The sequence below is a fragment of the Papaver somniferum genome, chromosome 9 (assembly GCF_003573695.1).
Source record: "Papaver somniferum cultivar HN1 chromosome 9, ASM357369v1, whole genome shotgun sequence".
Lineage (NCBI taxonomy): Eukaryota > Viridiplantae > Streptophyta > Magnoliopsida > Ranunculales > Papaveraceae > Papaver > Papaver somniferum.
In genome coordinates, this window is record NC_039366.1 from 113867917 (window position 1) to 113940005 (window position 72089).

A 72089-nucleotide genomic window follows, 5' to 3' on the forward strand; every position below is an offset into this window, starting at 1 on the left:
TTCCTTCTAAGAAATCATCTGCTGGTGTTAATCAAAATGAAAATGAAAAAGAAATCCCTTCTGAAGAAGTAATTGCTGGCGATAATCAAGGTGTTAATCAAGGCGAAGATCAGAATCGAAATGAAGGAGAGGCTTGCGATAATGAGAACACTGGCAAAGAACGTCTATTATCTCCTTCTGCTGGAATTAATACTGAAGCTTGAGCTTTTTATCTAGTTCTATCTTCTTGAATTGTCTTATCTTTATTACCTTTTGCAAATAATATTCTTCAACCAACTTTGGAATCAATTTTCCCTTTTGGTATTTTGCTGATGAGAAAGATAATGCTTCTTGTTTATTGATTCCATACTTGCCTCTCATTATCTTTCTTGCGAAAAATAATCTGTTATGAATACTTATAAATATTTTGTTTTATCATGTGGTCTTATTTTGCCTTCCTAATTAAAGGTCTTATTATGCCACCTCTTGTCATTGCGACAAAATCTCAGGATGTCCTTGCACTTTCATGCAAAAACCCATTGATCTTTCCTTAAAATTTTCTTTTGTATTGTGGCCTCTTCAGGAATGTTGCGACAATATGACAGGCCTAAATATTCTTGCGAAAATAAAGCCCAATGAGATTGCCGTCTTGCGACGAAATCGCAGGACGTCTTCGCACTTTCATGCGAAAACCCATTGATCTCGTCTTATCTTTTTCTTTTGTATTATTGCCTCTTCAGGATTGCTGCACAAACATGACAAGCCTTAATACCCTTGCGAATAAAAAGCCTCACGACATTTGCGTCTTAAGACACTTATCAGCTCCTGGTAGCTCAAGGAATGAGACCTAAAAACTACAACCTATGTTTTACCTACAAGTATACAGGGTCTTGATGAAGATAGAATGTAAATAGAGGTTTGTCCACAGGGACTTGGAGGATTTGCTAAAGTTTTCTAAATTTCTAAAGTTATCTGAATTCAAAAAAAGGTACTAAGGCTTTTGATTCCACTACTTGACCCTAGGCTAAGGAAATTATGATGCAATGTATGTCTTGTTCTTTCATGAAAGACTACAATGAGGATTCTACTAACTATCCTAACCAAATTACCCCTAGCATCAGTTGTCTTTAATCAGCACAACTAATCACAGGCATTTAGCTCCTCTAGCTAGTTTAGCTTAAGGAAATCTCTCTAGTGGATTGAATTCTTGGCCAAAGACATAGCTCCACTCCTAGTATCAGCTGTCTTCTAACAGCACATGTGATCACAAGCAGGTAGCCCAAATGGATAAGCATTCATCCTAAGGAAATTCAGCTCAATAAAAGAACATACAAATACATTAACATTCCCAGTATATGATCAAGAGCTTCCTCTAAACCCTAGCAAGTGAATTAGAACATGGACATTCTTGTAATAATGATACTAACAGGTATAAACATGCTCCACATTACACAGCATACAATTTACATTCAACCTTTATGCATAAGAGAGATTCAACTTGGATGAATTGAAAATGAATTTTGAAATTAATATTGAACTTCAAATATTGCTCACTGGCTAGCCCATAGATGCCGAATTTCACAACCCCTAACACCCTTTTATAGTTACAACAAAAAAAAAATCCAAAATCCCCAAATCAGTGAAATTAGGGTTCTGACAAAAAGTGAGATTAAATCACCTAATACATTGAAAACTACACGAAAACTTTCACCCATGCCCCTAATTAGACGTACACTAACTTTCCCCAAAAACCCCCAATTTATGAAATTAGGGTTTTACAAAAAATCCTTACCTAATCTCTGAAAACGACTGATAGCTCTCACCCATGCTTCCTTCTCGTCTGCTGATGCTACCCATGCCTTCGATTTATCCTCTAACCTCACCTATTTCATCAACTCCTAACCTAGGGTTCCTGTGAGATGAAAAGATTATGAGGTGATGTTATAAGTGGCTAGAAAGGTAGGTCTTGGTTGTTAGAAGTGATGATGGCTCGAGTGGTGGTGGTTGAGTGATTTGGTGGTTATGGTGGTGGTGATGGAGACAGCGTCGCGGTTGCAGAAGAGGGGAAGAAGGAGATGGCTTGATGGGTTTTGGCTAGGGTGTGTTTGTTTTGGGTATAGGGTATTTGGTTGTTTGGGTGTTGAGCAGGCTCATCAAATCTTGATGTTTTGTGAGGGGAATCCGTAGGATGATAGGATGAGGGAAAGATCCAACGATGTGATGTAAATGGATGTGGAGCGACCGTTGGATATGGAATACATCAAAACTAACGGTCCAAGATGGAGTTAGGTGTTGTAGTGTTTGACAGGAGCTTCAGACTTCGATGAACGACGATGAAGCGGCCGTAGGATGCTGAGATGATCCAATCTGACGGCTGAAGATGAAGGCGGGTATGGATATTGGAAATGGGTTTGGATGAGGGTTTTGGGCCTTGGGTATGCCAAGCCCATATCTTCTTTAATAACAATTCTTCCTCTTCAAGCCCACTTCTAGCCTTTTGGTCTTGTGCACAACATTCTTCGCGGCTTCCTTGTGTAATTCCTCCCGGCTGTTCACTACTTTTCTGCTCTTTTCGCTCCGCTATTCATCCAAACTTTATTTATTACCTAAAAATGAAAAATTAATTAATAAAAATATTTATTCTTGAAAACAATGAACATACAGAATATGGGATAAAATGTAGAATTAATGCACAAAAGATGAGTTAAATGCCAAGAAAAATATATAAAAATATGCACTTTTTAGCACTCATCAAATACCCCCAAACCTCAATTTTACTTGTCCTCAAGTAAAACAAAACTAAGGAAATCCTAACTATACCACTGTCGCTGGTCTATCGAATGCATTTAGCGTATGCACTAAGCCTTTTGAACCACTAAGTGTCCCTAGTGGACGAGTGAAGTCTCGTGAAGGTTTGCTTAGAACGTACCTACAAAGTTCTAGGACAAAATATAAGCTCAGATTCCATCAAATGTGACATGTGCAAGACAGTTTAAGCTCACAGCAAAATGGAGATGTCAATCTAGCTATCAAAGGCACAATCCTAGCATTGATAACAAATAAAGACATGTGATAAGAGTGTAAAGTGTATCTACACATGTGTAAAGAAAGATCGGATGTTATGACTACTAATCACCAAGAGATAGTTTCTCAGGCTAAGAACCAAGGTCGAAATCTAGCTAGTTGTCCGGACTTTACGAGAATTGTGAATGAGTTGGAGGTATTTCACAATTACTCGCGTTGTCATCAATGGCTTGCACCCTTCCTTGCTTATTACAATGAAACAACAAAATGACTCTTTACATGACTCTTATTGACTACTCTCTTTTATTTTTGGATAAGAGAGAACTATTTTCTTTACATGACACAAATGGAATTTGAATACTTGATTTTTTTTTGTATTTTTCTGATTTTTTTTTTCTGAATATATACATCGTTTTTTTTTTTTTTTTTTTGGATCAAGGAAACACTTTTGATACATAAGGAAAAAGAAACAAAAAATTACATGACACTTTGCAAGAGGTAGCCCTTTTTGATGCACCCAGTTAAATTCGATGGTTGTTTTTCTTAATGTAACCTCCACCTTCTATCCCAACCAACCAAAGAACAAGCTAGTCAAGTTTCGTTCAGTATTCTAAAGTGATTGGCAACTAAAACTTCCGATAAAACACCTCAAGGATGAGGCTATACATGTATTGGTAGATTGTGCGCGTGCAAGTTACTTATCACTATGTGAATTCTGCTAGAATCAGGGGTGCCTAAATATCTAGACTAAGACTCCTAAAAATTACATATTTGCACAAGAGTCAACATTTCAAGGTAAATGAGCTCCATTTTTATGATTTTTTTAATTTTTTTATATATTTTTTTTTTGATTTTTCATTTTTTTCAAAAAGAGGGAGGAGTTTTGTTTTCAATTATAGCATGTTATAAGAGTATATACTGATTATCACCCCTAAACCTAAATTAAACAGTGTCCTCAATGTTTAAATAGTGCAAAAGAAAGAACTGTACAGAAAAGGAAAAACATAAAATAAAATGGAACGTTCAACCTGGTTTATGTACAAGGGTGGACCAATCAGGACGCATAGACGGGATCCTCCAGATCGGTTGCCTCAATGTCAGGCGGAAGTGGTTCAAGGAACGGTTTCAATCGCTGCCCATTCACTTTGAAAATGTTCTTGTTGGAGACATCTTCAAGTTCCACAGCTCCATGAGGGAATACCGTGCGTACTAGGAACGGGTCGGTCCATCGGGACCGCAATTTTCCTGGAAAAAGATGCAGCCGAGAGTCGTATAACAAAACTTTCTGACCCGGTGTGAATGACTTGCGCAGAATACGCTTATCATGAAACAACTTCATCTTTTGCTTATACAGCTTGGCACTGTCATAAGCCTCATTCCTTAATTCTTCTAACTCATTGAGTTGAAGTTTCCGTTGTGCACCCGCCTTGTCGAGAGAAAAGTTAAGTTTCTTGATAGCCCAGTAATCTCGATGTTCTAATTCCACAGGAAGATGACATGGCTTTCCATACACCAGACGATAAAGGGACATGCCAATTGGTGTCTTATAAGCTGTTCTATAGGCCCACAAAGCATCATTCAATCTCAATGACCAATCTTTCCTTGACGGGTTGACCGTCTTCTCCAGAATGTGCTTAATTTCCCTATTAGAAACTTCTACTTGTCCGCTTGTCTGAGGGTGGTACGGAGTTGCAACCTTTTGGGTTATGCCATACTTGCGTACTAAAGACTCAAAGTACTTGTTACATAAATGTGAACCACCGTCACTGATTATAGCTCTAGGGGTACCAAAACGTGAAAATATGTTCTCCTTCAGAAATGAGAGTACCACCTTGTGGTCATTCGTCTTGGTTGCAACAACTTCAACCCACTTCGAAACGTAATCAACAACAACTAGGATGTATAATTTGCCTTCAGAAATAGGAAATGGACCCATAAAGTCAATCCCCCACACGTCAAATAGCTCAACGATCAAAATCGGATTCAACGGCATCATGTTTCTCCTCGGGATACTTCCTAGTTTCTGACAGCGCTCACAAGCAATACAATACTCATGGCAGTCTCTAAACAACGATGGCCAATAAAACCCACACTGCATGATCTTTGCAGCGGTCTTCTTGGCACTGAAATGCCCTCCACATGCTTGGTCATGACAGAAAGATATCACATCTTTCTGTTCCATGTCGGGTACACATCTCCTAATGATTTGGTCTCGGCAGTACTTAAACAAATATGGGTCGTCCCAAAGGAAATGTTTAACTTCAGCCAAGAACTTGGAGCGGTCTTGTCTCGACCAATGTGAGGGCATTCTACCTGTAGCAAGGTAGTTAACAATGTCGGCAAACCAAGGAAGGTTTGACACAGACATCAATTGTTCATCAGGGAATGATTCTCTAATCAGCTCAGATTCATCAATAGACTCACTAATTAATCGGGACAAGTGATCAGCAACCACATTCTCACAACCTTTCTTATCACGGATTTCGATGTCGAATTCCTGTAATAAGAGTATCCATCGAATAAGGCGAGCTTTAGCATCCTTCTTAGAAAGAAGATACTTCAAAGCCGCATGGTCAGTGTATATGATGATCTTAGATCCTATCAAATAAGATCTAAACTTGTCTAATGCAAATACCACGGCAAGTAACTCCTTCTCGGTAGTCGAATAGTTGAGTTGAGCATCATTAAGAGTTTTACTAGCATAGTATATCACATATGGTAGTCTATCAACACGCTGTCCTAAAACAGCGCCAACGGCATAATCAGAGGCATCACACATGAGTTCGAACGGTAGTTCCCAGTTGGGTGGTTGGACAATAGGAGCTGAGGTGAGGAGAGTCTTGAGTTCTTCCCATGCCTTCACACAAGCAGCATCGAAGTTAAAGACAACATCTTTGACAAGTAGATTACACAAAGGTCTTGAGATTTGGCTAAAGTTTTTGATGAATCGCCGGTAGAACCCAGCGTGACCTAAAAATGATCGAATCCCCTTCACAGAGTGGGGTTGTGGTAAATGTTGAATGAGGTCGACTTTAGCTTTATCTACTTCAATTCCTTTTTCCGAAACGATGTGTCCTAGAACTATGCCGGAGTTTACCATGAAGTGGCATTTTTCCCAGTTTAAAATCAGATTCTTTTGCTTACATCTAGACAACACAAGGACCAGATGGTCCAAACATTCATCAAAAGAGGAACCAAACACAGAGAAATCATCCATAAAGATCTCGAGAAAACTATCTATCATGTCTGAAAAAATGCTCATCATGCAACGCTGAAAAGTAGCAGGTGCATTACACAGCCCGAAGGGCATACGTCTAAAAGCAAATGTCCCAAATGGACACGTAAATGTAGTTTTTTCCTGATCTTCCGGTGCAATGTGAATTTGGTTATAACCGGAAAAGCCATCTAGAAAACAGTAGTGACTGTGTCCAGACACACGTTCTAGCATTTGGTCTATGAAGGGAAGGGGGAAGTGATCTTTTCTTGTTACTGTGTTCAACTTCCTGTAGTCGATACATACTCGCCATCCTGTGGTTGTACGTGAAGGGACTAACTCATTCTTTTCGTTCCGAACTACAGTAATGCCTGACTTCTTAGGCACAACTTGAATGGGACTAACCCATTTACTATCTGAAATCGGATATATGATACCCGCATCAAGTAGCTTCAAGATCTCACTCTTAACAACGTCTCTCATGTTAGGATTAAGTCTCCTTTGCATTTCCCTAGATGGTTTGGCATTCTCTTCAAGATTAATGTGGTGCATGCAAATGGTGGGACTTATCCCTTTGAGATCTGAGATGGTCCATCCTAAGGCTTCTTTCTGCTCCTCAAGTACTCCTAAAAGCTTGTTTTCCTGTTCTATGTTTAATCGTGAAGAAATGATAACAGGTAAAGTATCAGAAGGACCTAGAAATGCATACTTCAAAGTATCAGGTAATGGTTTCAATTCCTGTTTGGCCTTAGGAGACTCATCCGAAGATATAACAGACTTCTCAGAAAGTGGGAGTTGTTCCACTGTAGTCTGCCATTTAGTGATGTCCATTTGAGGTACAGATTCGAGCAAAGATTGGACTTCACCAATGTATTCATCATCATACAACTCCAAGTTAACATCTTCCAAACATGCTTGCAAGGGATCTTTTGACATAATGCCAGTCAATGAATCTTGTATCAAACTCTCAATCATATTGACCTCATGTACATCCTCATCATCAAGATTCACATGCTGTTGACTAACATTAAACACATTCAGCTCTACAGTCATGTTTCCAAAAGACAGCTTCAACACTCCATTACGACAATTGATGATCGCATTAGACGTCGCCAAGAAAGGACGTCCTAAAATGACAGGAATGTGACTATCCGGGTTTTGTACAGGTTGAGTGTCTAAGACAATAAAGTCTACAGGAAAGTAGAACTTATCAACCTTAATCAAAACATCCTCAATTACACCTCGAGGGACTTTGACGGATCGGTCCGCCAATTGGAGAGTTATGGGTGTTGGCTTCAATTCTCCAAGACCTAACTGCGCATAAACAGAATATGGCAGGAGGTTCACACTTGCACCTAGATCTAATAAAGCTTTATTGACCATGTGGTTTCCTATAGTGCAAGAAATTGTTGGACAACCTGGGTCCCTAAACTTAGGTGGAGTTTTGTTCAGAATGATGGAACTCACCTGTTCAGCTAAGAAAGCACGTTTGTGCACATTAATCTTGCGCTTTTGAGTGCACAAGTCTTTGAGGAATTTGGCATATGCAGGGATTTGCTTAATTGCCTCAAGAAAAGGAATGTTGATGTTGACTCTTTTGAACAGTTCTAACATCTCATTGTAGTGGGTGCTTATCTGTTGGCGAACTAACCTCTGAGGATATGGAGCAACATGAGCATTAGGAGTTAGAGGGATATTCACAACAGTGGGATTGTCGGCTTCACTAATGTGCTCAGGCTCCTTTTCTAAGTTGGAGGTGTTCTTTGGTGGTGCAGGCAATGATATGTTTGGCTCAGATTCATTTGATTGTGGTATGCCTACATTGTTCTCAACAATCTTACCACTTCGGAGAGTGGTGATGGAATGGACTTGATCGGGTGAGGTTTCATTGCAAGATGATGTGCCTGCTTGAAATATCCTCTTTGGATTTTGTTGGGGCTGGCTAGGAAGTTTACCCTTTTCTCTTGTATTCAGTGCATCGCAAATTTGACCCATCTGTAGTTCTAGAGCGGAGACTCGTTGATCAGTTGCTTTCTCATTTTTCATCAGATGTTGGGTCAACTGATTGATACTCTCTTCGATGCTAGACAATTTCTTGTCAGCAGTGTATTGAGGGTACGACTGCTGTTGAGGATTTTTAGGGTATTGATAGCCTTGATTGTTTTGATAGCTTTGAGTGGGTTGAGATGGTCCTCCTTGAATGGGTCCTTTAGACCATGAAAAATTGGGGTGGTTCCTCCATCCTGGGTTGTAGGTCTGTGAATAAGGGTTATGCTCTTGTTTTTGAAACATAGCATGTGCCTGTTCCAGCCTAGATTCTTGGAATGCATGCATTTCCGGACAATCACTGACCTGATGGTCAGAACCGTTACATATATCACAGATAGCCATTTCGACATGTTCACAGAAAGCAGTGGTAGAAGGTTTTACGTTTTTCTGAAGTTCTAACGCTTCTATTCTTCTTGCTAGTGCTGCCATTTTTGCATTTCCCTCAAAATCAGACTCAATTCTATGGACCTTATCTACAGGTGTAGTCTTTCTAGGTTCACGAATGGACTCCCACTGTTGAGTTTTTTCAGCAACTTCAATTAGGAAAGCCCAAGAGTCATCAGCACTTTTATCTGTGAAGAGTCCATTGCACATAGACTCTACAATTGTTCGGGTGGAGACATCTAAACCTTCATACAAAATTTGCACAGTCTCCATTTTTCAAAACCATGATGGGGACACTTAAGCAACAATTCATTGAATCTCTCAAGATATCTAGCTAAGGTTTCACCTTCTAATTGTACAAAGCTGTTCAGACTTTGACGAATTGTCGCAGTCTTGTGATTAGGGAAGAACTTTTTGAAAAACTCTTTTGTGAGGTTGTCCCATGTCCTAATTGACTGTGGATGTAAGGCATACAGCCATGACTTGGCCTTTTCCTTCAAAGAGAAAGGAAAGTCTCAATTTTAGGGTTTCGTCAGACATCTGAGTGAAACGTATAGTTCCACAAATCTCCTCGAATTCTCTCACGTGATGGTAAGGGTTTTCGTTTTCAATTCCTCTAAACACGGGAAGCATTTGTATTGTGCTCGATTTTAGCTCATAATGACCAGTAGCTTCTGGTAAAACAATGCACGAGGGTTGGCTTGTCCTTGTGGGATACATGTAATCCTTGAGACTACGGGGTTCTTCCATTATCTCAGGTTGGTCCGTGTGTTTTCCTCAGAAGATGTGGGTATGTCAATTGGGTCTATTGGATTGACTCTAATTAGTCGGTTTGATTGGTCTCTAAAGGTCACAACCATATCCTAATAAGATCATTGATCGATGAAATAACATCTAACAAGCCCACAGTCAATGAAAAAAACACGACCTAAAATTTGGTTTTGTTGGGTTTTGGTTTATAAAATGTAGAGCCCAAATTTTTTTTGAAAGGGTTAGAAACTTTGGTTTAAAATGGGTTTAGAAAATTTTTGGATTAATTGGGACAAAGCCCAACCAACTAAAAGGCTTTTGGTTCTTGGGTTCTTTGAAGAATTTTGGTGAGAAAAATCTTAACTCACGGCCCAACAGAATTGTTTTTAGGTTAGCCCAATGGATGGGATAAAACCTATAGTCCAAATTAAAGTGCAAGCCCACAAAAGAAAAGAAAAAATAACAAACAAATAATTACAAGCCCATAAAAGAAAGAGAAAAAGAAAAAAATAAAAATTATTTCAAGCCCAAAATAAAAAAAATAAAGAAAAAGAAAAAGAAAAAATTATTACAAGCCCAAATATAAATACTTAAATACAAGCCCAAAGAAATTTAATGAGGCCCAGTTGGGTTAGCTCATGGGTTAGGCTTACTTGATTTTTGGAGGGAAGCCCAAATTTGGGCTTTTTATCCCTTTTTGTTGCACTAGCCCAGTTGGGCTTGGATCTTCCTTAGCAACCTTAATCAACAGCTCAGCAGAATTGCACCAGCAGCTTCACGGCAGCAGCAAGCAGGAGGGAGCAGCAACAACAGCAACAGCAGCTTCACAGCAACAGCAACAGCAGCTTCACAGCAGCAGCAACAGTAGCAGCAAACAAGGAAGTTGCAGGTCAGGAACAAGCAAGATTAACAAGAAAGAAAACCGAAAACAAGCAAACCGCTACCGAGTCCCCGGCAGCGGCGCCAAAAACTTGGTAGCTCAAGGAATGAGACCTAAAAACTACAACCTATGTTTTACCTACAAGTATACAGGGTCTTGATGAAGATAGAATGTAAATAGAGGTTTGTCCACAGGGACTTGGAGGATTTGCTAAAGTTTTCTAAATTTCTAAAGTTATCTGAATTCAAAAGAAGGTACTAAGGCTTTTGATTCCACTACTTGACCCTATGCTAAGGAAATTATGATGCAATGTATGTCTTGTTCTTTCATGAAAGACTACAATGAGGATTCTACTAACTATCCTAACCAAATTACCCCTAGCATCAGTTGTCTTTAATCAGCACAACTAATCACAGGCATTTAGCTCCTCTAGCTAGTTTAGCTTAAGGAAATCTCTCTAGTGGATTGAATTCTTGGCCAAAGACCTAGATCCACTCCTAGTATCAGCTGTCTTCTAACAGCACAGGTGATCACAAGCAGGTAGCCCAAATGGCTAAGCATTCATCCTAAGGCAATTCAGCTCAATAAAAGAACATACAAATACATTAACATTCCCAGCATATGATCAAGAGCTTCCTCTAAACCCTAACAAGTGAATTAGAACATGGACATGCTTGTAATAATGATACTAACAGGTATAAACATGCTCCACATTACACATCATACAATTCACATTCAACCTTTATGCATAAGAGAGATTCAACTTGGATGAATTGAAAATGAATTTTGAAATTAATATTGAACTGCAAATATTGCTCACTGGCTAGCCCAAAGATGCCGAATTTCACAACCCCTAACACCCTTTTATAGTTACAACAAAAAAAAAATCCAAAATCCCCAAATCAGTGAAATTAGGGTTCTGACAAAAAGTGAGATTAAATCACCTAATACATTGAAAACTACTCGAAAACTTTCACCCATGCCCCTAATTAGACGTACACTAACTTTCCCCAAAAATCCCCAATTTATGAAATTAGGGTTTTACAAAAAATCCTTACCTAATCTCTGAAAACGACTGATAGCTCTCACCCATGCTTCCTTCTCGTTTGCTGATGCTACCCATGCCTTCGATTTATCCTCTAACCTCACCTATTTCATCAACTCCTAACCTAGGGTTCCTGTGAGATGAAACGATTAGGAGGTGATGTTATAAGTGGCTAGAAAGGTAGGTCTTGGTTGTTAGAAGTGATGATGGCTCGAGTGGTGGTGGTTGAGTGATTTGGTGGTTATGGTGGTGGTGATGGAGACAGCGTCGCTGTTGCAGAAGAGGGGAAGAAGGAGATGGCTCGATGGGTTTTGGCTAGGGTGTTTTTTTTTTTGGGTATAGGGTATTTGGTTGTTTGGGTGTTGAGCAGGCTCATCAAATCTTGATGTTTTGTGAGGGGAATCCGTAGGATGATAGGATGAGGGAAAGATCCAACGATGTGATGTAAATGGATGTGGAGAGACCGTTAGATATGGAATAATCAAAACTAACGGTCCAAGATGGAGTTAGGTGTTGTAGTGTTTGACAGGAGCTTCAGACTTCGATGCACGACGATGAAGTGACCGTAGGATGCTGAGATGATCCAATCTGACGGCTGAAGATGAAGGCGGGTATGGATATTGGAAATGGGTTTGGGTGAGGGTTTTGGGCCTTGGGTATGCCAAGCCCATATCTTCTTTAAGAACAATTCTTCCTCTTCAAGCCCACTTCTAGCCTTTTGGTCTTGTGCACAACATTCTTCGCGGCTTCCTTGTGTAATTCCTCCCGGCTTTTCACTACTTTTCTGCTCTTTTCGCTCCGCTATTCATCCAAACTTTATTTATTACCTAAAAATGCAAAATTAATTAATAAAAATATTTATTCTTGAAAACAATGAAAATACAGAATATGGGATAAAATGTAGAACTAATGCACAAAAGATGAGTTAAATGCCAAGAAAAATATATGGAAATATGCACTTTTTAGCACTCATCAGCTCCCTATTTTTAATGGAGGGTGCGGCCCTTATCTCCCCCCTGGTTGCCCCTTCAAGGAGGCGTACTTCTACCATACAAGGTTAGCTCCTCCCATCCAGCCTTAACAACAACCAGTTGTTTTCGCAGCCTCTTGTCCCTTTTACCTATAGGGATTATGGTTATGAGACTGCACCCTAGGTGGGGTTTTCTTCAGGCTGAGTGCAGTATAAGCCAAAACTTGTCAAGAATGGCAAGGTACGCTTCAAACGCCCCTGGCACTCTTGGCTCAACCGTGTACCTCGGCGCCTTGATCAGATCTGCACTCCTTGAGAGAGTCCTTATTACCTTAGTCGCCCAACCTAAGTCATATGCTTAAGCTGAGAATCCAAGGTGCCTCTCCCGGATGGGCTTTATTGACCCCAAATCTCCATGACCCAGGTTCCGGTGGCGGTGTAGCCTTCCCCTGAGCCATGCAACAGGTACCCCCTTATATGACGTACTTTAGGTCTTACATTTGCCTCTTGCGAAATTGTATTCACGAACTAGGGTGTACGCCATAAACGTTCGCCCCTTTCTCTTTTGTCATTTTTCTCTGACTGTCTTCTGTAAAATTCATTACCTCTGCGAGAGTCTCGTACATCATCATATTGTATTTGCATTTCACAATCTCAATTTTGTCATTCAATAAAATGTATTTTTGAGAATTTTATTTATTGCGAAAGTGTCGCAACAAATTAATCATTAAGACATTTCTTGTTTTTGTTACCTTTGCCATCCTCTGCTTCTTTATTATTTTCTGCTACTGCTTCCTTGGTAGTGGTATGTTCATCATTTTTATTCTGAGCTAGCATTAGTTTCGCAACATCTCTTCTTCTTTTCTTTCGATTGCATCCACCATCAACCTCTCACTTCTCTGTGTCTCTTTGATTTTGTGTCGCCAATTTTCCTTCTTGTTTGCTCTTCCTTTACAAGATTCTATCTCAGTTTCTTAACACCTCTTTCCTTCAACCCAATCTCCCTTTATGATTCCTACACCGCTGGGGTGAGGGAATTTGATGCACTGGTGGAAAGTTGAAGCTACACCTAGAATTCCATGTAGCCAAGGTCGACTAATTAATGCATTGTAGGGTGATTCTACATCAACGACACAGAATAGGATTTCAGAAGATATTCCCTTCAATGGAATTCGCATAGTAACCTCCCCTTTAGGCTTGTTAGCAGTACCATTAAAACCATATATCTTGTATGTTGACGGTATAAGATCATCATCTCTTCCTCCCATAGTTTTATAAGTATGATAAAATAAGATGTTCGCAGAGCTTCCAGTATCGATTAGAATCCTATTAATTGCCCATGAATCTTCAGCTTCATCATCCTCATCTTCTTTCGGTTTTGGATTAATTTCTAATTTTACTACAATGGATTATCATGCACCTCTTCACCTTCGGGGATTTCTTCTGCGGTAAAAGAAATGATCTGTTTCTGCCATTCCTCTAGTGGCGAGATTTTCGCAATATTCATAACTTCTCTTCCATCATTATCGCTTGCGAACACTCTACTTAAAAAATTGTCATGAAAATCTTCAATTGTCTTGTATGAATGTATGATAGAGTGACAGAATAGATTTTTTGCTTTTGCACCAACTTCTATGAAGAATGTTTCCTTCTTTTTCATCGTTTTTACTTTGTGATGTTCTGGTGGTGGTGGCAATGTTGAGATTGTGGGTGCCCTACCAAAAAGTGGTTTAGTTTTCCTTGATATATCATTCTCAGAATAATTCCTTTTACATTTCTGCAATCGTTTGTTGTATGTCCATGAAAATGATGATAAGAACAAAACTCATGGCTTCTGTGGTTTGGAGGTGGTTCCGTTCCCATGTTCCATGGTGTTGGTATATTCTCCATTAAAATTATTGCTTCCCATATTTTCTCCACACTTGCATTTAGAGGTGGCATCTTGATTTCTTCCCATACTACCTTGTGACCTCCTTGTCCTCTATTATAGTTTTGTCTTTGACCTCCATAAGTTTCTTGTGGTTGATCGAGTCTTTGAATCTTGTTATTTCCACCACGATTGTAGAAATTTCTTTCTCCTTCATACTCCTCTTGATCTCGGCTTCCCATAGCCACCAGTTTCTGTTGATTGTTACCCGTCACCTTCTCTTGTTGTACTTGCGAAGTATTTGCTACTGTGTTTATTAGCTTGGGTAATAAGCTTGCATTCGTTGTTTGTGAGATGGTTTTCTCAACTGGGTATGATTCCATTTCATTTTGCCTTTCCTCTAGAGCAATATATTCTTCTTGAAGTTCTCGCAATTCAGTCATTGTGATTGTATTCTTGACTCTGAAAATTTGGACATACAATAGGTTTGTTGCAAACATAGCATTGATAAATGATAATATAAGATATCTCTCATCTACACGGCCAGCCATTTCGCTACACATAGTCCTCCATTTTTTAGTCAGGTGCTTCAAACTTTCGTCAATCCTTTGTTTTAATCCAAACACATCTTCTATACCAGGTCGCGAAGAATTATTACTTATATATGCCCCTAGGAACGTAGTCTGCAAATGATTGAAGGATGTTATTGTATTCTTTGGTAGACCTTCGAACCATTTTAACGCCTCCCCTGTTAAGCTGGACGCGAAATACTTGCATAATACAACATCATGATTTTCCCATTGCAACATGCACCTCACGTAGGCTTTAATGTGTATAATTGCACAAGTTGTTCCATCAAAAATGCTGGTTAATGTGGGTAAATTGCATTTCGGTGGTATTCCTCCTAATTGTACTTCCCTTCTAAATGGAGTTTTCGCAGCTTCTTCTATAGCTTCATCCAATTGTGTTCTGCCTACTTCTCCTCTATTATTTAGCATTCCTCTCATTTCTTCTAACTCTTTCAAGATTTGTTTATTTACACCTGAATTTTGATCCATTGGTCTTTTTAATTTCGCCTCTCTTCTTCTGCGTTCATGTCTTTCTTCTCTCGCGAAATTTTGCATTTCTTCTTCATTATCCTCATATCGTCTTCTTCTGCGAGTTTCTTCTTTATCTCTATCTTGAATTCGCATATGATTATGTCTCTCGTTTTCCTCATCATGATTTTGTTTATTTCTTATTAATTCCATTCGCTGTCTTTCAGTCATCCTCTGTATTCTATCGTACTCTTCATTGATATTACCGTTATTTCGGTTTTGCGTACGCCTTCTTTCTCTATTGTCGTGATTGTTCTGGCGAATTGTCTCCTGAAGCTCTTGTTCTTCCATTTCCGCTCTCAATCTTTCACGTTCGCAAATTAAACGTGCTTGTTCAGCATAATGTCTTCTAATTTCTTCTTCAATTGTTTGTTGATTTCTTTGAGTTTCTCTCTCATGTAAAATTCTCCTTCCTTCCTCTCGATTTCCTTCGCCATCTTGATCATTTCGTCCCTGACGTTGTCCATTCTCTTGATTTCTACCATTTTGCCTATCACTAAAAGTTTCATTTTGTGGAACATAACGATCATCAACTCTTTCTCTATTTTCGCGATATTCTTCATTAGGATTTGATATTTCTTCTTGAATATTGTTTCCAACATTAATTGTGGGTGAGTTTCGCCTCATCTCTCTTCTAGTCGATCTTGAATATGATTTTGTAATACTTCTCGATCTTCTACTCTGTAGTCTCATATTTTCCATCCTCAATTCGTGATTTTTCCTTGTTAGATTTGCACGTTCTTCTGCCTCATCTCTTCTTTCTTCATGTATTCTTCGTCTCAACATCTCTAACGCTCCAATTTCCTCATCTCCATGAATTATTCCTTCATCTGCTTCTTGATTTCTCTCTACCTGTCCATGGTTTCTGGTTTGCTGCTCTTCTTCTATTTCTTCTGCGGAATATGATTGCCAAGTGTGTATGCTCACCCTATCATAATCTATATTCCTTCCTTGTACTAATGTTTGTTGAACTGGTGGTTGAATTTTATTTTCTCCATTATTTTTCATTCTAGTGGATTCTCCCATCTCACTTCTTTCTCTTCCAGCAATTCTCTTTCTTCTTCTAACAGTAGTTGGTTGTTCTGATGTATTTCTTCTTCTAGCCATTTCTTTAATGTTAACGAATTGCAAGAAATTATGTAAAATTCTTAGTCAATTACTCCAAATCTTCACAAATCTCAATATTAATCTTCAATTTTTTCTAGAATAATCTTCAATGTTCCCTGTTTCTAGCGCCATTATGTAGTTGCAGGAAATCCTACGCTACACCCCTCATATGATTTCATTAATACTCAACTCATTTTTAGATTTACAATCTTAATTTTATTGATGAATCTTTGAATAATATTACAAGGAAAGATAAAGGAATCAAGAATAACCTCTGCTCTAGACTTTCTCTCTCCTATTTACTTGTTTCCTACTCAAAAAATATCTCTCACTTTTCTTCACAGTTGAAAGACTATTTATAGGGAAATACATAGTGGATGACAGCTAATCTGTCCTTTATTTTCGGATATGGATTGCGACATTCTCGCAACCTTACAAATGTTAATCTCGCAAACTCTCTAATTTTCGCAGAATCATTACATTCTTCTCATGATTTTAGCTGACGTCGTTTATTATGTCACTTCTAAAATTATTCTGCGACGTTGTTGTGTTGTGTTGTTGATAATTTCGCTGAGGCATTATTGCTGCGAGATTCTGATCCTACATAAATATTATTCAATGATGAAGCAGACCAACACACTTTTGATTTCCCTTTCGATTATGAAACAAGTTCATACATCTACTTCCTTAAACCAATGTAATAATACGTAGTTTCCTAGGATGAAATTACACATATATCCCACACATAATCATGTAAATAAATACATAGTTTATGTTGATGTCGTATTTACGAAGTTCAAAAGATAAGCGTTATACTTCGTAATTCAATATAATTCCTTGATAATTTGATCATAATGCTATGACCAAGTATACTCAGTAGAGTGTCATAAATACAGCTTCGCATGTTGTGTTTTCAATAAAAAACGACTTGAAAGATACGTTAGGAATGTAAACAAGATAAGTGAGTATTACTAACCTCAAGTGGAAGGATGAAGTCTTCATTGTAGTCGTTACTTCTTCACATTCTTCAGGTCTTCTGAATAATACTTGTAAGTCTCAACATTCCTAGACTTTCTAGTCTAACCTAAACGAAGTTGATTCTAACAATTAATCAAGCAACTCTAGGTGAGTTTTGATACTAAATATGACATACCAACGCTTTGTAGGTTCAAACGAGATATGCTCTAACAGTTTTCCTTTCCCATAACATACATTGTCTCATATTCATTATTTATGGAAATAGTTTTCTCTTGTTAAAATCCTTGTTATGTTGTTCTCATGAAATGCGACCATTTTTAGAAGTTGCCTCATCACCAAGCCCCCTCTGCTGATCTTGATACAGGTGTATCCGTACTCCTTTAGGGAACTTAGTTAACCTCAAGCTAAGTTGAGGGAAGAATCCTATTCTAGGCAGGAATCCTTGTTTAGGCAGAATTCCTAGTTAGGGAATAGTTTTGTTTTAGGCAATAGTCTTAGTTTAGGAAATAGATTCCTAATAAAAGTCCTTGGTCGACTAAGTACGATGAAGGCTATAAATAAAGTGCTTTGGCTAATAGCTAAGGACATATACTAGATACAAAAAACCTAGAGAAAACTTGGAACAATACTTGTGCAAGATTAGCAAACAATTTAAGGTTGATCCACTGTTTAGAGAATATTGTGAGCGTAACAAAGAGAGAATTGTAATCGTTTTCTTGTTCATAATCTAGAGAAGATATTTTTCTTCGAATTACTTTCTTGTGTCTCTGTTTTCTAAGTCTTTTCGTCTATTATTATTCTGAATTCCGCCTCTATAATAATAGCCACCAAGGTAAAGGGATCAAACGCATCAAGTTGGTATCAGAGCAAGGTTCGTCTCTAGGGTATATCCCTGTGGTTTATGGTTTTCATTAGATCTGTATACATAAAACTTGGTGAGGTACTCGAGAAACTAGAAGACGTTAGGAGAACAAGGGAATCAAGGATGAAAAAGTCAGATGATGATGATCCTAAGCAAAGCGAACCACAAACTATGGAAGAAAAGGTGGATACTACAAAAAGACATGAAGTCGATTCAAACCACCCTTGAAGAATTGACTGAATGTATTCGTTCTCATACACCCAAGCCGAAGATGAAAAAGAAGATTATATCTTCACCTGAAGTTTCAGAAGAAGGGGACGAAGAAGACAAAGAAGAAGAAGAGGAAGAAGATGAGGACGAAAAGAACAAAAGTGAGATTCTTAAAAGTCCTACTTAAACTAAACTCCATGGTAAGAATCTGAAAATTGATTTCCGTGTTGATATTCCACTTTATGATGGAAAAGTGTTGATGTAGAAAAATTGGATTGAACATCTAGAGACGTATTTTTTTTCTTTGAATACGATTTAAAGGAAAAGATTTCTTTCGCGGCATTGAAGCTACAAAAGCATGCTCTAACCTGGTGGAAAGCTTATCAAAGACAAAATCTAGGTAAGGGAGTATTGTCGTGGAAAATATTCAAGGCAGTTGTAAGGAAACAATTTTATCCGGTTGGCTACCTTGAGGAGAGATGGTTCAAGTGGTACAACTTGAAGCAATCATACAACCAAACCATGCAAGAATATACTCGGAATTTCAGAATCAAGTTATGGTTTTGGATTTAGACTTGGAAGATCATGCTATCTATATGAAGTATATTTCCGGGTTCCATGAGTATATATGGAAGGAGTTGAAGATGTTTTCAGTTCATAATATTGCTGAAGCAGGTATAAAAGCTAATGCTATTGAAGGTACGCTTAAGAAATTTGACTCAAAGGGAAATACTAAGGGAAAATCTGGAGGTACCACTGTGAAAGGAGGTGAAAGGAGCAAAGAAGATGGGAAGTTTAGTGACAAGGAAGGTTTAACTTGCACCCATTGCAAACAGTCGGGTCATGTTATCGACAAGTGTTGGGTAAAGAACCCTCATCTAAAACCTAAAGGGTTGCAGAGAAAAGAAGCCAAGAAGGCAGCACTAGTCGCGCAAACTCCAAAAGAATTCCAAGGACTAACTGAACCCAACTCAAAGCTCTCTCTTATGACAGAGGCAAAGGAAAGACCTTCAAAAGATGATCCTAGGGAGAGACTCTTCACAGTGAAGATGCAAGTCAAAACATCATTGGTTGATGCTTTTATTGACCCGGAAAGTCAGAAGAATTTACTTTCACATTCTTTGGTACAAAAGTTGGGTTTGAAGACTTTCAAACATCCAAAACCCTATCCTTTAGGGTGGCTTCAAAAGGAAGGAGGGCTACAGATTGGAGAGCAGTGTACATTCAAATTTGCTTTTGATAAGTCATACATTGATGAAGTTACATGCGACGTAGTACCTTTGGATGTCTGTCAAGTAGTACTAGGTAGTCCATACCTAAGGGATAGATATGAAACTCTACATAGGAGGGAGCAAAAGTACACCTTCACCAAGAATGGAGATACTTTTGTGATTCGAGCTAAAGATTCTCCTCTGGAGGAAGCGAGCTTAATCACACCCACTCAGGCTAAGCGGTTGGTGAATGCTAGCACGAAGTTCATTCTCCTTGTGATCCGTTCTCTTGAGGAGAAGCCGAGTAGAGTTTGTTTGGAAGCCTTGTCTGCAACAAGAAGGCGACCTAGAAAGGTTGAAGTTGAAGTTTAAGGATTTATTTTCGTATGTCATGGGATTACCTCCAAAGAGGAGTGTGGAGCATGCGATCATGTTGACCGGGGAGAGCTCTCTACCTAATGTAGGTCTTTACCGCACATCCGTAGAGGAATTTGATGAGATCAAGAAACAAGTCCAGGAACTTCTAGAATTAGGAATGATAGTTCCAAGTGCTTCACCTTGTAAATCAACGGTATTGTTAGTACCAAAGAAATATGGAGACTGGCGTATGTGTATTAATTATAGAGCATTAAACAAGATCACAATCAAGAATCGTTACCCTCTACCTAGGATAGACGACATGATGGATCAGTTGGAAAAATCTCGAGTCTTTAAAAAGTTAGATTTAAAATCCGGTTACCATCAAGTGAGAGTCCGAGAAGAGATACTTGGAAACCGCTTTCAAAACCAAACAAGGCTTGTTTGAATGGTTGGTGATGGCTTTTGGTTTGTGTAATGCTCCAACGACGTTTATGCATTTGATGAATGATTTGCTACGACCTTTTACAGAAGATTTAGTGATTGTTTACTTGGATGATATCCTCATATACAACAGAACTTGGGAAGAACACCTCGTTCACGTTGAGAAGGTGTTTAAAGTGTTACATGAAGGATAACTGAAGTTGAACGGAAAGAAGTGTGAGTTTGGAAAATAGGAGTTGGTGTATCTCGGATTCATTGTTGGTGGAGGAAAATGGAAGATTGATCCAAGGAAGGTTGAAGTGATCACTAAATGGACTAGAACTAGTACTGTAACCGAAATCAGTGGTTTCTTAGGGGCTTGCACATACTTGCGTAAGTTTATCTTGCATTTTTCGACTATTACAGGACCATTACATGGTTTGACGGGAGCTAAGGAAAAGTTTGAATGACAGCAAACCCATGAAGACGCTTTTCAGTTATTATTCAGTTACTAAAAAGGAAGATTTCAGAAGCACCGGTGTTAACGTTGCCTAACTTACATCGTACTTTTGAAGTTAAGACCGATGCTTCTAACTATGCAATGGGAGGAGTGTTGTTGCAGGATGGTAAACCAGTGGAGTACCATTAAGAATTATTTTCAGGTGATATTAAGAACTATGCACCTTATGACAAAGAATTTTATGCTTTATATCAATGTATCAAGCATTGGCGAGTGTATTTCTTAGGTAAATAAGTAGTGGTACATTCAGATCACAAACCTTTGGAGTATCTACATGCACAGACGAAACTACAACAAGCCCGGCACATGAAGTGGATGTCTTACTTGATGACTTTCAATATCCTCATTAGGCACAAGAAGGGAGTAACAAACAAGTTGGCAGGTATGTTATCTCGACCTCCAGTTCGAGCATCAATGGTGGCCATGAGAATTCAGCCAATTGTTCCTCAAGAGTATGCAGAGTCATACGCATCCAGCAAAGACTTCAAGAAGGTGTTAGAAAGTGTAAAGAGTGGATTGAAAAGCGCGTATGAACTACGAGATGGATTATTATACAAAGGTCAGTTACTTTGCATACCAGAAGATGGAGATCGTTTACATTGGTTGAAAGAGGCACACACTTCCCGAGTTGCTAGACACTTTGGGATGAATAAAACTCTACTTAACCTCCAGCGTTATGTCTTTTGGCCCAAGATGCAAGATGATGTGGCTAAGTTAGTTCGAGGGTGTAAGTTGTGTAGCACTTCTAAGCCTTCTAACAGAAAACGTGGATTATATCTACCATTACCAGTACCATCAAGACCTTGGGAGAGTATCTCTATGGATTTTCTTGGTGGGTTACAAAAGACCAAGTCTGGTTATGATTACTTGTTCGTTGTGGTCGACCGATTCAACAAGATGATCGTATTAATTCCATGTACAAAGACGGTAATGGGAGCCGGTGCAGCAAAGCTCTTCTTTGAGCATGTGTGGAAGCATTTTGGGTTACCTACTTCGATTATTTCTGATAGGGATAGTCGGTTCCTTAGTCACTTTTGGGATTCTTTATGGAAGATGATGGACACTATGTTGAAGAAGAGTGGTTCACATGTTAAGGGGATATAATTACAAGCACCCTAAAACTTGGGGTGAGAGTTTACCATATCTACAATTTGCATTCAATAGAGCAGTTCATAGTTCTCCGGGAAAATCTCCTTTCGAGATGTGCTATGGTTACTTACAACCTAGTCCTTTCGATCTAGTATTTTATAGTCACACCTCAAGGGGGTGGGGTGGGGGTGGGGGTGGGGGAAGGAAGTGAACACAAAAGGCACACAAGTTTTTGGAGAAGATATCTCAGATTCATGCAACTGTTGAAGCACAATTAAAGAAGTCACAATCCAAATACAAAGCAAAGCATGACAAACATCTTGTGCCTTATAATATAGGTGTTGGTGACTTAGTATGGTTAAAATTAGGTATAAGGAACGACTGAAGGGGGAAGGTAAGAAGTTGGAGCCATTGAGGTATGGACCATTTCGTATTCTCTATCAGATTGGTGACAATGCCTTTCGCCTGGATCTGCCACCTTATCTAGGAATGTACTCGGTTATAAATGCCGAATACTTGAAGTTGTTTGAACCACCATTACTTTATGATGACGGCGACGACACTATGATCCTACCACCAATAGAAGACTTATGGTTTGATAGAGAGGAACCACTCAAGGAAGACTGCGTATTGGAGCGAAGAGTGACTAAAACACGACAAGGAGAGAAAGAAGCTTTTCTAATTGGATGTAAAGGTCAAGTTCCTAGCAAGGCCAAGTGGTTTAACAAGGAAAAAAAGACTCTCGAGTTCCCTAACCTTCATTTTTAACTCTCACAGGAGTTCAAGTTCTTAAAAGGGGGACCCATGATACAGGTGTATCCGTACTCCTTTAGGGAACTTAGTTAACCTCAAGCTAAGTTGAGGGAAGAATCATATTCTAGACAAGAATCTTTGTTTAGGCAGAATTCCTAGTTAGGGAAGAGTTTTATTTTAGGCAATACTCTTAGTTTAGGAAATAAATTCCTAATAGAAGTTATTGGTCGGCTGAGTACGATGAAGGCTATAAATAGAGGGTGTTGGCTAATAGCTAAGGACATATACTAGATACAGAAAACCTAGAGAAAGCTTGGAACAATACTTGTGCAAGCTTAGCAAACAATTTAAGGTTGATCCACTGTTTAGAGAAGATTGTGAGCGTAACAAAGAGAGAATTGTAATCGTTTTCTTGTTCATAATCTAAAGAAGATATTTTTCTTCGAATTACTTTCTTGTGTCTCTTTTCTAAAATTTTTCGTTTATTATTATTCTGAATTCCGCCTCTATAATAATAGCTACCAAGGTAAAGGGATCAAACATATTAGATCTAGCTAGTTATTCCCGACGCCCATTCTCCATATATTCGTTAATCTCTTGCTGCTTTTCCAACTTTTTGAACCACTCTTCTTTTTCACCTTTGGTATATTGGTATAAACATGAATATAATTGTATGACTAATTTGAGATCCATTAGGTGAGGTTGAAGTTGTTTATGGTGAGGAAACTGGTGTATCATTTTGAAATTCCTTCGAAATAGGTCCATATGGGGATCTTGATTAGCTTCCAACACGTATGGGTTAAATTTGTGAAGCACCATCAGAATATTAAAACGATTTTAGTATTGGAATCCATTTTTATGGTTCTTTGCCACTTTTCTCGATATTTTCGTTCTTGCAATTTGAAAAAAATAATTTAATCAAAAGAGTGCAAAATTAAAAAATTCACCAAAGTGAAATATAAATTTGTTTTTACCGCATCAAGTGCACCTTCACCGCTTCATTTGCATCGGTTCATTTGCATGATCAAAGTTATATATCCACCAACTTCTTTGCTGATGTAATGAAAATGATGAGACAACCTCTCATTATCACGATGATAGATGTTACAGATTTCTTCAAAAAAATTGTCAAAATTTTCCGCTAGAATATACTCCCCATTTGCCGGCAACCATTGATAGCATCTTTGTAGAGTATACATAATTTCTACAATTAGATTCATGTTCATCCATTTAAACTTCACCAGGAACCCTATTAGATTTCTACTTGAACCGCTTACCATTTTAGCTAGAAATCTTGATTTTAGGAAAATTTATGAGAGATTGGAGATGTTGTAGTGAAAATATCATTTGAATTGAATGCAATAGTATTAAAAGGGAAGTTAAATACAAAGGCTGGAATAGTCGTTATGACATATTCCCTCCGTCCCTAATTAGATGACCTATACCATAAATAAGTGGAGTGATAGATTAGTATTATTATAAGAAATATGTAAATTTTGATAGCCATATTTATATTCATTAGATAGGTGTTTTAAAATGCTTTCCGATGATACAAAGTTTACGAAAATCCGTTGTATAGTTTGAGAGATAAATCATTTCTAAATTTACTAGTAAATTTTAACTAGGTCATCTAATTAGGGACGTAGATAGTAGTAAAGTTGCACCTCAACAGTTGGCGACCAAAGGTTAACCACGCCGCATAATAAGAAAGCGTATCTCTTCTGTTACCGCAATTTGCAAACTTTTCAAGTGTGAAAAGATTTGCCAATCCGTTTTACTAGTTCTTAGAGTCCATAGTAACCAGACCAAAGATTGCCAGTTCTACAAGAACTTCCCTAAAATGTAAAAGAGGTTCATTCATGAACTTTGAGTCCTTTGGCAAAGGAGTAGGCTGTAGGGATATGTCATATGTGTTCGGTTTTGTTTACTAGGACCTTTCCAGGAAGAAACCCTACGGCCCGAAGTCAAAGATCCAAATCCGCTCTTAAATATTAGTATATCCACCCAAAAACACCCAGAAAATAAATGACTTCTGTACGCAGAGAGAAAACTAGACTGCTGCTACCTATAGAGAAGAGAGAGAGGTAAACAGAGAGAGAGAGAAAAACGAGACTGAATAAAACGCTTTTGACTTTATTGTCCGGTCAGAGATTTCATCAAGAAAGGATGGGAACATCAGAACATGGCAGGTTTGCACCGTTCATTCATCAATTCAACAACACGAGTGCTGGTGACGTTATCGGTCGTTTCCATTTCTCTTTCTCTCTCGATCTCTTCAACACACACAACAACAAAAAAAACATTACTACTCTTATGCCCGGTGGCCGACGGAACTCCTCTTATCCCACTTATTTCATTTTATTTGGTGGTGGTGGGGTCTCTTCTCGGAACCCTATTCTCTTCTCCTTTCGGTCTTCTTCCCTTTCTCTCTCTATGTAATTTCCGTTTTCATTTCTCTTCCACCTCCGGCGCACATTAGCAACAAACCCTAATCCGAAAAATCCCCAAATTCTTTCCATAATGGAGGCCGAAGATCATCGTCACCACCAGCAACAAATCAGGCCTTATAAAGGAGGTGGTGGTGGTAGAGAGGATTGTTGGACGGAAGAAGCAACGGAAACGTTGATTGAAGCATGGGGGAATCGTTATATTCAATTAAGTAGAGGTAATCTTCGTCAAAAAGATTGGAAAGAAGTAGCTGATGCAGTGAATGATCGACAGGATAGTATTAACAAACCACGGAAGACTGACATTCAATGTAAGAATCGTATTGATACTGTCAAAAAGAAGTATAAGATTGAGAAGGCTAAACCATTTCCATCTAAATGGTTTTTTTTTACTCGTTTGGATAATTTAATTGGCAGTAATTCTTCTGCTGGTGGTACTAAGAAATTTATCCCACCACCAATTATAAGGAAATCATCACCTGTTAATTTCAACTTTAGATCTTCGCAGAATCTAGATCGGAACCAGAATGTACCATTTTTTGCTTCTGGTGGTGGTTCGACGTCGAAATCTAGGTTGAATTCTGTTGGATCTACTGAGAGTTCTTATGATGATGAGGAGGAAGAAGAGGATGATGAAGAGGAGGAAGATTTGAGGTTTGATGATAGTTATAAGGGGAAACGGCGTGCGGATGTGGATGATTCGTCTGATCAGACGGCGTTTAAGGAGTTAGCGAAAGCAATTACTAAATTTGGGGAGACCTATGAGAGAATTGAGAGCTTAAAACAAGAGCAAATGATGGCATTAGAAAGACAGAAAATGGAGTTAACTAAAGAACTTGAATTTCAGAGGATGAAGATGTTTATGGATGCTCAATTTGAGATTGCTAAGAAGAAACGCCCAAAACATTCATCTGGTGGTACTGGTGAGGATTTCAGATACTCCATCTTTTTTAATTTATCTTCATGTTTTAACTCAAACTATGGTATCTTTGTGCATATTGTTTCCATAAAAATGCTTAGATTTAGATTTAGAATATCTACTAGTAAGGAAACAGTTTACTGAAACATGCAAACAGTGATGATGAAATTGAACGGTTAGGGAAGTATCTGTTTGGTAGTATAGTTACTAGTTTTACAGTAATTGGTAATGTTTCATGTAGATTTCAAACTCCACCAAACTTGAGCCATCCTGAAACTCTATAATACAATCTGGAACAAGTGAAAGGGTGAAAGATAATTAAAAGTGTGTTGCCAGTTGTTATAGAATGAGAAGGCTTGGCTCGGATTTCCCGAAGTTAAAGCGTTTTTCAGGAACGTTATACTGTATTGACGTGTCCTTTCATTACGGTGTTTTGTGTCATTGCATTTGCCGGTTGTTGGCTTAAAACTGTTTTAAAGCTAGGATGTGTAAATCACATGTCTTTGACGCTTTTGGGAAACTCTTTTCAGCTCTGCAACTCTTTAAAACTTCAAACTTGTATTCCGAGTTGTTCTTTTTTTCCTTTTGTAATGCTTTGATTTGCCAGCAGAAAGGTATTGTAAAATCGCGATTGGTTGTTCTAAACAAATTTTCAAAATCGTGGTTTTGTTCTTTGCTTGGCAAATTGAAGATGAAAATTCAACATGTAGGTCTCATTAAGGGATTTTATAAGCTGGAGGCAGGGAATTCATATATGATTTATTGCAAACAGAAACAAAGCCTACTATGTAGTTTAGGTTCTCATATATTAGTTATTGTTCTTACAAGTCGTGCCTTATTCTTTTCTACAATGCCCGCACGCATGCACGCGTATCCCCGATACTCCAATTTTAGCAATTCTGAACTCATATAGATGTTCATGACGAACTGCACTATATCAAACTTAGGTCAAATTATGTACCACTAAGTTTGTGCTAATATAATATATGCTTGGCATGATACACACATCCTCACCCGTAAATATAATCTATAAGCATCATTAGCAGGTGTCTTACCATACTGTTTCTATGCTTGCATGAATGATATCACTCATCCTCATCTGTGAATCTGTAAGCATCATTAGTAGGTTTATGCATGCAAACTTCACATCTTTAACCTGGTGGACAAGTCTTTAGTTGCCGAGTCTTCCTAAGTCCAATTGGAAACTTCAACTGCTAGATGCTAAGCCGGAAAGGAAGGAGAAGGATTTTCGATTTTTACTTATGTTGCTGAATAAGTTTTTCCCATTTTTGCTTACATTGAATTGTAAATACATGACCTCTAGTGGTAAAAATTTACTTCTAAGTAAGATTTATGCATTGAAAGTTGAAACTAGTTAGAGGTCATGTATATGTATTAAGAGCAAGTCTTATGGTTCATTCTTTTTTCTTTTCCATATGGACCTAATTTTGGCAGAAATGCAAGTCTTATGGTGCATTTTGGCCTTGGAAACACTGTTTCCAGCTTTGGAAAAACACCAGCAAGATCTGTCTTCTCGTCCAGTTTAATCTCTGTGGACCGTGTTCATTCATAGCATGGAAAACAAAGAAACGTGTGCGCCTCTCATTTCTATGTTGCTATGTATTCCCTGGATTACCATAAAAGTCTGTTATCTAGGGAAGAGTTTATTGGTTTCCAGGGGAGAATATCAGGGCTGATATGTCGTGCCCGTTTTCCATATGGGCACCTAAATCATAAGGCTTTCCCTTTGATTGATTGCAAGCTTCGTTGCTTGCATAACCAGAAACCAAAAGTATGTAAGGCACCTAAAGTTTTTTCCTTCTAGGACGAGTTTAAAATGGGACATAGGAAGTCCAGTTAGGGGGGAAATTTATGTAATTGATATATTTTTTCTGCTATGTTTTTGTCAAGTTGTAAAGTTCAAATTTAAAACCATTATTACACCTGTGTAGAATTAAATTCTTGTATAAACTTTATGGAAGGCTTCTCAGGACAGTAATTATAATTTTAATCTCCGTCATCTTTTCGCAGGGAAGAAGGTATAGAAGGGGGATCGTAGATTGTTCAGATACTTTCATCCGGTAAAGAAAGGAGTGTTTGCAGATGGTATTCTCGCATAGCTCTTCCGTGATTACTTAGAATGATGAAACCAAACATTTGTCAGTGAGGCATCTTAGTCACTGTTTGAGGGTTGATAATCGATGAAAGCATAGTAGGCCTGTTTGTATGTATTTTGTTGTAAAATGTAAATTTTAGACTTCCCTTGAATCACTGTAATGCATTGCTAATTTTATAGTGTATTCCTGAACTAATCTCATGTTTCCTTCATTTAAAGATTTCTTCCTAAATGATACCTTACATGGTTGCACCAAGTGATACACAGTGCTTTAAGCTTAAGCAAAGGGTTCCAGACATCTATTAGGAGAATGAGGCTGATAGTATGATTACCATTATGTTTGCTCCTGCTGAGGGGCGTAATTTTTTCGCCACAAATGGTTCAAAACGGAAACTTCATTGTTGTAGATATGTTTTGATCCAATGGGTACCTGCACTAGAGCTGGCAAACGGGCGGGACGGGTCTGGCTTGTGACCAACCCGCGGGTTACGGGTTAATACAAGCCTGAGCTCGCGGGTTGAAATTCTTCACGGGTGGTCATTTATCCCACCCGTGCCCGTCCCGGGTAAAGCTCGCGGGTTTACGGGTGCTCACGGGTTACCTGGTTTTTGTTGAGTCAACTCGCCAGAAATCGATTTCTGGGCTATTTCCTTCCACATTCAGGGCATCTAAAGTTCCTTTCCTACAAGCTACAACCTAAGTATCTAACATTCATCCAATTCATTTGGTATATCAATTCAAAAACTCAAAATTGCAAAACTAAACAAATTAGTCTTCTTAAAGAAACACAGACACAGTCACACAGATACTATCATAGTATCATACATTCATAACATCTCAACATCATCATCTTCATCATCAGCACTCATAACATCCTTGAAATGGTCTGGTTCTGGTAACTCTTGCTCTTGTACACTTGACATCCTGAAATGGATGGAGCGGCCACAAAGAACAAGTCAAAGAGTCATTCAGAAACATGAAAATTACATAAACAGAAATTGAAAAAATACATAGACAATGACATCCAACAAAACTATTATAGTACATGCATTTTCAAGTCATCCAAAACAATAACATCTAACAAAACAAACAAATCAAACAAATCCCCTAAATCTCTGTAAAGAATGAAAATTACCATAAAAGATAAAGAAGTCAAATTTTATTTGATTTAAATTTACAAAATGTACTTACAGATTTAGGGGACAACCACTTATCCAAACTGCTCAAACCAAAATTTAAAGATTTCACTAGAACTCCAATCTACAAAACAAAAAGGATGCAAGTACATCAGTAACAACACTGGTTTAAATGTAGAAAAATGCTGGTAATATGAATGATACTTCGAAAAAGATAAACAAGATAAACAAAGAAAGACCTTTTGTATATGATTTCAATCACATCAAGCATGTTAAATCTCAACCAAAATTCAAACTAAACTCATTCAATTTGAAGCTCATACAATTAATATCTCAAATTCACAAGCAAACTCTAAACTGCTCATTCAATTCCAACCCATTACCCATAGTACCATTACTATCATTTCAATTTCACAAGCAAAACTGTTGAATATGAATACAACAAATAAATCATGGAAGTATGGAACTGAACAACATGAGTACATGACCAAATCAAACAGATCTTGTATATATAATCATCAGATTCATCACCAATTACAATCATACAATAAACTAAAACATGTGAAATTCAAAAAAATCTTAATCAAATCAAATTCAAAATCAAACATAATAACATATCTACTAAGAACAAGTCAAACTGAAGACTGAACTCAAATCGAATGAAAAAAAAACATCTTACATATTATTAATCGAACAGAAAATCAATTCACTCTTCACGAACCCAGAAAATCAATTCGTTGTTGTATTCCTCCGATCTTCACGAGCCCAGAAAATCAATCCGCTCTTGTATTTCTCTTCAAGACTTCAAACAATTTGTTATTCAAGCAGGCTAATCAAAAAATTTATATAAAGAAGAAAACAAATAAGAAAATCTGATTACTTGTCTTTGATCTTTAGATGAATCTAATAATTTTTCTGTCACTTCTGTGAATCTGTGAAGTTTACTCAGGAGAGTAGGAGACTCAGCAGCGCTGCAGCAGGGTCAGGGAAGAAGAAAAAAAGAGGAAGAAAGAAGAGGAAGGCGAGCTAGGGTTTTTTCCTTTTATATGAAGAGGAACGAACATGTTACATGACACGTAACAGATAACTGTGTCATTGTGTGACACGCAGCAACCTAAGTGGCAGTGGGTGCGGACCGAGCCGGGTTACCCGCGGGTTGCACGGGACGGGACGGGTTAACCCGTTTCTTCACAAGCCACTAATTATACAACCCGCGCCCGTCTTGTGTAGTTACGATCCGGGACGGGCACGAGTTTTCACGGGACGGGACGGGCCAACCCGCGGGTTTTGGCTCGGATTGCCAGCTCTAACCTGCACAATCTGGAGCAATTATTCTGAACTTCGATCAACCAATCAGAAAAATATGTGAAATATATATACACTCGTTAGAGGAGTGTGAACGATTTGGCAGGCATTACTGCCATTGTATTTTATATTTTTTTTTATCAGAATTACTGCCATTGTATAAACGTGCACATAGCACTCTCAAATCTCAATTTTTCCATTGTAAAACCGTGGAAACATCATCCGTGGTACGAACTTTTGCTCAGACCAAAATACCTTTTGTGCTTAAACACGAGACTTACCCAAACAATGCTAAACACCGAAAATATATAACAACTCTTTCATTTTCATCGATCCAAAACACCCTACCCGTCAAAATTTAGAAAATCCATGTAACTAGATTGGATTTAGATTTACTTTGTACGAAAGGAAACCTGTTAATCACGTATACTCCACATGTGAACAGAAAATACACGAGGCTGATGATGGATGTTGTCATATAATGATACAAATATACGGAAAAACCGCCTTTAAGTTTATCTGATCTTGTGCTATCCAATAATATCATACCTTAAAAACTCAACTTTGCAAGGTATATTTGATGGATCCTGAGCATGATACTAACTGAATTCCAATTTTGTGCACTCTTTCTAAGAGTGCCATATGAAATTCTCATTGATTGGTTATGATTTCATTACCTCCCGTGTTAAGAATCTCGACCCTTATTATATAACTATTAAAATGAAATCAAAGGAAGTGATTGAACGCGACACTTAAAATTGGACAAATTCGGATTTGAATATATCACATATACTTATCAAAAAGGACTAGTTTCGTTTCTAAATAACTTCTTAATTTGGTAATCCAAAAATCTCGAGCAATATTAATTGAAGATGTGTGTGTACACCCTTCAATTACACTTTCTTCCTCAACAAAAAAAAAAAATTAAGATGAAAGACAAAACCATGAACATATTCTTCTTTTTCTTCTTCACATGCTTTTTCTCCATATTTAGTCCTCTGAATGCCAGGAATGTTTCTCCTCTCCCATCATTTTCAGGAAGTGCACCACAGAATCGAATCCCAGCGGTATATGCATTCGGTGATTCGACACTTGATTCTGGTAACAATGACTATATAACCACACTTTTTACAGGTGATCATTTACCATATGGAAGAGACTTTCCCGGTCATGCTGCATCTGGAAGATTTACTAATGGAAGATTAACCGGTGATTTTTTAGTATCTTATTTAGGTCTTAAAAGGGCATTACCACCATATTTAGCACCTAACTTAAGTGATCAAGAATTACTTAGTGGTGTCAGTTTTGCATCTGCTGGTACGGGTTTCGATGAATTAACTGCACAGACGACAAGTGTTATCAATATGGATACACAAATAAGGTACTTTAGAGATTACTTGGGGAAGATTAATAAAATTGATGGAGCTCAAAAAAGTGCCGAGATTATTAAGAACGGGTTGTTTGTTATTAGCGCTGGTACAAATGATATGGTGTTTAATTATTATGATCTCCCTTTGAGAACTGTACAGTATTCATTGCCTCAATACCATGATTTCTTGCTTCACAGATTAGAGAGCGTTGTCCAGGTATAACACTCTCTCAACTTGTTTGTTTGTTTTTTTTTTTGATTTGGATGCTTTGGGTACTTTCTGCATGACTTGAAGTGATTCATGTTTTAGGTTCTCCGTTTTTTTTCCCTCTCTTTTGGACAAAAATTCCCAGTTTTATATGATAAGGCTCTCTTGTTCATATTTTATTTATTTTAGGTCCTAATAATATAGAAATGCCATACATTCAGATCTTTTTAATCTAATTTGCCTTTTCTGTCAATAAAAGTATAGAAATGCCATGGTTAATATGAATGAATCTATTATGCTCGGAATCCAAAATTATACATCAAAATTTCGCATTTTGAAAATATAGTAGTACCATCTCCAAAATTATACATCAAAATTTTGCTCTTTGAAACCATAGCAGTACCATCTGGGAGACATGGCGTTAAGTTAAGTTGGTTTTAAAAACTTAATTAAATAATTCTTATTTTGCATGTAGAGTTTTGTGTTTTATTGAGGTGTGCACGTTTTTGTCATTGATATAATGATGTTATGACATGTTGATTTTGTTTTTGTATGAACAGTAATTACATTCCTTGGGTGCAAGGAAGTTTGTTATATCAGGTATGCCACCAATTGGATGCTTACCTGTTCAGAGGACAATTGGTAGCTTATTACCTGGTCAACACATCCTTCAGCGTATTTGTACAGAAAAACAAAATTTAGATACCCAAGCATACAACCAAAAGCTTCAGAATCTCATCCAACGATTTCAAGCTACACTTCCTGGATCCATTTTTGCTTACACCGACTGTTATGGTCCTATGATGGATATGGTCATTAATCCATCAAAATACTGTAACGCTCTTCAATGCTGCTGTTTTTATGATCCATATGAGATTGTCACTCATTAGAATGCATAATAGCAAAACAAGCATGCATTACTAAGCCACTAAAATTTACACCCATTTATAGGCATCTCTACGATAGCAATTTGACAGGTGCATGTTCATCATCACGATTGCTAAAGGCTGAAGCCAAATCTTTCAGGGGTACTATTTGAATGATCCAACGGTCAGGATCGTTTTTCACCTTTTTGTCTTATATGTAATGGTATCCCTTAAAGATTTGGCATCAGCCTTTAGCAATGCAGTAACATTTTGGATAATTCACCTGTACGGAATTTATGTTCACTCATGGGCCCAATCATAGCCCTTTATGGACCATACTTCTATTTGGGCCCAAAATATGTCTCACCATACCTGTTTGAGTTTATTTAACTTTAAAGTTTAAACTGAGCGTAAGCGTATGTATTATGCTAAGCTATCTAAAACTTACTAATTTAAGACGATTGATCCATTAATCATGATAGGTTAGTTCCTTGATCAGTGCACTACATATTTTTTTATCAGTGGTAAATATCGTTTGGTAGGTGAATCATTTTCGATTAATTATAATTATTTTGCTAATGGTGTTTTTTTTCTGCTTGCTTACTCGATCGTCTAAATTGTTGAACCCTAACCTTAAAGAAATGTACTTGAGATTCCTTGCGAGGATCATAAAATTAATTTATCCTTGTCAATGCAGATAAGTTTCTAAAATTTGGATTTGATGGATGTAGGGTTTGAAGTAACTGGACAAGGGTGTTGTGGAACCGGCATGATAGAAATGGGTTTCCTATGCAGTGGATTATTACCAGCATGTTCAGACGCATCAAAGTATATGTTTTGGGATGCTGTTCATCCAACCGAAGCTACTTATCGTACGCTTGCATCCATCTTGCAACAATCAGTTCTTCCTCGTTTTCTTGTTTAAGTAATTAATTAATTAATTTATTCGCCGTAATGTTAACTGTTAGTGATTCAAGACCAAAATCTTACATGCTTATACTTAAGTGTATATGAGGTTGTTTGAACTGATTAAGAGTTTGTTTTGGACCAACAATATAGTTCAAGAACAGTTACAACTTACATGCAATGTGATCTCCAGTTACTTATAAGAACACAGATATTTGACAGTTGACAGCCATTGAAGAAATAAGTATGACAGATTTCATCATCATTATACCATCATCACTTAATAATAAGAATGCAATTAAAATACAAAAACGATACAAAACAACAAAGGATGAACAAGTGGTGTTATTACTTTGTAATGTTGGTACGAATCTCATGACACCAGTTATTTTTTCATTTTCTACATTATTTATATAATTTTTTTCTTTTTTTGTTGTCTCGAATATTAGACAAGTACTGCAAGATCTCACTTAGAATATTGTCTCATTCATATAGTCAGATTTAGAGTACTTGCTAGTCTTTCATGTTCTTTTCTATCATCACCATCATCATGTCCTTCCTTCAACTTCTTTCTCTTCCTCTTGGATGAACAAGGTGAGAACAAAGAAAGAGATAAATCATTACCAACTTCATCATGTTCATCTTCCAATGAATCTTTTTCATTCGTATCTGATGTGTTTATCTTCAACGAGAGATTCAAATCAAGATTACTGTCACGATACTCCGAAGCTTTTCTTTTCGTGTTGATAACCTTTCCTTCTTCTTCTTCCATTACCAAATTGGTTTTCGGGTTACTACTACTACTACTTCCTATATTATTTTGCAAGTAGCAAGGGTTAGGGTTTTCTGATCTGTTTATGCCTCTTTCTTGTAAACGATGATTAATTAAGGTGCTGCTTGGTTGATCTATTGTTGAACATGATAACCGGAACCGGGATTTCCAAGATTCATGATCATGCAACGTCTTTGCTCGAAATTCATTTTCATGAGGTAATGGTTGTTCTTTTTGATGCAATACCTTTTTGAGCTGCTCGTGAGTTGATGAAGAAGTAGTAGAGCTTCCTATATGATGGAAATTCCGATTTGGAGTAGAAATAGTATTTGTATTACAACCAAAGATCCTCTCTACTACCGAACCATATATTCCTGGCGGCCTCGCTCTGCTATTCGCAACCATACTCATGTAAGGAGCACTAGCCATCCAGTTCCCATTCCCTCTCCATGGATAATTTTCATAGCTTGACAGTACAATAAAAATAAGATTATATTCAGCGAGTTTCACCAAAGTGCTAAGCATATATATTGTAGTATCAGTATTATAACAAGGTTTCAAAACTGAGGAGCTTAATATCATACCTGAAAGTACTACTTGAAGTCATTGTAGGTCTCATTTGATTGAAGCCTTGAAGTATAGGAAGTTGGCTGAAGTTGTAAATATAACCATCTCCTCCTTCCATAAGATGATGATTACCTTTCTCAGATATGACTGCAGTGTGTTCATCAAGAGAAAGTCATAAGAATTCGATGAACATAAAGAATGAAACCCTAACAAGATAATATATTTCATGGTTCAATCATCAGATAATGAATTGGTGTTATATATACCTTGACCCCGATCATCGATCTTTTTGCTTCTATACATCTAAATGTTTAAAGAAGAAATAGGAATATTATCAGTTATTAATGAATCATAACAAGAAAAGAAAAGAAGTAAAATAATCTAAAAACTTCAAAATGAAAAAAATGAAATTATATATAATTACTTGTAAATGGCTCTTGACATGAGCGATGCTAAGACCTTTAATGTTCATCAATTGAAGAACCAATTTTGGTGTTGCTCCTGCTCAGAAATTAATCAAGAATTATATAACAATCAATAAGAAACTTATTTTTGGAATCCTAATGAAAAATTAAAGGGTTAAGTTATGTATTACTAACTTTCTTGTCCACCGAGTCTTTCAACGGCATGAATGAAACACATATGAAGATCAGGCGTCCATCTAAGTCTAGGTGTTTTTGAACGAACGTATGGTCGTACACCACTGGAATTGTTATTATTCCCTTTCCTTTCGCTTTCATCTACTGTGCTGTTGCTTGAACATCCTCCATTTTCAGGTTCATCGTCCCCATCTGCTGCCTCATCTCCAACCACCACCACATCATCTACTTCTTCTTTTTCCTCCTCCTCTTCTTCATCTTCTTCTTCATCCTCTCTCTTATCATCATATAAGTTTGTATTTGAAGCTTCAGCACTAGTACTTTCTTTCATCTCTTCTTTTCCTTACTAATTTAAACCCTAGCTAACCCTAATTAATCAAACACACTTATTAAAGTCAAATTGATCAGTTCAATTATTTATCAGCAAAAACCTTGAATTACTCTTTCCCCAGCATGCGAGAATCGACTATAATCGTCGTATCGAATAGGGTAAGATCATCTTGAGAATTTTTTTTAACAACCATATATAAGAAGCTGAAATGAAGATGGAGATGGGAATTGAAACCCCTAACCCTACCTAAACATAGAGACTCATTCTTTGTTCTTGTTCTTCTTCTCTCTCTTTCCTCATCAGTGGTGGTATATGAATGAAACAGTAGTACTACTGTATGTTTGTCCCTAGCTGAGCTCTCTCGATGTATATAATTGTGATGAGATGAGTGAATGAATGAATATATACAAAAATATTATCCATATTATTCTCTCTGTCTTTATTAAATACTACTATATCTATGGGGTATGTGTATGTATGTATGAATGTATGCATGGATCATGATCATACTGGAATGGCTGTAAGGATAAATGTAGAATAGGGGTAAAAGGAGTGGGGACTTGGGGGGCGGGAAGTCTGTGCATGTGTGTGAGTGTGAGTTTGGGATCACGTTGCTGACTACTGATTGCTGCCCTGCTGTCTCTGATGCGGACTCAAATACATAGAGAGCATAAAATTTTCACAAAATTGGTGAAAAAGACCAAAATCAAGGGTGAAAAGAATATTTAGATTTAGATACCGTTTAAATGGCCAAAATTTTAAAAATGGTCAGGATGTAACCAGTTTCATCATTCTCATTTTCAAATATTTTTTATTATTTTTAATTTACACAGGATGTATCCAGTTTCATCCTTACTATGTTTTAAATTTAAGCTAGGATGTATTCAGTTTCATCCTTACTATGTTTTAAATTTAAGCTAGGGTGAATTCAATTTCACCCTTACTATTTTTTTTTGTCCATTTCACCCGAATTATTTTTTACTCGTCCATTTGAACCGTGATTTAAAAATATTTGGACAAATGATCCATTTCCGTAAAATTTTTGAACTAACTGTGTCTTTATACGATCAAGAATCACGGATTTGTCTCTTTTCTCTCTAGCTCTCTTGCTCTCTGGCTGTTATCTATGTATATGTTAAGAGTCTAACGATTAGTCCACGTTAAGACAAATTCTCTCTTAATATTAGAATGGTTTTAACTGAATTTAGATGCCCAGAGGCCATAGCCCTACATAAGATGCTTAGATCCGGCTGCGCGCCCGAGCCTATCATGTAATGGCATCCGAAAAGAAGTCGTACGTGTTCTCCTGAAAATTAAGTAGCAGATCAAGAAGTAGTATAAACTTTATTTAATGCATAAAACTATAGTATACTTTCTATGCTCTCAAGAGGCACACGAGTATTCATCGAGTAATTCTATTTCGTAACACATTAAAGCCTTTTTTTTATTTTTTGATGGGCTAAAGACTTTAAAACTGAGACCAAGAATAATAACTTAGGGTGTTAACATCATGCCACCCTAGATTGGTGATAATTAAAAAGTTCTCAAATTGCTAGCTCTGTATAGGCAGGGAACTTGGTGAGGAATTCATTCTCAAAGAAAAGGCTATTGTTTATCATCAAACTACCTTTATCGATATCTTTGATCTTTTCTGGTTAATTTCGTGATATTTTGGGTTGTGGTGAATTCCCTGTCCTGCCTCCTTTTAGCCGGATTAGGTATGACTTAGGGTTCTCGTGTACCCTAAAAATGGACCAAACTGGTTATGGAATTTATTATTTCAAATAACTGATTACTGATGTACTGAGGTCAAATTAGCATAATCAGGTCTTATACTTTGACTTGGATTACCACTGATAATTAAAGTTGAAGCTACTACAACTCAGAAATTACGGGAAACATTCCCTTTACGTGTGCACAGTCTGCTAAAGTTGAAAGTTGAAACTCCATATTAAATTTCATTCGGTCAAACACAACGCTTTACAAATCATCATTTCCCTCCCTAACTCTCACGAGCTTCTTGTAACAAAAATTAATAAAACCCTAAAAAGAGTTCCCTCTTCCTTCATTTTTGTTTCGTAATTTGATTGAAAAGAATATATGTTACCAGCTGCATTATGTAGTTCAACTAACATGTAATTAAAGATCTCATGAGGTTCCAACGCCATATCTATAGTACGTGCAAGTTTGCCAGTTATCAATCCATCGCTATTTATAATGTTGTTGTTTCTTTTTTAGAATCTAAGGCTTTTATTCTAATCCTGCGAGACCTATTTAATATGGCAGCTCGAGAAGATACCCTGCTAATCCTCTTATCTCCTTACACGTCAACTGTGCTGTTTTTACTGTTTTGTTCTTGTCCTGTTAATCATCCATCTCTGTGCAAATTAGTAACACTAGAAGTTCTATACGATGGATTACATACAGTAAAAAAGAATGGGATCAGAGTTAGGCTAGATGTTTGATCTTACTCATTGGTGTCTTGGTTAAATAAAACTACCCAACTCTATTTTTTTTTAACTAATCAGTAAAATCAGCTGTCCGTTGGCGCTGGCTAACGGATACACACAAAAGAGCTCTTTTTGCACGAACCTTCCTCTGTAGCATAAAACAGAATTTAACTTTCTTTTGAAGATGATTAACTTGGATGATACCTCCAAACTTGCACAGGAAATGGTGCAGTTTCATTGAGGTGTTACCCATTCTTAAAAAAAAAAAACAGGTCTATCACTTACTTTCCAGTTTCCACATGCCTTCTCTGTTTGGCACTAAAAAATATGAACCCAAATTTTTGTTTTTTCATTCGTTTGGGATAATATTGCGGTACATTTAAAAAAATCAATATGCATCGTGTGTCTAGTAAGCTTGTTTCGGCCTCATTATGTGAACTGTGAAGAGCATGAAAAATAGTAATAAACAAGTTTTACGTTGGAATATTGTTACCTAATTTGTTGTTTAAAATGAATATACAGGCAATTAATGTAATTAGAAAGAACAAAAAGATTCAGTAGTACTCCAAAAACACAACCTGTGAAGTCAACTCCCAACAGTACCTTTGTCTTTCTTAGTGCATTTTTGGTGTATATTTATTTCTTTTTCTTGTTTCATTTACTGCATGAGAATACGTGAGCCTATTAATGCAGATCTACCACTTTCAGATATAGTTTTATACTTGATATCATATCTATGAGAATAAGTATGTCTGTCTTTTTCTCACACGATTCACCAACGAATGATGCATCATACATACATATATGTTTCGTATGAATGTCATCTGGGATGTACTAGTAAATACAGGTACGCCTTTGATGGCTTTGATCAACGATGATGTTATGCAATTCCGTAATAATTAATGTGGCTTTCATCACAAGTTGGTTACGTGGATAAACTGGTAGGTGAGAATATGTTTGGTTTTGCTAATATAGAATTGACAGGGGAATATATTGTACATAAAATTGGTTAAAAAGATCAAAATCAATAATTTCTGGGTGAAAAGGACATTTAGATTTTGACATTGTTTAAATGGATAAAAATGTAAAAATAGTCAGGATGTAACCAGTTTCATCCTACCCATTTTCAAATACTTTTTCTTATTTTTAATTTACATCAGGATGCATCAAGTTTCATCCTTGTTATTTTTTAAGTTTAAGTCAGGATGAATCCAGTTTCATCCTTACTATTTTTTTGGTGGCCATTTCACCCATAATAATTTTTACTCGTCCATTTGAACCATGTTTTAAAAATATTTGGACAAATGACCCATTTTCTATATATTGTATTCCAAAATTAAAATAGAAAAACATCAAAGTGTTACTTATAACTTGAAACTTGAAAGGACATCAGAGGGCTAAAGAGCTAATATCAGGGAAAATCGGAGGATTCTATGTCAGGGCCAACCGGCCAACGGGTATATCAAAATTTAGGCGCAAATTTTTCGAGTTCAGCACGTACACATGCAGCGTCGAGGCCGATGTTCATTTTTTTTTTTTGAGGAGAAAGGTTAATATGAATTAAAAAAAATGTAATAAGGCAAAATGCCCCCATTTTGTAGTTAATTTGACTGATTACATTCTATCGGTGATAATCTTCTAATGAGTTATAAGATCTCTAAAAGTTACAAACGAAAACCATTGAGGAATGCTCCCCAAGTGTATATAAAAAGCTTAACTTCATTTATAACTTCTTCTACTGACACTGGTCTCTTATTAGCCATAACTCTTCTGTTACGTTCATTCCATAAAGCCCAACATATTACAAAGATGATGACTGAACAGATTTTTTTCCCTTGTTTCTACCTCTTCTTAGTTTCCAAGATTCCAATTGCATTGTAATGCTTCCCCCTTGTACCCATCTGAGATTGTAGCCTCAAATGAAGTAGTTCCAAATTTTATGAGAAAACTCACAATTGTAGCATTAGAACTTATTAATTATGCTCATTCTGTAACACTTACAAAGAGTTTTAAGTTCCTTCTGAATTTCAAGTCCCACACAAAGTTGTCAATTACCTCCCTTATTGTTGCATTTTTTTGGGTTGAGATTTTGAATATGTTAGGGTATTTAATTTTGAGTAAATGGTTGCCACACCATTTGTCCCACCAGAAATTTACTACATCTCTTTTTCTAACTTCAGTAACTGAAACATTCTCAATTATTTCTTTTTCCTTTTGAATTCTCTTCCAAATACCTCTACCTTGAGGTAAATTAGTGTCTTTCACCCACAACTCCATTGGTTTACCTTTCATTTTTTCTTGAATAACTCTTCTCCAAAGTAACCTATTTTCTCTCATAAACCTCCATGACCATTTAGCCAATAAAGCTTTGTTAGTGAGTTTTAAGTTTCTAATACCCAAACCCCCCTTCTTCTTCGGCTTGCATACTCTATGCCAAGCTACCCAATTAATCTTCCTTGCATTTGCTGAAGATCCTCACAAGAAATATCTCATGATTTGGTTCAATTTCTTCTCCACACTAACTGGCATTGGGAAGATAAACATAAAGTATAAGGGTAAGCTGGAAAGAGTAGACGTTATCAAAACCACTCTACCTGCTTTGGAGAAGGATTTCCTTTTCTATAATGCTAGTTTATTTTGAAAATTTTCAATCACCACTTCCCAAATAGCTGAGCATCTTGCTGTAGAACCAACTAGAAGGCCTAGGTATTTTAGAGGAAGACTCTCCATTTTGCAGTTAAGAGTTTCAGCATTGCGCCTAACTTGTGATCTGCACCAATGCTAATAACAGAACTTTTTGCAAAGTTAACACTAAGCCCAGTGATGGCTTCAAATATTTGCAGAATAATCACCAAATTTTCAGCCTCTTCCCCCTTCCCATTGAACAAGACCACTGTATCATCTGCACACTGGAGATGAGAGACCTAAATAGAATTAACGGAGAAACCAGAAATCATCTGAAGTTGAACTGCATTTTTCATGAGATTGGAAAAAATCTCTGCCACAAGAATAAAGAGAATCACCTTGTCTTAAACCTTTTTGGGGTTTGAATTTTTGCGTGGAACTTCCATTTACCAATAGAGAATGCTGGGATGAAGTAACACACCATTCCATCCACTTAACCCATTTATCTCCAAATCCAGAGCTTTTTAAGACCTGGCCAAGTGTGTGCCAACTCACACTATCAAATGCCTTCTGGATGTCTAGCTTGCACAAAATTCATGGCTTCTTGATTTTGAATCTTGTGTCTATCAATTCTCCAGCAATGAGAATGCTGTCCAAAATCTGTTTATCTGAAATAAAACCACCTTGATTTTCTGAAATCAGTTTAGGTAAAACAGATTTGAATCTATTTGAGAGAACTTTTGAGATGATTTTGCAAACACTACTGACTAGAATGATTGGTCTAAAGTCTTGAGGATTACCCACTTGCTCTTTTTTGGGGATTAAGCTGATGAAGGAACAGTTAGTCCTCCAATCCAATTTTTGATGCTCTTCAAATTCAAAAATCACTTCCATAAAGTCTTTCTTGATCACAACCCAAGCAATTTTATAGAATTCCATATTATACCCATCCGGACCTGGAGATTTATTGTTCTTGAATCTTTTAATGACATTCCATACCTCTTCTTACTTTATTTTCCTTTCAACCCAACTGCTTTCATCTGTAGTAATTTTTGAGAAAAATTCTTCATTTAATTGAGGTCTTATTTTGTGCTTGTCTTGAAAAAGATTGCAAAAATAAGATGAAATCTCCTCCTTAATATCTTCTTGACAAAAATTGTCCTCCCCATTTATCACCAACTTTTGCACTGTGTGTCTTATTCTTCTACCATTTGCTAAGCTATGAAAGTATCTTGTATTAGCATCTCCTTCTTTAAAGTGCTGTGTTTTGGCCCTAGACTTCCATTTTCTTGCATTGTCTAAGTTCATCTTCTTTAGGTTAACTCTGCACTGCACCCTTTCATTGAATTGTTGCTGATTTAGTGCTCCATTCTCTTCCAAAGCATTTAACTGATTGATGGTTCTTTTCCTCCAATTTTCCACAAGTTACTTTACTCCACCTTTTCAAAAAGAACTTCAAGTTTTGCGGCTTATTGGAAATTATGTAGCTTGGAAAGCCTTGATAATCCATTGTTTCCCACCATAGTTTTAGATTGTTTATAAAATATGGGTGTGAGAACCAATAAATTTCAACTCTAAAAGGGGGTTTGTTTTGAGATACATTTGATGTTGTAAGGAGAATATGAGAGGGATCTGAAAGACTTCTTGACATAACAGTGTGTGTCAGCAGTGGGAATTTTACATTAACAAGAGATGAGACAATCACTCTATCCAACCTACATAATAATGGATTTTTCTGCATATTGCTACAAGTATACAAACCTCCATTCAGAGGAAGATCCACCAAATCATGTTCACCCATGTATTCATTGAAGAGTCTTCCATTCCTTTTGGATCCACCAAGTTTGTTTCTCTCCCTCCTTCTCCTGATAGCATTAAAATCACCTGCAATAACAAGGAGACGCATACAATGAAAAAAGACGATGTTCATAGTTTGCGTAAGGGCTAAAGGTATAATAAGGAGACGCATACAATAAAAAAATTCAGAGAGATAGAATAAAGAGTTTATTGATTTAAAGTTTATAATAGTATTAACCAACCAGAACCATTACAGATCAAAACTATTTACAGTCTAGCAATAACAGAAAGATAAAGACTAGTTACATTAAACACAACTATAACAGAAAGTAAACATAAAAAGAAAAAAAAAGAACGGGAACTTCACTTACACTTAATATTCTTACATTCTCCTTCATGTTGTGCACGACAGAAATATACCAGCTTGTCAGTTAAAGTAGAAAAGAGAGAATGCACCAAGCCTTTCGTGAAGATGTCGGCAACCTGAAGCTGAGAAGGAGCAAACACTAGATAAAATAAAATAAAATAAAATAAAATAAAATAAAAAACAGTGACTAAGTACCGGATGAAATAAAAATCTAGTTCAATAATTTTGTTCTAGCATGAAAAATGGGGTTATTGGCCAGACTAGCTGCAGACATATTGTCACAATAGAGAGTAAAGGGTGTTGTAATCAGAGAAATGCCCAGTTCCGTGAGAAAAAAGAAATCCAAAGCATCTCAGCTGAGACAACAGCTAGAGATTTATGCTCTGCTTCTGCAAATGATCTGAAGATGGTGCGTCATTTCTTTGAAGACCAGGAAACAAGAGATAGTCCAAGAAAAACACAAAATCGAAAGTAGAGCGTCTAGTATCAGGTTAGCCTGCCCATCTGAGTCACAATAGGCTGAATAGTGATGAAATCATCATAAGAAATAATAATAGCAGACTCTAGAATGCGTTTCAAATATCTCAATATCCTCCTAGCAAGAAGAAAATGATCTTCAGAAGGATGTTGCATGAATCGAGCAACATAATTGACAACACAACAAATATCTAGCCTAGTCATAGTAAGATATTGAAACCCTCCAACTAAACTTCTATAAGTAGTGACATCTGAAAGTAATGTACCCTGATGAGATGAGATTCTAAGATCCTTAGAAACTGGAGCTTTGCAGGGTACATAGTCAGACTATAAATCGTCTTGATCTGTAATGGTTCTGGTTGATCCCATTATAAACTTTAAATTTTTAGTTTCTCTCTCTAAGTTTCTTTCATGGTATCATCCCTTTTAAAAATTTCAAATTCAAGTTTCTCTCGCAGCCCACTTCCGCTTTCTCTTCTGAAACTTGTTGAGAGGTCTAATCATATCACTAATCATATATCACTAGCAATCGAAGATATCTTAGAATCTTTTTCAAATCAATCACAACAATCAAATCAATCACAAAATTGATGCATCTCATACATCTTCTATACCGTTTCCAAACATCTCCAATTTTGAGTCTGTAAAATTTGAAGCTGATGGATCAAATTACTTGATCGGGAAAAATCAATTTAAGGCTATTTTAATTACTTTTGATCTCTTTGAGTGCGTCGATGGAATAATTCAAGAATCTGTTCAGTTTGTTCAGATTGCTGGTGAAAAGACATTGAATCCTCAATACCATACTTTTCTTAAAAAGAATCATTTTTTATATTCTGTTTGAATGCTACTTTGTTAGACAGTGTGTCTCGAAGCATTATTGGTTGTTCAACAGCTAGAGAGATCTGGTTATATCTTCAGAAATCGATTCTTCGTCAATCTTCAACTCGCAAATCTCTACTTCGTAGTCAATTTCACTCGATTAAAAGAGGTACTCGTTCAATTTTATGATTATATTGATGAGATTAAGTCAATTTATGATCCTTGGATACAATTGATCACTCTATGGAGGAATCATATCTTTTTATGTACACATTGAATAGTTAGGTCGTGTGGACAATCAATTTGTTATTACTGCAAGTTATCGAGAGACTGATTTTACGTTGAGAGAATTGCATTCTAAACTTCTCCATCATGAGCAATATCTGAAGGTTGGAGAGCTTAAGTCTCAATTTGTGTTGGAATTTCAGAATTCTGTGTTTTATGCTAATAAAAATTCTAAATCCAAGCATAAATCTCATGGATCCAGTGAGAAACCTTTTGTAAAACATGACTTTAGCTCCAGTATTTGTTAGATTTGTAAGATCCCTGGACATACAACCAATCAGTGTAGGTGTAGGCACACTCCTGGTTCTAAAGATAATTCCAAGGATTCTTCTATGATGGGTTCTTCAACTAACTTTGCGTCTGCGTATACTTTTACACCTCTGTCGTTTCTCTTCAACAAACGTTTCATAATATTAAGCTCAATCCAGCTGATATTTGCCACCATCCAAATGTTGCTTCTAGATGGATTACTGACTCTGGAGCAACAACTCACATGACTAATGATCCTTCATGTCTCTCCAATCTAAAGTTCTACACAGGTAATGCCCAGGTCATGGTAGGTGATGAGAAATTTCTTAATATTCTTCAAACTGGAGATGCTATTTTGGATACTAATTCTGTACAATTTCATCTTCATGATGTTCTGCTCTGATATCATGAAAGAAACTCAGAGAGAGAAACTGAAAAGTTTATCGATTTAAAGTTTGTAATGAGATCAACCAGATTCATTATAGACCAAGACTATTTATAGTCTGACAATAACAGAAAGATAAAGACTCGTGTTACATTAAATACAACTATAACGTAAATTAAACAGAAAAACAAAAGAAAACTGACACTTCGACTAACTTTATGTTCTTACATTACAAAATCGGGAGTCCCCTTAAGAAAAAAAACAGTAAAAAGAAAATAATTTTCAACTCAACTTCACGGAATTTTTTTGATTCTTATTTCAAGAAATTAATTTCTTGGTATTGAACATGTACACCCTAACATAACATCACAATAGCAAAAACGTTCCTTGTACATGACAATTTCGAAATGTAGGTTCATTTCCCGAATGAATAACTGTGATGTATTGTGAAGGTACCCTCTTATTTTATGTTTTGCAAAATAGTTATTTTCCGGGGGCAGGAGTCAATTGTGCCCATGCCGACGACTTAGGTCAATAATCACACCCATTTAATACACAAAATTGGTCAAAAAGACCAAAAGCAAGAATTCCTGGGTAAAATAGATTTCTAGGTTTAGATACTGTTCATATGGACAGTAATACAAAAAATACTGTTTAAATAGCCAATTTGGATATTTCACCCATAATATTTTTTATTAATTAATTGGAACAGACCAATATGTCCCTATCTTCTTCAAATGTTTACTAGGTTAGTAAAGGTTGAAAAAAAAACAGAGTACTCTGCACCTACTGGTTATCTCCAATATAAGCTTCCTTCAACATCCCCATCAAGTCCCACTTACTGATGCTTCCATCCTAACAAAAATACAGAAATTTTGGTGCAGTTTGATCTGATCTTTGAACCAACAAAATCTCACCCAATCTCACTGAACTGTTCTAATTAGTTCAAGTTCAATTCAAAATCCAATTTCATGACCATTTAAACCGAACTTAATCTCTGTAATCAACACTGAGATTACGAATTTATTCAACATAAAAAAAAACGAACAAATATGATGAGAATTTGTGGAGCCAATTTACTGAGTTGCTGGACGAATAAGGATCGATGAGTAAGCAGAAGGAAGGGTTTGAGTTCCAAATTTTTTTTCTTCTTCTACTCCTTCCTCTGGAAGAGCAAAAATTGAAGAAAAAAAACAGAGCAAAACAAAGTAAAAAACAGAGCAAAAAAAAGATTACGTAAAACAGGGAAAATTCAACCCAATTTAGTATAGGATGAAACCAGTTGCATCCTAGTTTAAAATGGGTGAAACCAAATTCAACCCAATTTAGTATAGGATGAAACCCAGTTTCATCCTTGTTTACAGTGAGTGATACCTAGTTCAAAAATCATAGTTTCATCCTACCTATAGATGAAACCGGTTTCATCCTAGTTTAAAATGGGTGAAAGAAAATTCAAATCAACTTAGTATAGGATGAAAACCAGTTGCATCCTAGTTTAAAATGGGTGAAACCAAATTCAACCCAATTTAGTATAGGATGAAACCCATTTTAATCCTTGTTTACAATGAGTGATACCTAATTCAAAAATCATAGATTCATCCTACCTATAGATGAAACCGGTTCCATCCTAGTTTAAAATGGGCGAAAGCAAATTCAACCCAATTTAGTATAGGATGAAAACCAGTTGCATCCTAGTCTAAAATGGGTGAAACCAAATTCAACCCAATTTAGTATAGGATGAAACCCAGTTTCACTATGTATGTTCAACTCAATCTAGCACAAGATAAAACCAGTTTCATCTATTTAAGATTAACAAATTTGAAATCAATTGTAATCAAAACACAATTAAGGTTAAGAAACTTACCAATTTGAGCATAGTCTTCATCCTTACCAATTGGAAAAAAAACAGAGTACTCTGCAATCTCAACAAAAAACAGAGTAAAACCCTAATTTGAGAAATTGCAGAGTACCAATTTCTTATATTCTGAAATCTAATTAACATAAAACCCTAATTTGATAAATTTAATTAAATTACGCACACAGAAAATCCATTTTGATGGTGGTGTTGCTGGTACTGATCGATCGATTGAAACCCTAGCAATTTCTCATTCTGTAGTGTAGTGTTGATGGTGTTTGCAGAAATACGGTGTTGATGAAACTGATTTCTTGTAGTGATGTTGACGAAACTGATTTGTTGTGATGATGATTGTTAGGAGACGGTGGAGGAAATCGTTTTCTGCTACTATTTATGGTGAGGAGATGGTGTGGGGAGACGGTGGAGGAATTTTTTTCTCTTCTGGTTTGTGAGAAGATGAAGAAGAAGGACGGTGGTTTTCACTTGAAGAGAGAGGGAGAACGTGGTTTTGTTGAAGAGAGAGGGAGAACGTGGAAGTTACAAAAGGGTAGTTCCGACAGTTTCAATTAAAAGATTCCTATGTTCATTTGACCCAGGCGGAATGTCTACCTGTCCATTTGACCCAGAAGAAGTGCACTTTTGGCTATATAGCCTATTTTCTGCATTTAATATGTGGATACTTTATTTCAATCCGAGAACAACCGGAAACATTAGTCTTTGTTTTTTTTTTTCTCAATTCTCTACTAATCAATGGAATTTTCGTCTAGTGTGTTTTTCGTCGAACCAAGGTCGTACAAACCCTAAAATCAATAACACTTTAGGATTTCACTATGTAAGAGCTTTGAAGCCGAAAATACAACAACTTGAATCATGTTCGTACACACGTTGAATTCAATAACACTGTCATAGGACTTCATGTATAGGAGCTTTGAAGCCAAAGGTACAACAACTTATGTTTTAAATGTTCCAACCTCCAAATCTAGACAAAATTTTCCTAACATATTGAAATCACTTGATACTTCGATATTTGCTAAATTCCACCAAACTGTATAACTAGACACCTTGAAATTCAAGATTTTTTTTGGGTTTTTTTTTGATGTTACTCCCCCTACAAAATGATATTCTGGGGTTGCCCCCCTATATACAAAATCACTGGCTTTGCCCCCCCTGTGATTGTTTCCGTCCATGACCAGTTAAGTTCGATACGTGCGACTTACACACTTACGGGTTATCCTAATTCTTTGATTTGAGTGACCATCTTAACCTTGCAAATCTAACGGCCTACAACAACAGATCAAACAGTTCTATATGATCATTGATCTTTTTCTTCTCGTTCCCCACTTCCATTATATCTTTTTTCCGTGTTAGGATCATAAGTCCTAATATCCTTGTAAACAAATCATGACTGAAATTTATAAATAATGCAGGAATTCTTGTAAACAAATTATCATGACTGAAATTTATAAATAATGCAAGAACTGTATGATTTATTGAATTTGTGTTCCAAAGTAGTTAACAATAACAAAAGTTACGTTTCATTTCAGAATATAATTCTGTTTTTAGGTGAACTAAATTATAAAACTTGCTAAATATTTTCATCTGATGGGTTGAAAACGGATTCCACAAAAGACTGTTTCCTTGTTGGGATCAGTTTTGGTGTGAAAACTTGTTGAATTGGTCTTGATGCACTTCGACTGTAACAAGGCAAATGCCCATGAACATGCATGTAGTTGTCCATTGTTGTGGATGCTGTTTGAATCTCTCTATGGGTAATCGAGTTGTGTGTTCCATTCTTAGCAGCAACAAAACCACCCCTTGTAACACTTATTCCGCCTCTAGTAGCAGCAGATCCTTCTCTAACAACAATTAGTCCGCCTCTAGCAGCTACAGATCCTCCTCTAGCAGTACTTCGTCCACCTCTAGCAGCAACAGATCCTCCCCTAATAACACTTAATCCACCTCTCCCCGTTGTAGTATTCTTAGATACAGCTATGAAAGGCGTCCTAGGTTGTACTGGTATCCCTGCAGCATAGAAAAAATTAACTGTGAACATTGTAAAAGAAAAAACAACACACGTTTATTACTTGAGATGAAGATATACTTGGTGGTAGTTGACCAGTACTGGTTCTTTTTCCCCTGGTAGACTTTGGAGGAGCTCTTGGTTTTGTCACTCGTGCAGAATTTGTGCCCACAATTGGTGTTTCTGTTGGTGTTGAAACAAGATTATTTTTGTTCTTCTTTGCTTTCTTCTTCATCAACCCAACAGCTGGGGGGTCACAAGCAGCTGCTTTGTCCTCATCAGTTGCATGTGTGGGAAGTCTTGTAAGTAATATAATGAATGAATATAGATACAAATAATCAAAGGAAAAAGAAACCACAGTTTGACCTTACTTTTAGGTAGAGGCCTTCTTTTATTGCCTTTCCACCCAACTCCAGCCTCTGTCAATTCTTTCCTATGCTCACATGTGGTTGAACAGTGTCCAGTCAAGCCACATGATCTGCAGTGTTTAACATGACCCTCGACTAACGGTTCATTTTCATCTCTGTCTCTAATTCTTTTCAGTTTGGGTCCACCAACTTTTCCTTTGTAAATTGGTTTCTCAACCTTATGCGTTTCCTACATACAAATCAAGAACGATTAATTGCATATTAAGAATATATTTATTAAAGAAGTTCAATTACATAAATTTTTTACCTTCGGCTTGTCCCACTCCCAATTAATTTGAGCTTCCATTGGATGGATAAAGCCTGAATAAACATCCATGTATGTACTTAATTTGTGGTAATCAGTACACCACCTGCAAACCATATGGAATCATATTAGAAGCTATGTAGGCTAATGCATAAAGAAATAAACACTTAATCAAAATGTACTTACTCAATCCATGGATCTCTTAAAGGAAGTATGACAACTACCGCATGTTCACATGGTAAACCAGTAAGTTTCCAAGTACAACATGAGCATGACTTCTGAGTTAAATTCATAATCCATCTGTTTTCCGTATTATCTTGAGTAACTTGATGAAGATGATCATCTGCCCCGTGGAAAGTGTACTTTCCAGCATGTGATTCAAGCCCATTTATTATCCTGCCGCCCTAGGGACCAATCCGGCGTATCGATCCTTCATTTCTTTTTCCCATCTCTTGCCCTTATTCCTCCTCTCATACAACAGATTCATCATCTTTGTATGAAAATCTTCACACATAGGTACTATGGGAATTTCTCTTGGCTTCAAAATCCAGGAATTAAAGCTTTCTGAGAATTTGTTAGTAATATGCTCACAGTTTGAACCCTCATCGAAATGTGATCGTGCCCAAGTGTGTACATCTGCTTCATGCAGTTTTTCATATGCACCTTGATCATGTTTTTTCAAAGTCTTAGCCCAAACTCTATACTCAGACTTTGTATATGCTTTGGTTGTTCCCCATATTAAGTGTCTAGTGTGATCAACCTTATACATTTTTTTCAAGTTCGCCCATAAATGTCTAAAGAAATATCTGTGGTAGTTGTCGGGGAACAATAATTCAACCGATTCTACAAGTCCTTTCTGTCTATCCGAAATAAAATTGATGGGTTTCTCATGCTCACAAATTAAAGGCTTAATTTTTGTAAGAAATGCAGTCCAAGTTTCTCTACATTCTCCCTGACACACATAAATTTCTAATGGATACATTCCATTGTTTCCATCTAAGGCTATAGCTGCAAGAATAACACCTCCATACTTACCTTTTAAGTGAATGACATCTAGTCCTATAACAGGTTTGCAGCCTTTTTTGAACCCATCAATGAAAGGCTTGTAGGTAATACACAACCCAGTGAAATTATTGTCCGCATCATCAGTTGACACACTTGCAATTGAACCTTTATTGTTCTTCAGAATTTGTCTACACATTTCTGGCAGAAGACTGTAAGATCCAGTATAATCGCCATAAATTTTCTCCAATGCAATTTTCCTTGCCCTCTAGCCCACCCAGTATGTAAAATCAATCTGAAACCTTTTCCAAACCTCTCTAATAACCATACCTTCATATGATAACACTCAACCTTAATAGAACACTAAGTTTAAATCAAAACACCAAATTAATAAATAAATGTTCATAAATTATTTAAAATACATACCAACTGTATAAGACTTTTTTTTGGCATTTAAATACATCCTCTAATTCTGTAGAAATAAATATACAATCAGCCATCTTGTTTTGCTTTCGGTTTCCAACCACACATTCATGCTCATCATTTAGTCTTACAACCTTTATTGTAAGTCCATCTTATTGTTGTGATGCAGTACATCTCCACGGACACCCATGCATAGAATTAGCACAAACAACTACCACTTTATGCCTCTCATTTTTCTTGAAAGTCATTTCAAATTTTTTCTTAACTGCATGTCTTCTCAAAAACCTTCTACACTCATAGATAGTACCCCACAACTGACCCAAATACAAATTACTCGTATCTTCCACTTTATTTTGTTCTTCTCCGCACTCAGCATCTTGGTATAAATCATCATGATTATTTTCTTCGCCTTGAAATTCATTGGTAGGTGGTGGCATGTCCATTTCCCTTTCAGTGTCTTCAATATCTTCGTCTCTGTACGGATCAATTGAACAATCACTATCTGAATCTACACTATGGTAGCCAGTTTCAGCTTCTATATGGTCAATATTGACACTGTCATCTAATGTCTCATCACCGCCATGATCATTAGAAATGCCATCAATAACAGTGGGCCGAGGAATTACTTTAGGCCTCCCTTCATTCTCTTTTTCTTTCGTAACATCATTATTCACCTTATTCATCACTTCGTTCATTTTTTCTTGTGTCACAACACCTGAAACACCATCTAAAGAAGGAAACTCATCAAGTTCTTCTTCTGTCAAGTCCACGATATCACGAGTGTCATCGAATGTAACTCCAACAGGTGGAACAAATGTGATTTTTTTCTTCTTTGATGGTCTTGGTTTCATCTTAGTTTTCTCAACAGTACCCCCATTAGCAATAATCATTTGCTCTACATTTGACGGACAAACATTCCCAAGATTAGCATGATGCAAAAATTTCCAAAAACTATCTTGATTCGCATCATTACCAGAATTGTCATCTGCGGTACGGTCGCTGTTACCACTAATACTATCAATAACTCTTTTCTTAGAAACTTTCTTTGTTCTTTGCTTCTTAGGAGTCGCATTAACAACATCAGCAAAAACTTTACTACTCTTTCGCATGGCTGTGCTAGAATATAAATACATATACATCCTACCACTTGCATCTCTATCACTACAGTCCCACCATTTAACTAAATCACCATCACATTCAACATACAATCTACGTCCTTCACTGAGAAAGCAAAAAACATACCCGTGATCCTTTAACTTCCTTACCTTTCTTTCACATTTAGTTCTCAACATGTCCAAACTCAAGTTACACTTATCAATAGCAGGTAAAATAATCATACCTCCCCTTTTTGAATAATCTGTACATGCCCAACCTGTTGTGTATTCAGGCCTCTCATTCCACTGACCCCCATAATGTACCACAACAACCCTGCATAAAACAAAAAATACATTATAAACCAGAAATCATAACCACTTACTCCCTTCCAAAATGTCAAAAAGTAACACCAAATTATTGTCATTTCCAATCAATTAAGCCTTAAATTAAAAGTTGTGTATGCAAACAAAAAACACTAATTTTGATTGCAACCCATTGACCCATATGATCATATATATATATATATATATACACGTACATTTTGTGCAAGAATCTAATTTCTTTTTGATAACAAAATATGAACTAAACGAAAACTCGTACTTTACTCCTGTGATTTAGTAACACAAATCGTGCAAGGTACAAAACTAAACCCCAAAATCAAATATTGATTTCTTTTAAAAAAAAAAATTCGATTCCAGTACTGGAAAACTAACCTGGGTAGATCTTCTACTACTTCCACAGATATCAAAACATTAACCTTCAATCAAAATAATTACCACTAATATACTGATCACAGTTAAATAAATAAAAATCCTAACTTTATTTTAGATGTTGACTAATAATCACGGTTCACGAGTACTTGACGAAGAAACCCTAGTTTTTTCATTCTTTTCCATCTCGCAGAGAGTATGGGAAATAAAGAAAAAGAGTTTGCGTATACGAAACGTTTTATCAACTTAAAGATTAGGGTCCTTACAATATTAGTCGTTAGATTTGAAAGGTTAAGATGTTCACTCAAATCAAAGAATTAGGATAACCTGTAAGTGTGTAAGTCGCACGCGTCGAACTTAACTGGTTATTGACGGAAACAGTGACAGGGGACAAAGCCAGTGATTTTATGTATAGGGGGGCAACCCTAGAATATCATTTTGTAGGGGGGTAACATCAAAAAAAAACCCTTTTTTTTATTAACTGAGGGAACGAAATGGACCGAACAAGAATAGTCCGGACCACTTGATTTGATGGTCTATATTAGTCCAAAAACGAAGACGACACAATATCTATTATTGTACTATTCTTTCAAGATACATCTGGGATTTTATTTCATATGTAACCTTATTGATTTGACGGCCCAAGTCTTCAGCAATCTGAATGTGACCAAGCAGTTAAAGAATTTGAGGGTGGTGGTAAGAAACAAGTAAGGTCAGTCGCCTCAATTTTCCATTTGTCTAATTCTAGACCGTCCTAAACTTATTCATAGTTGTTCACCTCACACACTGTTTTTTTTGGCTCCCTACCTAGAATCTTGGATTGGGATTTCCCACACTGGTGGAGGACGGGAAACTCCCCAATCAGTTGAAAACGGAGAGTCCAAGTCCTTTCAAGCTTCACATAATCCTATTTTCATTTTTGAAGAAGTGTTATTTTCACTTTTCAGTTTAGCCTATTTTTAGGATAAAATAAAAAGTGAAAGTAATACTTTTCCAGAAACAGAGAGTGTAACAGTTAGGGAGTAACAGGATTGAAGATGCACAATCCAGTATCACTCCCTATTCCACTGTAAAGGGTTACCGTCCGAGAAAGTTCCAAGGAGGATTCATTGGACCTAGCACTGTTGGAGTGTTGGGGTTATACACTTGCCTTGGTCTGTCTACATGTAGTTCAACTGATATAGAGTGATTAAGATTACAAAACTCTTAACTGACCGAAAAAACCACGCAAAAAAAATCGTCTCTCACAGCTCACCCCCTGCATGTTATCCGAGTGTGCGGGCCCACTAGGACCTTAAAAAAAAAGAAACTGTGAGAGGCGATTTTAGCCAGGTTTCTTCTCTCGGTCCGTAGTAAACGAGATTCTCACAGATCTTTCATTTTCTAGGCAACCCTACGAGTACAAACCTATATGATAGAACTGTAGTTTGTGAGCTATGGAAGACTGGCAGTCGCTGATCTTTAGCTCGAAAAACTTAAGAAAACGCAATTAACTGATTTCTATTGTCAAATTATAATTCATAATTAAGAATAAAAAATGTTTCAAAATTTTCTTATTTATGGTGCTCACGACTAGAATGGAATGGGTGATAGATACTTCCAAGAATCCGTTAGTTTTCTAAGACGACGACGAGGCATCTACTCAAGTCTGCTTATTTTATTTTATATTTTATTAACAATATAGTTACTTGAGTTTATTTAAAAAAAAAACAGTAATTACAATGGTTTCACAGTCCACATCTATTAGTATTACCTAGTTCTCGTGTATTTTAAGAATATTCATTCTAATGAACTCGTCCATATCCCCGTCCACAGCTGTCCATTTCCTCGAGGTTTGTAATTAATCATATTTAATCTTGATTTATTCCATTCCAAATAACTTGATCACTTAATTGGTTTCAAGTAAGGATTACTATATTAAATGTCCAACATGTCTACTAGTGAAAAACACATACTCGTTTTGGGATTTTAAAAATAAATATAACTTAAGAAACTCTAGCCAGTAGGTATAGAGAGCCGCCCTTGCCTACTTTGGAAATGAGGACCATGTTTCGGTGTTGTCATGGCTCACTAGTCACTATATTAGTTTGTGGTTCTGTCCATTTGCTCACTAAGAAAATTTTGTTTTCTGGTTGGAATATTATACAGTGTCTGACAAAATTTGAACTCCGCTTTGTAGATAACTAACCCAAGCTTGGTGCGCAGATATTTGCAAGATGCTAAGCCGTTAATTTTTTGAGATGCAGATGTTTGCAGAGTGAGAAAAAAACAAATTAATTTTCTCTTCATTCGAGCTGCTTTAGTATTTGGAAGCCTCAAATCAGAGGGAGTTACATGCATGGAGTCCTCAATTCGGAGTCAGGGGAGTGCATGGCAGTACGTGAAGCATTAGCATGAGTAGAGGACAAACAATTAACAAGAATTAATATTGAAGCAGATACTAAAGTTGTCATCCAATCTATCACAGACAATACACTGCTCATTCAATGGGAGAACATAAACATAATGAAAGAAATAAGACATTTAATTCTAATTTTAATTATTGTAGTTTTACTTATATGTCAGTCGTGATGACAATCAAGTTGCCGATGCAGTAGCTAAATCAGCTTAAACTACTGCAATATGAGTAGAATGTTACGACAATTTCACTGCTGAGATTTGTAGTCTTTTTGCAAAAGGCAACAATTCTTCTTTAAACTATGTAATAAAATTCTTCTTTGCCAAAAAAAAAAAAAAAAGTATTGGAAGCCTCAAAGATTAGCATCACAAAAACCGATTTTTTTTCCTTTTAACTTTAGAAGTTATTGGAAAGAGAATGTTATTTTCACCGCAAAGAAATTGTAAAAGTGAATAAAAATACAAAACATCAACTCAGTTATATAGTAGTCATGAGAAAAGCATTACATATTCGCAACAACATTCCAGTTATGCAAAACTATTTGTAACGCGATGTCGTCAAAAAAATTTAATACCCACTGACCAATTAAAAACAAGAATTTTAACATAATCAACGATTGTATCGCTTAGTTTTATTTCCCATTAAACAGTCTTCGATACTTTTCAACCCAAATCACTCACAAATTGCAAAAATAAATAACTATGATATCCCAAATATTCCTGATGACATTAGGATTGAAGCTTTTCTTATTCCATTCCCAAATTGTTTTCCTGATACAATCCTGAAAACCCCAGTTCAATTTATGACCTTCTGGATAATAGTTTCACACTGCTCTTGTGAATTCAGAATGTAGTCTTTTTGTTGTTGATTGGGTTCAACAACTTTCTTATATATGGTAAACACCATTGCAAATTATAGAGTTGTTGTAAGTATCAAGAGTACGAGCTTCATTGTAGCATAGAATCCAAACAAAGAAAATAACTTTTTGAGGAATTTTAGGATTCCAAAGACTCTCATAAAGAAAAAAAGCTTAACATTTAAAGAGTTTTATAACAGTTAGGTATTAGCCTGTTAGATTCTTTAATCATTACCACTCTCTTGATGGTTGGTAATATGTTAAGTAGTTGGGAAATGTCTTCTAATTCTTCTTTAGATATGTATCTAATAAAATCAAACTTCCAGTTCGCATCTTTCGCTCTAGTAATCTTAAAAACAGCATGAAATTGGGGATTGTATATTTAACCAAAGAACTGTCCAAAATAGGACTTTGTTATCATACTGCACTTTGATATTTGAATATGTTACACTTGAAACCACAAACTCTTTCCAACTTTTAAGTAAAAGGATAAGGAGAGAAAGAGTTTGAATTACCTCTAAATTTTGTGATGAATGACTCTTCTTCATAAGGTATTTTATCCATTATCATATCTTCATATCTATTTGGCATGAAGAGATTTACTCATCAATTTTAGTTTCTTATTTCCTTCTCATACTCACTCTTCTTTGGGCCTATTTCCGTTAGTTTTATGATTGGAACTACCCTTGCAAAAATTCTATGATAATCTTTTCTTATTGCATCTCCTCTAACACTGAAAGCTGAAATGATGAGAGATAGTGAATAGATAACCTAGATTTTTTATTTCCTTGTTAACAAGAAAGGAATGCATTGATGAAATAAACTTACGTTTTGTCTTTATCAGACTGGACATCTCTGAGGATCTAGTTTGGTAATTCAGAGATCTAATCTACCGAGCAATTCATTTGATTGTCAAACTTAGTTATATTGTCAGATGTATGGTTGGAGTCTCTAGACATAACTACAAGACCAAAACTCAAAGAAATTTAAAAGGTTTAAATTATCTTTTATCAAACTATTAGTTGTCCATTTGTCAGATTCCCTCTTCCCATTTACTGCTTGGATGACATTTTTCGCATATGCTTCCAACAAAAGGAGCTATTACCTTTACCTTTTCCGCATCTCAAGCTTTAATCCATCTGCATCTAGCTTTATCATATTTTCCTGCAAATATTCCAAAAATTAGTTCCAATACAACACTTCAGCTTCTAGTTTTGTCCCTCCGATCTAACCAGTGTTATTATTGTTTACCAATGAGTCTACCTCCTTCAGTTATGCAATGACCTGACCGTCCACCGATATTGTCCCCACTTAGCCACTACGGTTATCCGACAGTGTGAGGTTTTCAGTGGGCACCGCTGCTGTAATCCAGCAGAAACTTCTCATGAGGTCACCTATCTGGGGATTACTCGCACCCGAGCATGCTTAACTGCAGAGTTTTCAGCCAATTCTGGAACCAATTGTGATGAAAAGGCCTTGACATAATGTAGATATTCCATGCCTATTGTTTGACCATTATATAGCTTAACGACCTAGCATACTCTATCATCTGAGCACAAACGAACCGTTTTTATCCCAATTAACATCGATATTGTTCCCACTTACCCACTGCGGTTATTCAGTAGTGTGGGATTTTTAACGGTACTAGTGCAGATATCTGGCAGCAAATTCCCGAGAGGTCACCCATCCTATGACTACTCTCGTCCGAGCACGTGTAACTGAGAAGTTTTTCCCACAACTCAGCTAAGTGAACCCTTCAGCACTCTTTGTTAGGAAATGAAAAATCATTATGTATATTCCATTTGGCTACCCATTGCCGAATATTGGGGTATTAAAATACCGCCACCTTAAATTGGAGATGTCCTCGGCTCCAGAATATATACATAATACCAGACCTTCGATGTTCCCTGCCCCTCATGAGACAAGCACTTAGATCAAATCCGTGCAGTTTACTTTCCCACCCTCGGCAGGTGATCCATCGTCGGCTCTGATACCATTTTGTAATGACCCGACCCTCCACCGATACTGTCCACACTTAGCCATTGCAGTTATCCGGCAGTGTGAGGTTTTCAACGGGCACCGTTGCGGTAATCCAATAGAAACTTCCCAACAGGTCACCCATCTGGGGATTACTCCAGGCCGAGCACGTTTAACTGCAAGTTTTCTACCAACTCTGGAACCAAATGTGCGGAAAAGGCCTCGGTGTCAGGAAAAGACAAATCATTACTTATATTTCATTCGACAACTACTGCCGAATATCGGGGTATTACAAGTTAGTACTACCTATTCCAAATACTCAGTTTCTTCTGAAGTTTTTAAAGATAACCTCATATATTCCCACCGCTTTAGATTTGACTCCTAAAGAAATTCCTAGATACTTCATTGGAAAAGAAGCTAAAGGACTCCAAAGTTAGAAGCACAAGTAACAATATTTTAAGCATTACTTACGACCACTATAACACTTTTCTTAAAGATTAATGTCAAATTAGAGTGAGTCCAAAGAAAAAAGGATATTTTTAAGATTGTTTATTTGTTCAATATTGTCATCTAGGAAAACCATCAAATCATCTGCAAATAGTAAATGATTGATAGTAGCAACATCAGAAGCTGGTTTTAAAAAAAGTTATCAAATTCAAAGAGACAACTTTTTTAACATCACAAACAAAATTTCCACAAACATAATTGATAAAAATGCTAAAATTGGGTCAATTTACCTGACACATTTACCCCCTCTAAACAAAGTAGAAGCAACATCATTTAAAACCATGGCAAATATAGTACTTAATATGTACCAGTGAATCCAATTTCTCCACACATTTCCAAATACAAATCTAGGAATTGTGTAGTCCACACAACTCCAACCAATATTATCAAAGGCCTTTTCCAAGTCAGCTTCCACCATAAACCAGGGTTAATTTTTATGTCTCTCGCTAGCATAAAATCACTCGGGAAGCTTTAAGAATACAATATGTGATCTGTCTTATGTCAATAAAAGCTTCTTAAAGTTTTGATATGATAGTAGGCAAAACTATCTTCAACTTGTCAGCTGAGAGGTTAGAAAGTTATTTTGTTGACACCTCCTAAATCAGACTATTTGGTATAAGATTGTGCATAGTTGAAGTTTCATCACATTTTGGAATTAAGATGATATTGGTCCAATCCAATCTCTAATCTAGTCTGCTAGTCAATTCAAATTCCTCAATAACAACTTACAGTTATGGTTTAATAATATCTTAAATTGCTTTGAAAACATCAATAGTATACCTATAAATGCCTGGAGATTTATATACCTATAAATTCCTGGAGATTTATTGGACCTAAGACTCCAGATAATTTTTTGTTTGACTTTCCCCCCTTCAAATAGTCTTTACAGCATGGTATTATGTTGCACACTTAATGAATGTAACTCAAAATCATCAATTTTAGGCCTATTTGGTGTATTTTCCATGAATGATTTCACATAAAAATTCATTGCTTCCTCATTTATAAGCCTTTAATTATGCCATATAGTGCCTTTAATAAAAAAATATTTGAGAGCATTCACTTTTTAATTCTAATAGGCATTCTTAGGAAAGAACTTATAATTTATCTCTTTATCTGCAAGCCGATGTCCTTTAGCTCTAGATAACGATTTCGTAATGAGATTCAAAAATGCGTTTTTGCGGTTTATTTTGGTTAATTCTCTATCAACAATATGCATAGAGGATAAAAAAGTAGTTTTGTTCAAACTAACGTGCACATTAATAATCTAATTTATCAACCTCTGCCTGTAATGAACCAAATATATCGTTATCTTATTTTTTGATGAAATACTTGAGCCCATGTAATTTCTTAGCCATTATCCTAGAACTTCCAAAATGTAAAACTATACCACCATAGTTGTATGTGACTTAAGAAATTAGGATATGTAACAAAGTAATTTTCAAACATAAATGGAGGTTTAATCTGCATTGAAATTAAGCAAAACTGGTGCATGATCTGAGATAGGGGTCTTCGATCTGAATCGAACTAAAGAGATGCATTTCTTCTTCCCAATACTCAGAAGTGAAAATGACATATACTATCTAAAGGATGAGTTTTCGCGAGATGTAAAAGGAAAATTTTCCACGAGGTAGAAGTTCAAACTATAGATTTAATATATATTTTTTTGCAAACACCATTATTAATGATGACAAAACTGGCTTTGCTTGAACGAATTCTAGGTACCACCACTAAACTTAGCCTAAAATACAAAGTGACAATTCTGTTCTATAATGGTACTTTAAGAACAAAAAAAAAAGTCTCTAAAACTTTCTCGCATATCGTAATACATTTCAGTTCTTAATTTCATAAAGTTGAGGTCTATTTTGATGTAAACTTTTCTTTAAAAAAATGATTTGTGATATTCTGAAAAATCATAATGGTTTAATCATAGAGGACGTTGATGAGAATCCTTCTTGAAAATATCTAGAGTTTTTGATTTGGTTCGCAAGTTGCAATTGGTGGTTTGTTTCCTAGGTACATCAAGAAGCCTCTTAGGAATTGCTTATATATGCAAGAGTATCTGTTATGGTCAATGGAGGTCCAGAATGATATTTTTCCGTTAATAGAGGATTGAGACAAAGAGACCCATTGTCTCTTATTTTATTCATCATTGCCAAAGATGTTCTAAGTAGAACATTATCTCAAATGGTTGTGAAGAAAAAATTGGTGCCAATGGTAAATAGAAATGAAATGCTTCCAACTCTTATATTTTTTTTTTTTGCAGATGATATGCTTTGGTTTTGCAATGAAGATAAGAGAAATGTGAGAAGATTAATGAAGACTCTTGCAGAATACTAGCTATCTTTTGGACAAATTGTGAGTGTAGACAAAAGTAAATGTTTTGTGGGTGGAACTACTCAATTTAGAAAAAAAAAATCAATAGCAGAGGATTGTCAGACGCCACAATCAAATTTCCATGACAAGTATTTGGGTGTAATGTTATTTTACGACAGAGTTAAATCCAGTCAGATGTGGAGTGTGGTGGAACTGGATATAGACTAATCTAGCTGGTTGGAAAGGAAGATCGCTTATTTTTCAAGAGAGGATCATACTGATAAAAGCAGTTCTTTGTAGTATTCCAGTATATTACATGTCTATCTACAAATAGACAAAGAGTGTGATCAAAGAGTGTGAAAGAATTATTAGGAATTTCTTATGGTCAGGTGATCCAAGTGTAAGGAAAGTTGTTACTTTAAAATAGGAGAAAGTGTCTGCCTCATTGGAAGAAGGTGGACTGGGTATTAAAAGGTTATATATCATAAACAAAGCATTTTTGATGAAGTTAGTCTGGAAAATTCAACAAGGTTCTGAAGAATGGTCTCTATTTTTCAAACTAAGTTCAAAACAAGGAATGATGAATGGACTTCCTATTACAAGCGGTCATCCATTTTGCCAGGTCTAAAATGGGTTATGAATGATGTTAAGAATAATTCAAGATGGATTGTCGGTGATGGCAAGGATATCTCTTTATAAGATGATGCTTGGATTAAAGATAAAGCCTTAGGTACTATGTTTAATGGGAATGAGTATATGGAGCAACATAAAAACATGAAGGTTAGTTCTCTTTTAGTTGATGGTGAGTGGAATATACCCTCTGAATTGCTTGATTTTTTTGAACCACATGATTTGCCAATAGTTGATGGAAGAAGGGATAGACTTGTTTTGAGTGGAACTATCATTGGAACTTTTGTGCTGCTTCAGCAGTACAATGTATAAGAGAAAAATATCTTACTCTGAATGATTTTAAGATGATTTGGAAAGCATGTGTGCATCCAACAGTAGCTAGCAATTTTTGGAAATAGCTTGAGGCATCCGTGCAACAGATGCTAAGATGGAAAAAAAAATTCAGATGGTTTCTAGATGTTATGTGTGTAAAAATGCAGAAGAAGATCTAGATCATGTTTTGTGGTGTTGTGACTTCAATCTCAGATTATGGCTCTGGATTAGTGATATATTCAAGTTCAGAAATCCTAGTTCTTTCCATGACATACTGAGTATGGAAAGTCATAAAAGTTTAGTGATAAAGGAATTATGGATTGCGGCTGCTTTCATTACTTTGAGATAAATCTAATTCATGAGGAATAAGTTGATATTTGATGAAGAGATAGAGTGCCTAAAATAATTAAAAAGAAGATTATATTCTTTACTGGTAAATGTAATTTAGACTGCAGGGATCAATGAAGAATGAAGAATTTGATCTCCAGATACTGATCTTCTTTGGAGTTAAGTATAGATAAACTTATAATTTCACGGTGATGTAGGTCTTCTTTACTCTTCCAACAACTCCAAAGGTTTTAATATACAGTGATCGATGCTTCTAAAGAAATCCAGGGGGTTGCGGGATATGGGTGAGTGTCCGATAGTAGTGGCTGGTGGTCTAGGTATTCCCATAAATAAATTTGCAGAAATAATGACAGTGGTATGTACAGGAGAGTGGGTTGTTCAAAATAATCATCTGGAGGTAAGCTTTAGATCAGACTCAAAATCTGTTGTTCTAACTTTCAAAAATAATAAACTCTCATGGTTTACAGTGTCAAGATGGAATAAGGTGTGTGATAGTCTACAAAATTGTGATTTTGATCATTGTTACTCTGAAATAAACATCACTGTTGACAAACTGGCAAAAGAAGGAAGCGGTATGAGTAGTGGTTGTGTGAAAATCTATACTTAGAGTGGTTCATTTTCTTTAGAATCTCCATTTGAGACCTATTATAAGTTCTATTGAATTTATTTTTTTTGTTTGTGTAATGCCATTCATGGCTCTTTTTTAATTTTTTGGTGGCGGTTATTGATTAATAAAATAGTATAACTGATAGAGCAAAAAAATAAATAAAGATGCCTTTTCTTAATTTTTTTTTATTATGTACCTGGAACTTAAAAATAAATTGTTTAGTTTAACAATAAAATAAATAATAACACTGGAAGGAATCCTAACAACAAACTGGAATAACAATAAAGGAAATCATTTAGTTTAGTTTTATTTTATTTTATTTTCTTTGATTTACTTGCGTATTTTTCTTGTTTTGACGTGCAGGTGATTTTCTGCATTTGCTGTTGAATTTTCTACCAAAAAGATAAGTAATAGAAACCCATTTAAAATAAATAAATTATTTTCATTGATTTTTAGATTTTAGAAACAATTGTATTATTTTATTTTATTTTGTACATATTCTTTCCTTTTTATATATATATAAAAAAAAACACGTGCACACACCAATTGCATTTTTTGTCTGGCACCGTATCTAGGAAAACACGTGGTTTAGTACGGTGAATCCTATGGGAGTTATCATCCGAAATACCACAAACCTTAACCTTGTACCTGTGACCAGTCTTTGACTGTAGGTAACCCAAACTTATCTGAATTAATGAAGCCCAACATTTTCTTGTTAAACAATAGTATTCTTGCTTGTGTATGCGTTGTTAAACCTGGTACAATCGGCATGCTTCGTAAGTTTAGGTCCCGGGGGGGGGGGGGGGGGGGGGGGGGGGGGGGGTTAGACAATAAGAACTTGTATACCCACTTAAGAGACTTTGAAATGATCTGTGACACAATGCGTTATCCAAATGTCTCTAAAGATATTAGTGTTCTCTGAGAGCACAAGACTACAATTGGGTGGACTATAGCATATTTGAAAGGTATTAATCCTGCTGATTGTATGCACCACATCTATCTATAAGAGGGTTCCAAAACTTCAAGAGAAATGCAGAGACGTTTGAATCCTAATATGAAGGAAGTTTTTTGCACTGAGGTGCTCAAGGTATTATATGCGGGTATCATACACCCCATCTCTGATAGGAAATGGGTCAGTCTTGACCAGGTTATCATAAAGAAGTCTGGGATTACATTAGTTGCGAATGAGAACAATGAATTGATCCCTACCTGTGTTATTGCCGGGTGGAGAGTATGTATAGACTATCGTAAGATGAACTCAACCTCTAGGAAAGACCACTTTCCTCTACCATTCATGGACCAGATGTTAGAAAGATTAGCTTGCCACAACCATTACTTTTTTCTAGATGGGTATTCTGGTTATAACCAAACCCCTATAACCCCGGAAGACCAAGAAAAAACAACCTTCACATATTTGGTACTTTTGCTTACAGGCGTATGCCTTTTGGGTTTTGAAATGCACAGGTAACATTCGAACGTTGCATGCTAAGTATCTTTTCGGACATGGTTGAGCGATTTTTCGAGGTTTTTATGAATGGTTTTTCGGTTTTTGGCTCCTCTTTCGATGAATGCTTGCACCACGTTACACTAGTTCTAGGACGTTGTAAAAAAAAGAACTTAGTCCTTGATTGGGAAAAGTGTCATTTTATGGTTAAATACAGAATAGTGTTAGACATGTGGTGTTCTCTAAGGGAATAAAAGTTAATAAAGACAAGGTTGAACTAATTTCAAAATTAAGATTACCTAGGAATGTAACAGATGTTAGATACTACTTGCTTGGCCATGCTGGATTTTATCGTCGTTTCATCAAAGACTTTAGCAAGATCGCTTTACCCCTGTCGAACCTACTTGCCAAAGATACTGCCTTTGTATTTGATGAAGCCTGTAATGAAGCTTTTGAGAAGCTTAAATCATTTTTGACTTCTTCCTCTATCATCCAACCGCCCGATTAGAACCTCCCATTTGAACTTATGTGTGATGCGTCCGTTTATGCGGTTGGTGCTGTCCTTGGCCAACGACATGATAAAGCACCCAGCGTGATTTATTATGCTAGTAGGACCCTAATCGATGCCCAGTTGAACTACACAACAACTGAGAAAGAAATGTTAGACATCGTTTTTGCTTTGGAGAAATTTTGATCATATCTCCTACGGTCTAAGGTCATAGTCTATTATGATCATGCCACATTCAAATATTTCCTTTTAAAGACTCAAAACCTCAGTTAATCAGATGGGTACTATTTTTCCAAGAATTTACTCTAGATATTCGTGATAAAAAGGGTCTGAAAATGTAGTAGCTGACCGTTTATCTCGTATCCCTGATGTGACTAGAGATGATGAGAGACCGATCCTTGATACATTCCCTGATGAACAATTATTTTCCATCTCTATGTTACCATGGTTTGCTGACATTGTCAATAATTTGGTAACGGGTCAAATGCCCGACCATTTGTTTAAACAGGATAGAGTTAAATTCTTTTCAGAGGTTAAATATTTTTTCTGGGATGATCCGTACTTATTCAAATACTGCACTGATCAGATCATCCGTCATTGTATTCCTGACAACGAAATCTCTAGATCGACTTTTTGTCATTCTAGAGAATGTGGGCGTCACTTTAGTTCTAAGAAAACAACTGCTAATTAAGGGTCTGCACTCTGTCCTTTATTTCCAACTATGTTTAAGGACTCCCCCTATTTTGTCAAAGTTATGAGAAATGTCAGAAGTTACGAAAGTTGGCCCGACGTAATATGATGCCACTTAGTCCTATACTAATAATAAAAATATGTGATGTGTATGAGGTATATAATTTATGGGTCCTTTTATCAATTCCTATAGAAAATTTTACATCTTATTAGATGTTGATTATGTGTCTAAGCGAGTACAAGCTATAGCTACCAAGACAAATGATCGCCACGTTGTGATCAAGTTTGTTAGAGATAATATTTTCTCTCGATTTGGTAATGCCTAGAGAAATCATTAGTGGTGGAGGTTCCTATTTTTGTAACCGGTCTTTCGGAAAGCTCATAAAGAAATACTCCATTACCCATAAGGTTTCTACACCTTGTCACCCACAACCCTGCGGCCAAGTTGAAGTGTCTGATAGGAAGATCAAACAAATTTTAGAAAAGATTGTAAACTCTACTTGAAAGGATTCATCTTTCCGCTTAGTACAAACTTTGTGGGCTTACCAAACCGCTTTTAAGGATGTCTCCGCATCGACTTGTCTTCGGTAAATCCTACCACTTGCATGTAGAATTAGAACACTGGACTTATTGGGCCATTAAACATCTAAACTTTGAAGTACTTACTGCTGGTGATAACCGTAGACTTTAACTGAATGAGTTAAGCTAAAAAAATTCATGATAAATCGATTATTCGAAAAACATTTGAACCAGGTCAAAAGGTTCTCCTTTATAATTCTCGTCTACATCTTTTCCCTGGTAAATTAAGATCTCGATGGTCTGGACCATACTTTGTCAGAATAGTTTTTCCTCACGGGGCAGTCGAAGTTGAAAATCCAAACTCCAAAGAATGGAGAAACTTTCAAGGTTAATAGTCTACGGTTGAAACCATTTTTGGAGTTACCCAATCATGCAATCGAAGAATCTGAATTGCAGGATCCTTTCTACCGGGATCAATGTTATCAGGTGTCGACGTCTTGCTGAAGACACTAAACTTACCGCTCTATGGGAGGCAACCCATACTTTTGGTAATGTTGATAAACTCCCTCCGGAGTACCCGACTGTTGTTGTACATTAGTAAGTTTTTGTTTTTATTTTCAGTCTTATTCTCCGATGAAGGATTGTTACGCTTCATCCAGTTACTATCTTTCTGACTTACCTCTTCATTCCTCTTGTTACCTATATTTTTGGCGTTGCACTTTAAATTGAAACATTTAGGACAATGTTAGATTTAAGTTTGGGGTAAGGGAGAAAATTTTAAATTCACGTAGTATCTGTTTAACTAAGTTTATATACTTTTCTCACCGAAAAGATGGAAATTAGAATTGCTAGGGAATTTGACTTTCTATAGAACAATAGAAAATTTGACAAAGTTGAGAGACTATAGAAAAATTGACATTTTGGAGAGGCAAATTAATAACCTTTGAGAGGGTCGCGATGGACGTAACCATCCATGGTAGAGAGACAATTAATCCAGAAGAAAATTCCAAAAAGGCAAAGCAACCTCATCATGTAGTCTTAATTAATAGAATATGACACTCTCTCAAGAGAAACTCATCGTCATCAAAAAATGGAGCATCATCAAAATATATAATCAAAGTTGAAGACGTTCAAGGTTTATAAGCAACAATACAAGAAAGAACATGAAAATGCGTGGGGTACCAAAATACACCACTAACTTTTTTTTAGGCAATCTTTATGGACAAACTCAAATATAATTCAAAGAGTTCAACTTAATGAATCTCAATCAAGAAAGAATATTCATAGTTATATCTCTATCTCTCCATACATAACATTTACAGACACAAGTCTGTGAACCTGATTTCCAGGTGAAAGTACTTGGGTGATTCCAAAGATCAATTTCCCAAGTAATCATTCAAGTCGTATCCAACAAACAAGGTCGGATATATCTAATATGATTGATTAACGCACAACCTGTGATATTTCAATTATAAAGATAAAATATAATGCGGAAAAGAAATGACATAGATACCAATAGTTTTGTTAAAGACGAAACTGCAAATGCAGAAAAACCCCGGGACCTAGTCCAGATTGAACACCAAACTGTATTAATCCGCTACAGTCACTAGCCTACTACCAACTAACTTCAAACTGGAATGTAGTTGAGACCGAATTAAACCCTCCCAGCAATTCAGTTGTAGTCGTGTTCCTTACGCCTCTTAAATTCCAGCAGGACTCCGCACAATTGATTCCCTTAGCTGACGTCACACCAAATAAGAGTTGCTTCAACTCAATTGAAGACTTTAAACCAATCTTTCTCCCGCAGATAAGCCTATATGTTATTTCCTTTACGATCAAAAAGATTGATCAGGGTGATGAAAATCGATAGCAATAGACAAAGTCTAGCTAACCTCAAAATACGGACTTATGCAACCGAAGTGCATCCTAGATTATTTTTTACCTCACAAGTATAAAACTTGTGGAATCAACAAAGTATGAGGCGAAGAGAACTTTGATGTTTCTATCTATATTGTTCAAGTGAGCATCTCAACAATCAAACAAGATCAGGATACTCGAGCTATCAAGATAAACAATAGATGAATACGGCCTCACGAATCCCAATGAAGTCTTTGTAGTCTCTAAACCCTAAAAGGGTTTTAGGAAGAGGACGATTCAAGCTACAACTAGGACACACTAAGAAAAGTAGTACTGGGTCGGATTCAAACATCCTAGTTGCTTGAAGTTCCCCTTTTATAGACATTCAAAACATAGGTTGCTTTAGGTTTAAGATAAGATAGCTTTGGAACCAAGCAATCAATAACCACTGTTAGATGAATCTTTGAATCTGATTTACATAAACAAGATATACACAATGGTTAGGTGAAACCGTAATCAAACCGTGTATAAATATTATTTTCAAGGTGGTTAGCCGAAACTAGCCTATTTGAACTTATAAGATTAATATTCATTTTCATAAACACTTAAGACTTTAACCTTGAGTCATAATCATGTGATCAAACAAGTCTATAATGTTTTTTAGAGACTTGATCAAATGCTAATTATTTCGTAGAAATAACTTTATTGCATTTGAAAACAACTGACATAGTTAGTAAATGTACAAAGTACAAATACCATAGCCATCCATGAGTCAGCTCAGTCACATTACGGTTTCTATACTATTAAGCACAACCAAGTTCTGGAGTTCACTGAACTATTTAGGTATGTGTACCTTAAAACTATAACCGGTTCTGGAGTCCATAAAACTATTTTGGTATGCGTACTTGTATGGATACACAAACCGAGTTCCGGAACACAGAACAATTTCGGTACGTGTACCGATATGGATATCAAACCGATTCCGTGACCACAGTTCCTTTTTGGTTTTCATACGGGTATTGCACCAATCTGGTTCACGAGTTAACAGATTTTACAGAATGTGCATAAGGATATGCGTACCAAAAATCTGCTTGTCGACATATAACTACTCCACTTCGTGTACGAGTACATGTAATACGGATTTAGACTTATAAGTTTTCCCAGTTTGTAAGACTAATAACACTGTCTTATATCTGAATCTACAGTAGTTCTATATTTCTCTCTATATCGATTCGAAACATTCCCGAGTAACATCAATGACACATATCACTGTTCCCAGGCTGTTTTTGAATGATAAAACTTGAATCATGATTTTGATTGCGAACAATAAATTTTCCTTAACCTAAATTCATCAAGTATGAACAAATATTCATTAAGCTTAGTCATTATATTTCGAGAACTAATTACCAAGATAAACTTGAATCGAAATTCTTGTATATGCATGATAGTCTAATTAGTTATGCGATATCGTCTCATATAAACAAAGATGAATATAACTCGACAAATAGATGGTTCATTCTTCACTTACCTTTTGTTGAAGAAGTTGTACAAAAGCTTCGGTTGATCATCTCCTTCAAACGATAGAACGCAGTGATGACTGCCGCGATGTCCGTTTCTCAACTACACTTTTATCTTAATCCGAGACTTAAGTAATTGTAGACTAGAAATCAAGATATACTTTTGACAACTAAACTTGACAGCAAGCTTGAGATAGAAACATTTGTGAGTTGGACCAAGCAATGCTCTAACAGTACAACATTCATAATCAAAGTCGAAGACTTAGTTACAAGAGCGAAGAAAATCAAGCGATATAGGTTGTTGAAGTTTATGATACCAAGATATTACAAGTTGTGAAGATCCAAGTAGTAAAGTCCTTTTCTCATGGCCATGTTAATATTAATTTTGCAATTATTGTAGTTGCAAATTTTCTTTGAAAAAGAAGAAAAAAAAAATCAAAAATCAATAACAAAATCAAAAAGAAAATAGACAAAAAATTTGCAGTTTATTGTTCAATAAGTCCATGGGAAGAAAATCTATAAAGAAGTTTTAAGCAAGAAGAAATTGAGGAGAAATGTTAATACAATGTAAAAGTTTTTTGAAGTTCAAGAGTTTACCATCAACAGTTCAAGCCGAAGACGACGATTAAGCACTATAAGAAAGTCGAGGAGAAATGCATATAGTTTGCTCTGTTAGTCCGCTTTCCATCTGGCATAAAATATGTACGACAGTGGTTCAACTCGTCACACATAATCTGTCTTTATCCTATGTTGAGTGGATAAGACCAGCTGTTGAGCGGGTTTCTCTCCTGATGTTAATGCCAATGCTGATTGGACATCTCTCCGCTTTTGAGCGGTAAAATCTCTCTCGGTGTTGTTCCAATTGTTTGACGGATCTCTCTCTTCCAGTTATTGAACGGATCTCTCCCGTTGTTTAGCGGATACACTGATAGATGATTTTCTCTTACACTCTAATTACTTGGCGATAGGTTGAGAAAATTTATGTCCTCATAGTTCTCTGGATACTTGTGGATAGTTAGGTTTTGTGGGTACACCTCTTGTAAACCCTCCCGAGACTATAACTCGGCCACTAGGGACACCTAGGGGATTAAAGGCCTATTGCACAAGCTAAGTGCAATCGCGATGCCTACGACAGTGAGTTAGGATTTTATTTTTTAAATTAGATGTTCTCTAGGACTAGCAAACAATAAGTTTGGGGTTATTTGATAGACACATATATGTGTCTGATTTACCTAAATTTTCTAAATTGTTAGTGCTCAATTTTGTACTTATTATGGTGTTTTATATCTGTGTAGGTATTTCTGGAAAAGAAACATTTTTGGATAAATCGGCTCGAAAATTACTAAAGGCACCCAGAAAAGTGTTAAAGGCACCCCAACTTTGGATAAGTCCACTCCGAAATGTCTCAGAAAAGTTGATAAAGACACCCAGAAAAGTGTTAAAGGCCACCCCTCAGATGGATAAGGGGTACCCAATTACTGTCGGCACCCTAGCAGTTGGTTAAGGGGTGTCCATCTTCAACCTTTTCAAAACCGTGTTTTCGCGGGAGACTGGTTTTGCAGAAGAACAAAATTAGGGTTTGGATTTTAATGGAGTTTGGGTGAGACTAAAGGGCTAAAATTTATTGGGTATGGTGTTTTGGGCCTAACATGGTTGGTAATATTGTTCGATTCAATTAGAATTGACTAGAACGTATGTTTGAAGTAAATCAATGAGGAATATATCATCGGGATTTATTTAAGAATATTTTGTGAGAGTTTTTCGTTGGAATTAATTGAGAAGAGTTGATTCGCTGGAGGCGCGTGGGATGATCAAAAGGGCATATAGTTCCCGTATATAGCAGAGAAATAAAAGAATATTTTCGGGAGTTAATGGAGAGATTTCTTACGCCTGTTGAGTATAAAAGAGATTGTGAGAGCAAAGAGAAGAGGGGGGGGGGGGGGGGGGGGGGGGAGTTTGGGATAGAATAGAGAGCTCAGAATCGGAGAAACCAAAGTTACAGGAAAACTCTTTTCTTCTGCTGCAATAACACGACGAACAAAAGGGTTGCCCAAGTCAGTCG

General features: G+C 36.4%; 3 protein-coding genes and 1 long non-coding RNA gene across 4 annotated transcripts; 2 read left to right on the forward strand and 2 right to left on the reverse strand.

Annotated features, from left to right (window-relative positions):
• Positions 1-24821: 24821 nt before the first annotated feature.
• Positions 24822-28463, forward strand: LOC113310795 (trihelix transcription factor ASIL1-like). Its single transcript, XM_026559581.1, has 2 exons — positions 24822-26139; positions 28167-28463. The coding sequence occupies exons 1-2, from the start codon at positions 25290-25292 to the stop codon at positions 28178-28180; spliced, it is 864 nt and encodes a 287-aa protein (XP_026415366.1). The 5' UTR covers positions 24822-25289; the 3' UTR covers positions 28181-28463.
• A 565-nt stretch (positions 28464-29028) lies between these two features.
• LOC113308376 lies at positions 29029-30260 on the reverse strand. Its single transcript, XR_003339715.1, has 3 exons — positions 30067-30260; positions 29443-29511; positions 29029-29175 (listed from the first exon to the last, which is right to left on the reverse strand). It is a non-coding gene; the product is annotated as an uncharacterized LOC113308376 (long non-coding RNA).
• A 1025-nt stretch (positions 30261-31285) lies between these two features.
• Positions 31286-34106, forward strand: LOC113312442 (GDSL esterase/lipase At2g40250-like). The gene is made up of 4 exons (XM_026561194.1): positions 31286-31353; positions 31687-32278; positions 32839-33103; positions 33867-34106. Exons 1-4 carry the CDS (start codon positions 31286-31288, stop codon positions 34058-34060), a joined length of 1119 nt encoding a protein of 372 aa, XP_026416979.1. The 3' UTR covers positions 34061-34106.
• Positions 34107-34466: 360 nt separating this feature from the next.
• LOC113313976 (two-component response regulator ARR12-like) lies at positions 34467-36676 on the reverse strand. The gene is made up of 5 exons (XM_026562750.1): positions 35980-36676; positions 35805-35881; positions 35647-35683; positions 35398-35527; positions 34467-35279 (listed from the first exon to the last, which is right to left on the reverse strand). The coding sequence occupies exons 1-5, from the start codon at positions 36308-36310 to the stop codon at positions 34529-34531; spliced, it is 1326 nt and encodes a 441-aa protein (XP_026418535.1). The 5' UTR covers positions 36311-36676; the 3' UTR covers positions 34467-34528.
• Positions 36677-72089: the final 35413 nt, after the last annotated feature.

Coding starts and splice junctions, on each gene's coding strand:
- LOC113310795 (XM_026559581.1), top strand. CDS start 25,290: ATGGAGGCCGAAGATCATCGTCACCACCAGCAACAAATCAGGCCTTAT.
- LOC113312442 (XM_026561194.1), top strand. CDS start 31,286: ATGATACTAACTGAATTCCAATTTTGTGCACTCTTTCTAAGAGTGCCA. Junction 31,354..31,686: donor TATGAAATTCTCATTGATTG/GTTATGATTTCA, acceptor CTCCATATTTAG/TCCTCTGAATGCCAGGAATG. Junction 32,279..32,838: donor GATTAGAGAGCGTTGTCCAG/GTATAACACTCT, acceptor CAGTAATTACAT/TCCTTGGGTGCAAGGAAGTT.
- LOC113313976 (XM_026562750.1), bottom strand. CDS start 36,310: ATGAAAGAAAGTACTAGTGCTGAAGCTTCAAATACAAACTTATATGAT. Junction 35,528..35,646: donor GATCGATGATCGGGGTCAAG/GTATATATAACA, acceptor AACACACTGCAG/TCATATCTGAGAAAGGTAAT. Junction 35,280..35,397: donor ACTTCAAGTAGTACTTTCAG/GTATGATATTAA, acceptor TGTACTGTCAAG/CTATGAAAATTATCCATGGA.